Raw genomic sequence first — 69,540 nt, forward strand, 5'->3', positions numbered from 1 at the left:
TAAATTTCCCAATGTGTCGTAAATGGTGAAATCTGGAGATAACGGAATGGCCTGAGATGATGGGGCTGTTCTGAGGTATTATTACTTCCATTTTACAGAAGAGGAAACTGACGCCCACGGAGGCTATGTAATTTGGTCGGTGTCCTGTTATAGATCCTGGATCCAGAGTCAGCACCAGAACAGACTCCTAAGCAGGTGTTTGGTTCACGCTGCTGGAGGAATTACCAACACACTGGGAAAGAGAGCGTGAAAAACCTTAACATTAATTTAGGAACAGAATGAGTCCCTAAGACATCGTCATCAGAGAAGACTTTAGAATGCGAGTTTTAAATACATTCCAGTATTGCCCGCAGGAGGCTGAGGCAGAAGGATTGCAGTGAGTTCGAGACTGTCTCAAGTCAATACTGTGCGTCCCAATATTCATTGAACAGTTAGGGAGAAAACCCAAATTTTCCTGGGGGGTGGAGCTTTGAAAGAAAAGCACAGGCCGACAGGGGTTTTATCTCCTATTGATCGTAATTTACAAGGAAGCAGGCTCTGGATAGCTGGCTGCCCCCGCGCCACGCCGGGGAGGGGATGGAGGGCGGCTGGCCGCTGGCCAGGAAGCTGGAGGCAGGCTCATCACAGGGCGGTGGCCGCGGTGTAGCCCTGGGGGTCGAGGAATCCGGTAGCTGGTAGGTTCCCGATCTTCCACAGGACAAGAGCAGTGGGAGAAGAGACCCACGGGCTGCACAGTACCGATAGTACTTCCGCCGGCCACCAGCGAGAGTGCAGTCTGCGCTCTCAGGGGCTCCTGAGGCCAGCCTACAACAGAACTGCCCGCTGATTGGTCTAGGTGCTTCTCTGTGCCTCTCTGATTAGTCGGTGGGGCTCACGCCCACTCTCCCTGGGTAATACCATAAAGAGGAAGAGAAAACATATGTATATATGTATTTCAGAACTTTTCTTAAAGACTTCTTTGTCTACGTTACATAACAGCCTCTTTATAACTAACACAGAGAGGTTATTATTTAAAGGGCGTAGATCCAAAAAGAGGGGTCCGGAGCTGGGAGGCAGGCCAGGGCGAGGCGGCACCCCCTCCCGCCTAGGTGGTACGTTCCCATCGAGGTCGCGCAGTCTAGCCTTGCCGGGCGGTCGCTTCGGGCTAAGGAGACAACTTAGCTGGCTCGAAGATGCTGCTACAGCCGCGATTGCTCCGCCGCCTCCTGCTGGTCCGCCCCTGGAGCGGGGCCAGGTAAGTGAGCGCCTTATCCAGGCCGACACAGACGCGATGCCTGCTGCCCGGGGTCCTGAGAGTCGCTGGGCGGCTCCTTGCGGCTGATCGGTCCCCGTCGGGGTTTTCAGGAGCTTCCCTCCGTCCGAAGTCGCTTGGCTCCCGCCTCCACCCAGGCTTCCCTCTCATGGGGATTCCTCAGTCCACTCCTCTTCGCCTTCAGCTGGCCAGCTTTCTTAGGGGGGAACCTCTTTCTGCAGCCGGGTGGGTTGCTCGGGACTATATCTCTCGCCGGAAAGTGGCCTCCTTCTTCACTAGTCTCTCCCTCGTGCTGGATGCAGTATTCGAAATTTGCTGGCTTTCCGATGGGAGCATGTCTATTTTTAGCACACCACGCCTCTAGCTTCTTTACCCAGTTTCATTTTCTGGACCCCTTCTTGAGATTCCCTGAGTCCTCTCCTCCTCTTAGCGGGCTTTCCACCGTTCTCTCCCTCTGCTTCCCCCCTCCCCTTTTTCATTTAAAGGTGAGGTAGACAACAGGGCCTCCTTTCTTCTGGTAGGTGAAATGGTAATATTTATACAATGCTTATAATATGCAAACGTTGCACTAGGCACTTGGCATGTGTCTTATTGTGAAGACTGAATGAGTTAATATCCGTAAAGTGCCTTAAACAGTGCCTGCCCCATAATCAGTGCCTGGTTATTATTACTGGCAAGACCCTCAGAATCGCTTTTATTTGCACTTCTCATTCCTGTGAATCGGGATATTATTCTTCCAAACAATGAAAAAACAGGAGGTGCAGTTCCAGGCTAGAGCTGCTCTTCATATCCTGATTTGCCAACTTCAGCACAGTGGAGTTGGGTTCCTGGACCCCAGTGCCCTCCATGCAAATGTTCCGCCCTGGGCTAAGTGCTGGGAGGATAGGACAGAGACTGACCAGAGGCGCTCCCAGATTGGTAGGGCTGTGCATATTGATCTACCTCCCTTTTAGAGCTGGACAACACCCTCTTGTCCCCCAGTTTGAGTTTTGTTTGCCTGGATATTACGGCTTTGTTGGCTGTGTAGTATCAGCTCCTTTGCTGAGCTGTGCCCTTTCTGAGTTAATCAGTATCCCTCTCCCTGCCTCCATGGGCTGGCATGGGTGTTTTCAACTGCATGAGCCATGATCAAAATATATGGTGAAAGTTAAAAAAAAATGGTGGAAGTTTAAATTTAAAAATTTATTACAGTAAAAGATAACATTGGTATTAATCCCCCTTCAGAACTGCTTCCGAAAGTGGTAAGAACAAAAAGCTGGGTGTGGTGGTGCACACCTGTAATCCCAGTACTCAGGAGGGGATTTGGATGAGGTGGCACACATCTGTAATGCCAGCACTTGAGAGGCTGAGGTAGGAGGATCACCATGAGTTGGAGGCCAGCCTGGGCTACATAGTGAGTGTAAAGCCAGTCTGAACTACATAGCAAGACCCTGTCCGTCCCCGACCCCCCATGACAAAAACAGTGGGATAAAACCCCTCTAATATCTGGTAGAAAGCAATTTATGTTCTAAAGGAAAACTCCATAATAATCAAATACCACAGGGCCAACACTGCTGACCTGTACTTTATTGTCCCCATTTTATAGATGAGGCGCTATCTTCAAGTTTAGGCAGACGTAGGACTAAAATTATCATGGGTCTCATTCCAGATTCATGGTCCTAATTATGAGGCTTCCTGTGTTGAGAGGGGAGACAGTACTTTGCACCTGGTTCCAGGCTTAGGTTACTTCTGGCCGGATGCCCAGTTAGGGTTTCTCAACCTCAACACCATTAACATTTGGGGCCAGCTAAACCTTTGTTGTGGGGGCTGCTCTGTGCATTGTAGGATTTCAGCAGGACCCCAGCCTCTGCCCACTGGGTTCCAGTAGCACCCCAGTCATGACAATGAGAAACACTCACCAGACATTGCTCGTTGTCACATGGGGGCTGAATTGTCCCTGTTGAGAGCCACAGTTCTAGGGTATCTTTGGTGTTTGATCACTTATTCATTTGAGGGATATTTAGGACATGCCTGGGGTATGCTGTATCTGATTTATGCTTCTTTTTTTTTTTGTACCGGGGGTCGAAGTCGGGTCCTTGCACTTGCCCAGCAGGCGGCAAAATCACTGAGCTAAATCCCCGGCCCTGTATCTGATTTATGGAAAAACAGTTTTAGGACATTTTTAATGAAAGCTGCCAGTGTCCTAGATACAAACTCATGCCAAGAAAAACTGTCTGTTTTGAAGAATCAGTAGTGTTTTCCCTTTTTGCCTTGAGTACCAGGAATCTCAACCAGTTAAAAAAAAAAAAACAACCCTTGGTTACTGTGTTTTCTTTTTATTTAATTAGTATGAGTCTGTTGTAAAAAGTACAGAAAGAGGGCTGAGGATTTAGCTCAGTGGTTTTGCCGCCTGCTGCACAAGCTCAAGGACCTGAGTTCGATCCCCGGTACCAAATGGTAAGCTCACCTCACAAAAGCAACCACAGTTACTGTTTGCTGAATATCCTTTTAACATCTTTTCAACATGAATGTACTAAAACTACAAAACACAATAGAAAACCCATGTTCATGTACAGGTTGACCATCCCAAGTCTGAAAGCTTTCTGGGTGCCAGTGTGACACTACAAGAGGGAAACTGTACATTTGACCTCATATAATGGATCTTGATCAAAATGCAAGTGCACTATGAATATTGTATAAAATTACCCTCAGGTTATGTGCATATGCTATTTATGAAACATAAATGGATTTCATGTTTAGAGTTGTTGTGCTTCCCCAAGATATCTCACTATGCTTTTTTTTGTTTGTTTTTTCTTTGGGTTTTTTTGGTACCAGGGATCGAACTCAGGTCCTTGAGCTTGTGAGGCAGGCAGCAGACCCACTGAGCTAAATCCCCACCCCTGTTGTTTTTTTTGAGACAGGGTCTTTTTGCTGACCTTGAACTCACTATATAGCCCATAGTGAATTCAAGTCCTTGAACTCTCAGTGATCCTCCTCCCTCAGCTCCCAGGGTGCTAGAATCACAGGTGTGCACCATCACGCAGGTAGTCCAATTTTTGTTTTTTTGGTACCTGGGATCAAACTCAGGACCTTGCGCTTGCAAGGCAGACGCAGTGGCACTGAGCTAAATCCCCAGCCCCCTGAGTCCAAAATCCCAAAAGATCTGAATCTGAAACAGTTCTTGTCCCAAGCATTTCAGATAAGGGATCCTCAGTCTGTACATTTTGTAGCGCTTGTTTTTTCTTGCCATAGGCTTTTCATCCCTTACTGTGGGACCCCAGGGCCCAGAGCTGTCTGGCTCCTGGTGAACCCCTAACACTGGGTGAATAGATGAACTTATCAGGACCCCCTACTTGTCAGTAGATGTTTGTCACTGTCAGTCTTGAAATGACTACCACCAACAGATGACCATTGAGAATAGGCCCAAGGATGGTAGCTGCAGACAATGGCTCCCACTTGGCTTGGATATGAGTTATTTGACTGAATGCCTCAGTAACCTCCAAGGTATTCCCATTTCACATATTAAACACTGAAGCTAGGTCGGGTGTGGTGGCACACGCCTATGATCCTAGCACTCAGGAGTCTAAAACAGGAGGATCACTGTAAGTTCAAGGCCAGCCTGGACTACATAGTGAGTTCAAGATCAGCTTGAACTACACGTGAAACCCTGTCTCATAAAACAACAGGTCCAGGGATTTAGCTCAGTGGTTCCGCCGCCTGCCTCGCAAGCACAAGGTCCCTAGTTTGATCCCCAGTACCAAAAAACCAAAAAAATCAGAACAAAATAAAAAGAAACAAACAGAAAAACAAACAAAAAACCACTGGGGCTAATGGAAGTTAGAGAAAACTTGTCAGAACCCTCAAGTTAGTTGAAACCAGCCCTCCCAGCCGAGTGCCGTCTTCCACCCCAACTTCTGTTCTTTTCTCTTTCAACTTTCTCATTGGTGACTGGGTGGTCATCTCTGCCTATTCTCTGGAAATAGGCAGGGTACAAAATCATATATAAATTTAAGAGCTAGCCAGGCACACAGTCAGCTTACAGAAAATGCTATTTTCCATCCTTTGCTTCACCTGTGCCAGACCTAGTGATGACTTCTGCTGAGCCACTGCAGGGCTTATGGGCTGGCTGGGTTGGTCACTGTTCCCTGTGGCCTACAGTGTCCCCCTCTTTAATTTCCGTGATTTAAAACTACCCCACCTTTTCCCAGCCTGCAGGTGTAGGCTGCCCTGGGCAGGAGGCTGGCATTTCTCTCCATTCCCTGGGCACACTCTGCTCTCAGGTGCATCCAGGCAGTGGCAGGAATAGCACCTCTGGGCTGGCATGTCCTCCCTGACACCCCCCACCCCCATGTCCTCATATTCCTCATCTGTGAAATGGGGACAGTTTTTGTTTTTGTTACCAGGGATCAAACTCAGGACCTCGAGCTTGCCAGGCAGGTGCTGTGCTGCTGAGCTAAATCCTCGGCCCATGGGGACAATTGTTTTAACATCATTCGAGCAGATGATTGTGAGGGTTAGAGTTTGCTGGGTGCCTGGTGCCTTCTGTGTGCTCTGTAGGTATTTGTTTGGAAGAATAAATAGAATCTACATATCATAATGCTTCTGAAATTGTTTAAGTCCTGTCTCACGCAGTGGCTGGCACTGGCACCTTTGGGAGTGCTGTACACCTGGCACACAGTAGGTATTGGACACTTGCTGTTGGAATGAAGCTCCACCTCTTAGCAGCTCTGTGGCTCTGGGTAGGTTGCTTAGCCTCTGTGTGCTGCCTTATGGGAAATAAGAACCACCTCCCAGGTTGTTTTGGGAACCGAGGATTCACACATGTAAACCCAGAAACCTCGGTAAGTGCAGCTGTGATTCTGATGACCATCCTTCCTCTCTTCCACCAGAGGCTGCCTTGAGCAGACAGCCCAGACCCAGGATGGTGCAGGGCAAGCTCTGTGGGCTTAAGGTCCTCAGCCCCGCCCCTCTCATCTAATTAACTACCACACCTGTGGCTGGGGAGACACGTGCCCTGCCTGGGAATCTTGCTTCCTGGTAGAGAGGATGGCATGGAATGGAAAGACTGGGCTGAGCTTCGGTGCCAGCAGACAGCTGAGTGACTTTGGGCAAGTAAGTCACTGCCCATCTCAAGACAGCTTGTTTGCCTAGGTGGGAAGTGAGGGTCTAGCTGTATGGCGAGGGGCATTGACCTTCCTGTGTCACGAGCCGTGGCCACCAGCCATGAACAAGTCACGTAATCTCTGAACCCCAGCTCACTCTTCCGTAGCATAGGTCTCAGTAGAACCTCCTTGGACATTTGTACGGTGCATTCACTGATGATCCCAGTGTCTCGCTGAGCACATGGTGGCATGCGAAGCTGTTCCTTGCAGAGCGGTAAAGTGCCTTGTCCTAGGCTTGGAACCCTGCCTCCCAGCCCTGCCCCGGGCCCTGCACTTTCTCTTCCCGAGCCTGCATTCTACCTTAATTGAAGTGATAAGGAGGATTTGCCTTATCAGACCACAGATAACAGCTCCTGGGAGGGTGAATGAAGCAAAGTTAGTTTTCTTTCTATAGCATTTCTCTGCTCAGCCACTGGGGAATCTAAAGGATTTGCATCCAGCCCCAACTGTTAGCAGAAGACCACCGGCCTGATACCATGTGGACATTTGTTGCTCTTGAAGATGTTGCTTGAGTGCTCACCATGGGCAGGGCAGTGTGCTAGATTTAGAGTGTCTCATGAGGGAGGACAAAGGGACAAAGGAGTCGTCACAAAGAGCTTGCAGCCTGGTAGACACAGATGGTCAGGCTGAGCTCTGTAATGAGGGCTGTCCCTGGTGCTTTAAGAAAGTTCAGGACTCAGAGATGACCCAAGAGGAGCCCTGTTGGGCTGTGTGTGGGCCGGCAGGGAGGCCCACAGAAGAGACCCCAGTCTGGATTGCATCGAGTGGGGCGGGTCGACACGGTAGGGTCTCAGAGGGCTTGAAAAAAGGGATAGGAAGCCACAGAGTACTTTTGGACTCTGTGTGTGTGTGTGTGTGTGTGTGTGTGTGTGTGTGTGTGTGTGTGTTTGTGTGCTTGCTGTTTCTCCATCCCTCCTTTCTTGGATCAACTCTTCATATTAAAATATAGTCACCAAGCCAAATGAGGTGTCACATGCCTATAATCCCAGCACTCTGCGAGGCTGAGGCAGGAAGATTACAAGTTGAAGCCCAAATTAGCAATTTAGCAAGACACTGTCTCAAAATGAAAAAGGGCTGGGCATGTAGCTCAGTGCTAAGGCCCTGGGTTCAATCTCCAGCACTGAAAGAAAATATAGATAGATAGGTAGGTAGATAGATAGATAGATATGTCACCACAGTGACATTTAGCCAACAGTGGACCACATGTACAATGGGAGTCTCATAAGATTATAATGGAGCTGAAAAATCCCTGTTGTCCAGGGATGTCATAACCTGACGTCCCAGTGCAATGAATTTCACATGTATTTGTGGTGTTGCTTGTGCTGCCAGTCATATAAAAGCACAGCACATGCAGCTATGTGTAATACCTTGTACTTAGTAATGATGATGAACAACTGTCATTGGGCTATGCATTTATCATATAATATACTTTTGTTATTTTAGAGCACTCTACTTATAAAAACAAAGTGTGCTGTGAAGCAGTACCCTGTTTCCCTGGGAGCTGCCCCACACATTCCTCATTTTCAGCACTGCTTGGTCATAAGAGGCCGTGGCAGGTGGCTGGTCTGTACCACTCAGGTTTGTGTAATGCACTATGATGTTTGCACAACAAGAAAATTGCCTAATGCTGCAGCTCTCAGAAGCACCCTGTCTTAGGTGAGGCCAACTGATAGATTTGGTTGTGGTTTAGAGTGGCTTGGAGACAATGGGGCAGGAGTGGACATTGCTTTAGGCCAGACGGAAGTTGGTAGCACCTTTGATGAGTTGCCTTGGACAGGGTGGAGGCCAAGGAGTGCCTGGGAGGGAGCCCAGGGCCTGCACCTGCCCTTTGCCCTCTATGGCTTTCTGAGGTTGTCTGGGCTGGCCCCTTGCTCTTGGACAGGAGGAAATCTGTGTGGCCTTTAGAGCTCAGAATTTGGTACCTTCAAGGGTAGGTGGCAGGTCTAGGTCTCAGGCCCTGGTTGTGGGGTTCTCTGGAGGAACAGAAGGGGGCACCCCGATTGTTAGGGAAATTGAGTCAGATTTAGACCCTATCTTGTGCCTCCTCATGGAGAACTGAGAGACATTTGCATTCTGGAGCCTAGCACCACCTGGCTGTGCAGGAAATGGGTACTAAGAACTGGGTGGGCTGATACTGAGCTGATCCCACCATCTCTGCCTTGTGGCCATGTGGGTAAATGTGTGCACAAATGAATGATTGAATAAATGAGGGAGATAGTCCTGCCTGCAAGGATTCCCTAGATGGAGGCACCAAGTCTTTTTTTTTTTTTTTGGTACCGGGAATGGAACTCAGGACCTTGTGCTTGCCAGGCAGGTGTAGCACCACTGAGCTATATCCCTGGCCTGGAGATCCCAAGTCTTGTGAATGATTCATCCCCTTTCACGGAAGGGTGCTCCTGTTAAATCAAAATGCCCCCTGAATAAAAAAAAGTTTGCCTTGGTCCTTGGGTTATTTCTGGCTGCAGTGACTCAGGCTGAACTTTGAACTAGTTGTGTTCCTCAGGCCACATTCGAACTGAGGGACAGCTGGCCGGGCCAGGGCCTGGAGGGCACATGATCCTGAGGTCACAGGGGCCCCTGCCTGGGAGGGGCAGGAAGACCTGCAGGATTCTGTTTCTGGCACTGCCTGGGAGGAGGCTGATGCCCCTGCATTGTGACTTGAGGGTGGACTCTGATAGCTTTAATCTGACAGCAAAGGAGCCCCTGGCTGCCCCTGGGGATGTGATCCTGGGAGCATCGGGGAAGGAATTTGCCCTCTCAGTCTTGGCAGGGCCGGAGGAGGAGGGAAGTCATGGTCACTGTGACTTTCGAGGCTCATGGCACTGTCTCCATTCCTCAAGTGAGGGACAGGCTCCAGAGTCCCTAAAGGTGTGCTGAGGTCACTGAGCAGGTGTGGTGTCAGTTCCTGATTTTTTCCCTGTGCTGGGTCCTGGGGCCCAGAGATGGGTTGGGACAACTCAGTTACTCAGGGTTCCTACCTCTGACCTGGAGCCAACATGGTGACGTCTGACCTGCTGTCTGACCTATTCCAGCCCAGATCCCAGCCTAACCCTTCCAGATGCCCTAGGAGGCAGATTCCCAAGGGGCTGTTGAGGCTTGTAGGGGGCCTCTGGGTTCATTCCCGAACAGTAGGGGTGTGCATTCCCATGTTAGCTTTTTTTTTTTTAAGACAAGTTCTCATTATGTTGCTAAATTGCCCACCCTCTGCTTGAATTAGAATCCTCCTGCCTCAGCCTCCTGGAGTGCTGAGCTTACAGGCTTATGCCACTGCTCCTGGCTAGTAGCTTTGCATTTTAGCTCTAAGTAACCCTGAGAATGGGCCTCACAACTTCACAGAGGATTAGGAGTGGCCTTACCGTCACAGCTAGTGGGAAGCAGGCCTGGATTGAGCCTAGATATGTCCCAGTCCTACTTTGCTTCCTTTGGCTAGGGGCAGGGTGGGGCTGAGGAATATGTCTGTGGTTCCCTTGGGTGTGGTGGGGTGGGTTGCAGCATGTCTGTCCTTGGACAGGAGGGATGGGGTGGGTCCCACATGCTTACCTTCCCTTTGGGACCTTGCCTGTCCCCCTACATCCCCCTTATCTCAACTCTGAAGGCCCTGTCCACCCTCTGCTCACCTACACTTACTTCTTGGGCTCCCTAAACCTTCTTGGGGGTCAGAGGTCACCCCCCCCCCCCCGCCGAGGCCTTCCTAAAGCAGCCCTGTCTCCCCCTTAGTTACTCATAATCACCTTGTATAATCTGCATGTTTATTTCCTGACCATGTGCCCCCCCGTGCCCCCCCCGTGCCCCCCCCCGTGCCCCCCAGGTCAGCTGCTGCCGTGACCACTGCCGTGCCTCTGGGGCCTGGACTGCACCAGAGACACAGCAGGTGTTGGATTGACCTTGCAGAGTGAACTCGGGGCTTCTGCATGTGGTCCCTGGCCTGTGTCTTCCCAGGCCACCCAGGCTGGGCCTTTGAGCCCCAGATTCCTTCTGGAGGAGAAAAAAGTGGCCCCCAACTCTCCCAGTCTGGCCCCTTTGTCTTCCTGTTGGGCATAAACTCACAGATGCCAACATCACTCAGACTGTTCCCGAGTTTTGGGGCACTGTAGTCTTCTAGATGTTCTTTCTGTCTTGTGCAAAGAATAAGTGCAAAAGGTAGTGAGGTTTTACATTTATTACAGGTAGGGAAGGGAAGGGGCTCTGTGGAGTGAGGCTGGGCCAAGGAAAAGTAGGAAAATACAGTGTGCAGGATGAGAGTGGGCAGCTGTGAGGGGTTGCAGCGGCAGAAGGCTCAGTGTCCTTTTGTATTTCCCCTCCTCAGGCTGAGGTTGGGTCTGGGCCATCCTATCTAAATTCTGGAGAGAAGTCCATGGGCAGGGCTTTGGGACCTGTTCTGTGCATGTAATACACAGGTCCTTCCACTCTCCCAGCCAGTCTACAGTGCCCTAATCTCCTGCCTCAAGACCATGATAAAATGAGATGCATGGGTCCACTTCATAATTTTCTCCAACAAGGCCGTGGGGCCACCCAGAAAGTACTGGATGCCCCTGTCTTGCTAAGTGAGGGACTTTGTGCCAAATCAGAATTGTCCCCACTTTCTGACAGCATCTGACTCAGAACAAAGTGACTTCCTGAACCTCCCCTCAGTACCCAGCAGAAGCCTAAATCTTCTAATAGGTTTTTCTCTAAGCACCTTTCTGATTTTCTCATGGGTCCTCATGGCCTTCGTGTTCTCCCTTGCTGCAGCCACCAAGAAACGCCAAGTGTCCCACACCTGCTGCTGGCCCCTAGTCCCTGGTGAGGCCTGTTGATGTCCTGGTGGGGCGGGAGCTTTGTCCAGGCTAATATGCCCCATGGCTCTGGGCAGGCTTCATGCTTGGGGCCCCTGGGGAGGAAACAGGCCTTGAGGGAAGTCCGTTGCTGGGAAGTGGCAGAGCTGGGCCTGGGGGCAGAGGTCACTAGTGCCCAAGGCAGTTGGATTCCAGCATGGAATTCGAATTCTTAAAATCCCATTGCCAGGACCTGTTGCCAAGCTGGTCTTTGAGAAACTTATCCTACCCTTTTGTTGTACAAGTTTGCAGGTTTGTTGACTCCTGTCTTGGAAGAAGAGTTTTCAGGACACACCAGTAAGAGGCCCAGGAAGGTTTTTTTTTGGTACAGGGGATCGAACTTGGGTCCTTGTGCTTTCGAGGCAGGCAGCAGAACCATTGAGCTAAATCCCCGGCCCTCAGGAAGGTTTTATTAGACAGAGATTTCAGGAGAGTAGAGTACAGTTGATCATTGCAGTTTCGAACTGGGAATATTTGTGTGTTTTTGGCAGTCGAGATCTGTGGAATTTGATAACCTATAGTCTTGGTCTTGGTGTGCTGGGTAGGTAGGTGAGGATGGCCCACTGACGATAAGATAATCTTCAGTATTTTGGGTGGTGGTCTAATTTACAGGTGAAGAGGTGGTCTATGGTGGAAATCTGTGTGGTCTTTTTGTTTTTGGTTTTTTGAGATAATGTCTGATATGTAGTTCAGTCTGGCTTTAAACTTACTATGTAACCTAGGCTGGCCTTGAACTCATGGTGACCCTCCTGCCTCAGCCTTCCCAAGTGCTACATAGTGAGTTCAACGGTAGCCCAAACTACATAGCCAGACGCTGTCTCAAAAACAAAAATAAAACAAATAAACAAAAGAAATGGGCTTATATCATGAACCTGTAGTTTTCATTTTTAAATGAAGCTGCAGTTTTATTTTCCTTGTCTCTTGTCTTGCTGATTTTTAATTCTTCTATCCTACCAGAACCAGACACTGAGTCCCCAGACCAGCCCTCCCTGTCACCAGGAACAGGGCTCAGGTCAGTCCTCCAAGTTCACGATGCACATGTCGGATGCCCTTGTGCCTCTGAGGTACCCAGCTCTTAGGCCAGGGGATCTCAGCTGGTTCACATTCTGAGACTCAGCTCTGCTGCCTTTTCAGCTTGGAGAAAGAAGTGATTTGAGATGACGGTAGCATTGTGGGAAATAAAGCAAGAGGATCCCTCAATGTGTGCAGGACTCTTACATGTCACTGCAGTATGCATTTAGACAGCACACAACTCTGTGGGTTTGGTGAGACGAACCTCATGGAACAGCTTAGAAACAGGCTCAGAAGAGGCGAGGCAGATGCCTGGCAGCCCACAGTAGTGGGACCAGGACTTTCCGGTCTTGGGCCCCAGGCCAGTTCCCTCCCCCAGGCCCTACTCTTGCTTTGGGTTTCAGGCTTCTGAGCCATTCCAGGACCCCTAGCAATGGCTGCTGCTGACCTGCCTGCCTCTGCTCTGTCCTTGTCCCCAGGCTGTGGTGGAAGCGAGCCTTGTCCCTGCAGGTGCCCAATGAGCCCATCTTAGCATTCACGAAGGGCACCCCGGAGCGAGAAGCACTTCTGAAGGTAACAGGGTGGGGCCCCAGGGTGCAGGGCTTGCAGGGAGACAGCCCCCGAGATGCGGCTCCGTGCCAGTGGCCCTTGCCTTCCTGCCCCTGCCTAAGCCCTGGGAGGCAGCATGGGGCTGGGGAGCCTGGAACCTGCAGCAGCAGGGGGCAGTAGGTTGACATCTCAGGCCAGGTCAGAGGTCATGTGCACAGATGCTTTATACTAAAATGACTTTCCAATTAATTGCCAGAAATTAAACAAATCATGAGATTTCATATGAGTTTCAAATGTGTTTTATCTTGCTGTGCTGGCGAGACCAGGCAGCACCTCACCAGGGAGGAAGGTCTGACCTTCCTTTGGGGAGACTGAGGCTGGAGAAAAGTCCTTGGCGAGGAGGGGGTGCACACGTTCCCCAAACTCCAGGTCCAGCCTGACCTCCTCTCTGCCATCCTGCCGGGGCTGCTCCAAGTGCAGGCTCCTTGTCAGGGATTCAGCCGGAGAAAGAGCCGCAGAAGTGCTCATCCACACTCTCATCCTTCCCCCGCAGGCCTTGAAGGACCTGAAGGGCAGGACGGAAGCCATCCCCTGTGTGGTGGGTGACGAGGAGGTGTGGACATCGGACGTGCAGTACCAGGTGTCGGTAAGTCCCCCAGGGTGGCGCAACCTCTCCTGGTGCCTGAGTCTGGCACTCTGACGGCTGAGACGCACAGAACCTGTGCTTCCCCCCCAGACCGCAAGGGCTGTGGACGTGCAAAACTCAAGCAAAAGGCAGTGTGCTCAGCTCCTCTGAGTCCTGTCCACAGGTGGGGTGGTGGGTGTGGAGGTGCACACAGTATCTGCCATTATCCCTGCTGGGTCCCAAGGGCCGTCGGAAGTGGTGAGTGAGCAGAGGGCTGGTCCCCGAGCCCACTTTTCGGACTTGGTCCACCCAGAAACTGGCGAATGCTGCAGGCAGCCAGGAAACTCAAGGGAAAGGGAAAGGTTGGCCCTTCTGCAAATGGGGTTATCAGCCGGCTTCATGTATGCTGGACATGGTTCAGAGAATTTGTTCCCACGATCCCACTTGGTCCTGCTCTCCATACTGTGAAGTGGGGACAAAGTGCCCGTTTCCCAGACGAGGACACTGGGGAGAGGACATGAGCCTACGAAAGGCTCAGGGCCAGGAGGCTTCAGAGCTGGGATTTGAACCCGTGTCTGACCATAGCCCACACTTTCCCTGAAAGACTGTGTGGTCTGTGGCCCCTGCCTTCCTCCTGGCCTGTGACCCAGAGACTGTGCGGGTGGGGACCATGTCTCATTGCGCAGCAGGTGCTTAATAACCTTGTGGAGGGAGGACCAGGGCGGCCGGAGCCACTAAAGAAGGCTTTGGGGAAGCGAAGGAGCGAATGTGTCCAGGGCCTCCCTGCACAGGGCTCCCTGCTCTGCGCTTGGCCCATCCCCACCTGTCCCAGCTCCTCCCTTCTGGCAGTGACCCCACTCTGCTCTCTTCCCAGCCTTTTAACCATGGACACAAGGTAGCCAAGTTTTGTTATGCGGACAAGGTGAGTCCCGAAGCTGCTGGTGGGGATGGAGCTTAATCGCCACTTCTCTCTCTGGCCCTGAGGGGTGGATTCTCCGGGCAGTCTGACAGGGCCAGGCATGCAAAGGTGAAGTCCAGCCAGATGAGAGCCTTCCTGGCCAGGGCTGGGCCGTCCGCCGTGCCCACTGCGGTGGGGCAGACCTTGGTCTCTGGAGGGAGGGTGGGCAGTTGAAGGAACCAGATAAAAGCCAGGCAGGGATTGAAGTGCCCTGTGACAGGGATTTAGGGCTGTGTTGTGTGGCAGTGAGGGCAGTAGGTGCCTGGAATGCCATCAGCAGGTGTGCCACTCAGGCTGTGGCTCTGACCTCATGGCTGGAACCTCAATGCAGTGGGTTCAGGGCTTACGGGGCCCCAGGAATAAGGTGGGTCCTTGATTAGACCATGAGAGACTGGAGCAGCACCTGGTGGCCAACCTGGCAGTTGCTCAGGCCTCAGGCTGACCCCAGGATGTGCTCTGAGCTGGAGCTGCCCAGCCAGCCATGGCACAGGGGCTGAGGACCGGGGACTAGCATCTTCCCGAGCAGAGTGGCTTCCCCGATTTCCCTTCCCTGGCCCCTCCCCTGGGCCATTCTGTTGCAGAAGGAAGCCCTGACCACTTCCTCTCCCATCAGGACCTGCTCAACAAGGCCATCAAGGCCGCCTTGGATGCCAGGAAAGAATGGGACCTGAAACCTGTCGCAGACCGGGCCCAGATCTTCCTGAAGGCAGCAGACATGCTGAGTGGGCCACGCAGGGCCGAGATCCTTGCCAAGACTATGGTGGGGCAGGTGAGTCACATTCTGTCCCTCTGTGAGCAGACACTGGCTGGGTAGCCTCTGCCACTGGGCCCTATTGGAGACCCAGGGGTGTGCGCAGGGACAGGGGCTGGAGCCAGGATGGAGGGTCAGGGATGGCCAGACAGTCTGTGCTACGCCAAGGTCCTGTCCCCTCCTCTTCATCTCTGTCCCTGCTCTGGGCCACCTGTCCTGGATGGCAGTGCCCCCCAAAGTCTCACTGATTCCCACTCCGTCAGACCTCTGTGCCCTCAGGGCAGGTTGTTCCTCGCTTGCCGGCCCCCAGGGTCCCTTGGTCACTGAAAGAGGAATCCCACATCCTCAGCCTGACCTGGGCCTCCTGCCCAACCTCTGTCCACTTGCAGCTGCTCTGTGCCCCTGCCAGGCTGTCCCACCCGCGGTGTCACTAATGAGGCTGCCTGGACACCACGGCACCCTCTCTGCCGCTGCCCAGGGTCCCCTCCCAGGAGTGAGCTCTTACCATTTGCTCCAGTTTCTGTCCCCTCCTCCTGAGGCTTCCAGAACCTTCCCAGGCCACAAGGGTTTGTTCTGCTCTGTTCCCCAGAGCTTGCTCTTCCGAGTCACAGTTCTGATCGCACCAGGGTGTGCTGAGTTATGTTTTGATTTGTTTTTTTTATTTTTTATTTTTTGAGACCCGGTCCCACAATATTCTAGATGTAAATGTTCCCCTACTAGTGTGACTGATGCTTCCAGTGTCTTTCAGCCTCCGAAACCCATGAGAAATGATTAAGTGAATGAATGTGTATCCAGTGAGTGTTGCTGGCCACCTAGTGCACTGGGAAAGGAGTCAAGGGGGAAAGGGTCATCCTCACCATCTCCAGGAACTGAACCTTAGGGTGCAGCCCACCTGGTCCTGAAGGGCCAATTACAGGAGCCAGACCCAGGCTGCCTGTTTGCTCCCACCTGCTTCCCTGTTCCTGTGGTCGGAGCGCCCTCTGCTGCACAGAGATGGGATGACATGCCCTCCCAGAAGTGTCCACTTTTAGAGTTGCATCTGGGCAATTTAGAAAGACCCTGTCTCAAAATGAAAAATAAATAAAAAGGGCTGGAGATGTAGCTCAGTGGTAGTGTTCTTGGATTCAATCCCCAGTTCCAGAAAAATTAAAAAGATTCAGGAGCTCGAAGGAAGCTCATTGAACTTCCCAGCTCAGCTTCCTTGGCATGATGTCCCTCCCAGGGTGTGCACCAGTCATGGACCCCGTGTGCCCAGGATGGGCCCACTGCCATCTGGAAAAGCCCCTTCTTGCTGTGCAGAGCCATTTCCCCATGGCTGTCATTGGCCACCAGGAGGAAGGGAAGAAGGGACAGTTAAGGGATCCCAGTCACCAGTCTCCAGGTTCTTAGCCTGCGGTAGCTAGTGAGGCTGCATCCTCACCCCAGGGAAGCAGCCATCTGCATCCTTCACACGATGTCCTAACCCTACTCAGGCTGGGTCAGACCCCTGAAGGCTTCCTGTCCTCTCTGGGGCTGGGCTTTGTGCTTGCTGTGGGAAAAAGAACATCATGCAGGAGGCTCTTCCATTGCCACTGAGCCTGCCTTGTTGCAGGGTAAGACTGTGATCCAAGCCGAGATTGATGCTGCTGCCGAGCTCATTGACTTCTTCCGATTCAATGCCCAGTTTGCAATGGAGCTGGAAGGAGAGCAGCCCATCAGCGTGCCACCCAGCACCAACCGCATGGTGTACCGGGGGCTGGAGGTACTGCAGGCAGATGGAAGGGCTGGCAGGGGCTGCTGGAAGCCCTGGGCCTGGCCTCACTGCCTCCTCCTTCCCCAGGGCTTCGTGGCGGCCATCTCGCCTTTCAACTTCACTGCGATTGGTGGCAACCTGGCAGGGGCACCGGCCCTGATGGTGAGGACAGTGGGAGGGGTTGTCACACACCTGCCCACAGCTTGTCTCACCTGGTCCCAGCAGACAGAGGCTGGCAGAGCCAATTGTGGAGGCTTGGGACGTGGATAGGTTTTGGAGTCTGGTGCCTGGTTTGAATCTCAGCTTTGTTCCTGGCTGGGTGACCTCAGGCAGACTTCTTAGGGACACAATGTCCTCATCTGCAAAGTGGGAACGGGGGGAGCCCGTCTTACAGGGCTGGGGGGTCTGGTGAGGTCTCACCAGAGCACCTAGGGGTCTGGTAACTGTTGTTCACCCGGAGGGCCTGCTGCCTCCAGTGGCACTTGTGTGTGGGTGACCTCCTTTAATTCTCTCAATGCCTTCAAGGGGAACAACTGTGATTATGTCTTTGGCCTATGACAAAGCTGAGACTTAGGGCTGGTGAATGATGGAACAAATTTGGGCTTAGTCTGTCTCGGGGCCGGTGGCTTTGCAATTACTGGGCCCTACTGCTGTTATCTGAGTGGAGTGGAGGTGACTGTCCCCATTTGACATCTCCGAAGACAGCCTGGGCAGGGCAGGGCTGACGCTGAGGCCTGGCAGGCAGCCAGATGCTGAAGCCCATGCTCGTGTGTGCTGTGTACATGTGCAGGACGGCCTTGGGGTTTGTACCTGCAGGGCACACACACAAGTTCGTGCATGCCTATGGTGCACGTGCCCGACCCAGGACACAAAGAGCCTGTGTGCAGCCGCGCCCAGGCAGCGCCTAGAACTGCTGAGAACTGACCTGGCTGGGGGAAGGGGGAGGATGAAGGGACGAAGGCTCTGGAGCAAGGGAGCCCTGGCCAAGTGCGTGTCGGTGGGCCTTGCTGGTGGGGGCTTCTGGAGCACAGCATAGACCCTTGGAGAACACGGCTAGGTTAGGGGTCGGGGCCAGCATGGCTCCCAACCATGTGAGTCATGGTACATTTCCAGGGCAACGTGGTCCTGTGGAAGCCCAGTGACACGGCCATGCTGGCCAGCTATGCTGTGTACCGGGTCCTCCGGGAGGCCGGCCTGCCCCCCAACATCATCCAGTTTGTACCAGCTGACGGGCCTGGTTTTGGAGACACTGTCACCAGCTCAGAGCACCTCTGCGGCATCAACTTCACAGGCAGCGTGCTGTGAGTCCCTGGGGGCGGGGTAGTTTCTTTGGGGCTTAACAGTGATGGCCCACTTTTGTGTCACTGGATGATTTCATGGAAAAATCCTAATGTTGGCTTCTCTGAGAACTGGGATGCTCTGGTCCCCCAGGCCTGCACTTCCACTTGTCACTGTGGTGTGATGGCAGGTAGTGCTCTCTGGTTCTTCACTCCCTACCTGGCCCTGGGCCTCTGCAGCTCCTGTCTGCTAATGGCTTTCTCTGCCTGGTGCCTGCAGGCCTCCACCTTTGCACCTTTGTCCTAGTTGCCACTCACTAGGGCTGCTCTGTGGAGCAGGAGCCTCTGTGGCAGGAAGTAGGAGGCTGTGGGCATCCAGGGAGGGACAGTAGCCCTGATCCAGGGTAGAGACAGCAGGAATGCACTGGGCAGGGCGGGCAAGAGCATGGCAGCACCTGTCCACAGGGCCAGAGTGGGCAGGACAGGTGACACCCAAGTACCCAGGCTGGGGGCGGAAGGGCATCATTCATCCAGCCGGATACCCGGGCAAGCCTGTTGGAAGGAAGATGAATCGTGTGCCTGGAGGTGTCCGGGTGTGCAGGTAGGGCTCCTTTTGGTTCCGCTGGGCACCTGCAGTGGCTTCTCCCTGCTCCCTCTCCCGGCCTCAGGCCCTGCCACCCCGTCTCCGCCCCTCGGGGTTGTGGGTGGCGATGGCAACCTGACAGTTGCTGAGGAGGCTGTTTTCTAGCCTCTGGCTGGGTGGAGCAGGCCTGGTGCCCACTTGCCATGCTCTGCTGAGCAGTAGCTGAAAAGTAGGAAAGTCATAAATTAGTATTAGCTGCTGTGTCTCAGCTCCTGGGTGTTTAGCATTTTTATTGTTTTGTGGTGCTGAGGTTGGTCACAGTAGAGCCCAGAGAGGAGGCAGGACCTCCAGGCAGCAGCTTGGGGCTGGGGTGTGAGCGCTGTCTCCTGGGATGCTCCTCAGCTTGGCCTCTTAGGCCTGGGTGCTGGGGTGGTGGGTTGAGGTTGCCCCTCTACCCCGGCAGTGTGTTTCCCCAAGTGTGGCCAGCTCAGGCCTAAGCTCTGGACTCAACATTGGAGGCAATCGTGGAGCAGCCCTGCCTCATGGGGCTTGTTCTTCAGTTCCTAGATGAGGAGTAGAACGTGAGGATCAGAGAGGTTAAGTAGTGAGCCCAAGATCACACAGCCCTGTGTGTCTGAGTCAGGACAGAGCCCAGCACCTTCAGTTTTCAAGGCTCGACCTTGCTGCCATCTTGCCACCCGGTCTCCCCTTTGAAGCTGCCCCCAGCTACCCAGTGACCACCTCTGTGACCCCTGCTCACCCCTGCTGGGCTGCACACCCCTCCCTGACTTTTCAGCCCCTTCCTCTGTGGGGCCTGCTCCCTATGCCCCGGCCTCACCCTTCCACATGCCTGAGCCCAGCCCCTGACACGCTGTTTGTCCCCTGGTTCCAGCACCTTCAAACACCTGTGGAAGCAGGTGGCCCAGAACCTGGACCGGTTCCGCACCTTCCCACGCCTGGCCGGAGGTAAGAGTCCCCTTGCCTCTCCAGCCGGGGCTGGGGACCCTGCACTGCCTGGTAGCACTTTGGCAGTGACAGAGCGGCCTGTACCGGCCTCTCTAGCACCCCAGCTGCTTGTGACCGAGGGACCGAAGGTTGGTTTCTTTGATTTTGTCAAATGTCCGCCAGCCATGTGTGGAGCACACTTTGGGAAAGTGCTGAGACCTAGAGGCAGGGGCTGCCCCGGTCACACAGCACACGGGAGGCAGAGCTGGGGCTGGTGGCTCATGGGGAGAGGGCACAAGGTCGGCTGCCGCTTCCCCAGCTCCCAGCCCCGCCTGGCACCGTCTGAGCTTGGTGAGATGAACAGGCAGCCCCTTGAGGGGGGGACGTGGGGTTTCTGTTCTTGGAGGTTTCTTCTCAAGGCCTCCGGGGGGAAATCACACAGCCCAGCCTGAAGTATGGGACTGCATCTCTCTGCCCCGGTTTTCTTGTCTTTGTGTCGGAGTAAACACAGAGATAGTTGTGAGGCTTGGCGGGAACATGGCCCAAGTTCTTCTCAGGGAGCCAGGCAGGTGGCAAGCGCTGTTAGCTGGTGTTTCACTGGGCGAAAAAACCACTGCAGGAGGGTGGTGACCTGCCCGGTGCTGATGACCTCAACACCCTTTACCCCTCCGGGCCTCGGTTTCCTCATCTGTGATCTGTGAGGCTGGCACCGGGACCAGGGCACCATGGGTGGTGCGGACAGTGGTTTGGGCTGTGAAACAGCCAGGGAAGCCCCCATTCATTCCCTGACCTGTTTGTTCCCCAAAGAGTGTGGCGGGAAGAACTTTCACTTCGTGCACCGCTCAGCCGACGTGGACAGCGTGGTGAGCGGGACACTGCGCTCGGCCTTTGAGTACGGTGGCCAGAAGTGCTCGGCCTGCTCGCGCCTCTACGTGCCCAGCTCGCTGTGGCCGCAGATCAAAGGGCGGCTGCTGGAGGAGCACAGCAGGATCAAAGTGGGCGATGTGAGTGGCTCAGCGGGGGGCTGATGGGATTGGGGCTCGGCTGTCTGAGTGCAGGTGGGAGGGACACGGGAGGACACATGGGGCAGGCGCGTGGCGGGGCTCACCTCCCCTGGCCTCTCCCTTCCTTGCTTGCAGCCCGTGGAGGATTTTGGGACCTTCTTCTCCGCAGTGATTGATGCCAAGGTACGGACAGGAAGAGGGCATTCCTGGGGGCTCAGCCCTGGATTGGGAGGAGGAGGACATGTGAGGGCTCTGACGTGGGAGCCACTCACCCTGCTGCTCTGAGCAAGGCAGCTCCCCTGCACACAGGCAGGCCCATCGTGTGCTGCACATATCCAGGCACCCATGCATGCGCATAGACCTACACTTTAATCTGTGTGTGTGTTTACAAGTACCACTGTGGTTCTACCCTGTGTTCACGTATGTGCACACGCACATGCATATAGGTGCGGGTCCACCCTTGTCTCTGCCGTGGTTCACCCAGAGCCTGGCCCTCCCCTGACTCTGCCCCTATTCCAGAAAACATGAGCCCTTTGGGCACAGGTCTTTTGGGGGTTTGGAGGTGTGTTGGGAGCCGCTGCTGGGAACCCCAGCTCAACTGGCACTCTCCTCTTCATCTGCTGCAGTCCTTTGCACGCATCAAGAAGTGGCTGGAGCATGCTCGCTCCTCACCCAACCTCTCCGTCCTGGCTGGGGGCAAATGTGATGACTCAGTGGGCTACTTTGTGGAGCCCTGCATCGTGGAGAGCACGGACCCTCAGGAGCCCATCATGAAGGAGGTAACCAGGGTGGGCTGCCTGGGCCCAGGCCAGGATACTCACAAGAGCATATGCAGGGCATGGTGAGGGGTCTTCCTCCCCACTGTCCCACTTCACAGAGGAGAGAGCAAAGCCAGGACTTCAGCTTGGGGCTCCTGTTCCAAATCCAGTGCCCTGTCCTTGTTGCTGCTGGCCCTCCCTGGGTCCTAGCATTGCCGCTGTTCATGGCCACGCATGGCCACCCCAGCAACTGTAGCAGCAATGATGGCAGCCTTCCCACAGTGGGCTAGTCACAGGTGGCGTCGGCTGAGACCATGAGGCATCACCACTCCCACTTGATGGAGCAGAGACCAAGGCCCTGAGAGGTCGAGGCTCTTGAGCTCTTGCCTGGGGTGGCAGTGCAGGGCTAGGCTCTTCCCCCAGCCCTTGGTGGCAGAGGGGACCACGAGGAGGCAGTTCCACCACGAGCGGTTGCTAAGAGCCTCCCGTCTCCAAGGGCCTGGCCCATTTTCTCTTCAGGGCTGGGTTCAGCAAGGAGGCCAGAGCATGCTGCATCAGGTGGGAGTAGATGGGGCAGGAAGCTGGGCACCCTCCCCCGTCCCCAGGGAAACCTGGGGGAAGCAGTCTCTGGCTGAGGTGTGGACAGAGGCCTGGGGATGGGGAGAGGGAAGCAGAGTGGGGACTTGGGGACACTGACCATTGCTTCTCTCAGGAGATCTTTGGGCCCGTGCTCACTGTGTACGTCTACCCGGACGACAGGTACAGAGAGACCCTGCAGCTTGTTGACAGCACCACCAGCTACGGCCTCACGGGGGCAGTGTTTGCCCAGGATAAGTGAGTGGTTGGCGTAGGGGAGCCTTCATCCCTATGGCCTGTGCCTGTCTGTTCCCAGCCCTTCCTCACCTCCAGGGCGTAGTTCCTGGGACTAATGCTAACCCTACTTTCTCTCGGTTCCCCCTCAGCAGGCAGGCAGGTGAGCCAGCAAAGTGCACACAGCCCTGGGCTCTTTGTTAGAAGTACAGAGCCTGGGACCCCCTGGTGACCCCTGAGTGAATCTCTGGGGGCCTGGCCTGGGGAGCTTCTGATTAGCTTCCCCAGAGCTGATGGAGGCCTGGGGAGCCCGGTGACCACCCCCACACTGCAGAGTGAAGCAGACGCCTGGCTCCTGTCCTCCTGTCTGACCTCAGAGTGGCCGTGTGATGGAGACATGCCAGGCCTCTTCCCAGAGAGGAAGCAGAGGCTAGTCACTAAGTAGCCTATCCAGGGCCCATCACTAGCAGCTGGCCAGTGTCACTAGCCCCATGCATGGTCTCCTGCTTAACCCAGAAAGCCAGTGTGGCTGGGCAAGGTGTTGGAGGTTGGACCCGGGACAGAAGGGGCATGCGGGCCAGGTGCCCTCTTATTGCTGTCTCCTCTCACAGGGACTTCGTCCAGGAAGCCACCAAGATGCTGAGAAACGCTGCCGGCAACTTCTACATCAATGACAAGTCCACTGGCTCCGTGGTGGGCCAGCAGCCCTTTGGGGGAGCCCGAGCCTCTGGTGAGTGGATCTCTCTTCCTCGAGGGGACCTCATTCATGGCAAGAGATCTGAGAGTCTTTATCTCAAGGGTTAAGAGAAACAGGAACCGCTGCATGAGTAAAGGTGCCCTCCTTCCTTTCATAGTGGAGGAAACTGAGGTACAGGGGTTGTAATTTTGGCTCTGGCACCCACACTGTACTGTCACACTCAAGATCACTTAAGTATGGTATCCTCCGTTTCACAATGGAAGCAGAGCCAGGGCTGAATCCAGTGTGCGAGGTGCCCTGGTTCTCACCCAGGTCTCACCTGGTCTGCCCAGGTGTTCTACGAACAACCTCCCTCTGACGCCACCCGCCCAGGCTGGCAGAAATGCCCAGATTCAGAGTTCAGTCGTACAAGATGCCCCCCACTTCAGGTGCCATTCGCAAGCAGTGGGTTCAGATTCCCCACACTTCTGCCCGACATGGCTACAGAACAGAGATTCCCACTTCAGGCTCTGTAATTTGCTGGAATGGCTTACGGGCCCAGGGAAAGTGGACTTGCTATTACTGATACAAAAGATAAATAGTTTTATATTTTTTTTCTGGTACTGAGAATCAAACTCAGGACCTTGTGCTTGCTAAGCAGGTGCAGCACCACTGAGCTACATTCCTGGCTCTTAAATTAATTTTTTACACTCATTCATAGATACAAAAATTATACATATTAATGGGGTACCTTGTGATTTGATACATGTACACATTCTGTAATGTTCAACTCAAGTATATCTATCTTTTTAAACATTTATCATTTCTATATGGTGAAAAATTCAAAATCCTTTCTTCTAGTTTTTTTTTTTTTTTTTTAATTTTTTGGTACCAGGGATTGAACTCAGGTCCTTGTGCTTGCGCAGCAGATGGCGAAACCACTGAGCTAAATCCCCGGCCCAAAGTTTTGTGTTTTTTTTGGTACCGGGTATCGAACTCTGGTCCTTGCGCTTGCGCTGCAGGCGGGGAAACCACTGAGCTAAATCCCCGGCCCTCTTCTAGTTTTTTGAAATAAATGCTTAGTAGTTAGCTATAGTCACCCAACGTGCAGTAGCATGCCAGAATATCTTGCTCCTGTCTGATGGTAACTTAGTATCCATTGATAGCCTTTCCAACCTCCCCCTACCCCTCCCACTTTTCCTGCCTTTCCACTGTGTTTGTAAAGATGAACTGCTTTAGATTGCACACGTCAATGAGATCATGTGGTACTTGTCTGTCTATGCCTGGATTATTTCATTTAGTATAATGATCTTTAGTTCCATCTATGTTGTTGTAAATGGCAGAGTTTCATTGTTATTTTTACTGCTGAATAGTATTCCGTGGCTTTTATGTGCTGCATTTTCTGTGTCCATTCATCAGTTGGTGGCTTAGGTTACTTTCTTTCCTTGGCTACTGTGCTGCAGTGCGCATGAGAGTGCAGGTGTCTTTGACATACTGATTTCATTTCCTTTGGATATGGAATACGGGATTGCTGGGTCAGATCATAGTTCTGTCTTTAATATTGTTTTGAACAAAGTCTATACTAAGTTACACTAACCCCCAACAGTGTGCAAACATTTCCTTTTCTCCACATCCTTATCAGCTCTTGTCTTTTTGATTTTAGCCATTCTTACTGGAGTGAGCCGGTATCTAATACTGGTTTGGATTTGCACTTCCTTAATTATTAGTAATGTTGAGCATTTCTTTCACATACATGTTGGCCTTTAGTATATCTTCTTTTGAAAAATGTCTGTTTAGGTAAATTGCTCATTTTTTCTTTTTTGGTACCGGGGATTGAACTCAGGTCCTTGCGCTTGTGAGGCAGGCGGCAGAACCACTGAGCTAAATCCCTGGCCCTAGATTGCTCATTTTTAAATTGACTTTTTTTAGTACCTTATATACTCTAGGTATTAACTCCTTGTCAAACATATAGTTTGCAAATTTTTTTCTCATTCTGTTGGTTGTTTTTTCACTCTGATGTTTATTTTCTTTGTTGTACAGAAGCTTTTTAGTTCATTTAATCCTATTTGTCTATTTTTGTTTTTCTTTCGTGTGCTTTTGGGATCTTGTCCAAAAAGCCCTGCCTATTCAGTGTCCTCAAGCATTCCCTAATGTTTTCTTAGAAGGTTCATAGTTTTGGGTTTTATATTTAAGTCTTTTATTCAACTAGAGTGTCATCCTACTGCATGAGAATGTCCAGTTTTCCCAGCACCATTTGTTGAAAGACTGCCTTCTCCGAAGCATGCTCTTAGCACCTTTGTCAAAAATCAGGTGGCTGTAGATGTGGGGGTCCACTGTTAGGTTCTCTGTTCTATTCCATTGGTCTGGGTGTCTTCATGCAGTTTTATAGTGTTTTTGAAGTTTGGTAGTGTAATGTCTTCTGCTTTTGTTGCTGCTGAAAATTACATTGGTTGTTCAGGACTTTTTATTTGCACACAAATAATGTTTTGGTAAGAATTACATTGAATCTGTAGATGACTTTAGGCACTATAGACATTTGAATAATGATTCTTCCAGCCCATGGACACAGGGTGCTTGTCCTTTATTGTGCGTGTGTATTTGTGTGTGCACATGTGTGTGTGTTCTCTTTAATTTCTTTCATCAAGGTTTTATCATTTTCATTGTAGAAACCTTTTATGTCTTTGGTTAAATTTTTTCCTAGATATTTAAAATTTTTTTTAGCTATTATGAATGGGATTGATTTTTAAATTTCTATTTTAGGTAATTTTCTATTGATCTATAGTAATGCTACTGATTTTCACATATTGGCCTTATGTTCTGCAACTTTGCTAGCTTATTAGTTTTAACACTTTTTTGGTAGAGTCCTTGGGGTTTTCTTTACATAAGATCATATCATCTGCAAACAGTGACGGTTCAATTTCCTCTTTTCCAATTTGGATGCCCTTTGTTGCTTTCTCTTTCTGGGTGCTCTAGCTAGGACTTCCAGTACTATGTTGAATAAAACTGGTATAAGTAAGAATCCTTTTCTTATTCCAGATCTCAGAGAAAAAGCTTTCAACTTTTCCCCATTGAGTATGATGTTAGCTGTTGGCTTATTATATAAGATCTTTGTTATATTGAGTACATTTCTTCTATACCTAATTGGTTCAACGTTTTTATTATAATGGATGTTAGATTTTATCAAATGCCTTTTCTGTGTCTACTGAGACAATTGTGGTTTTTGTCCATTCTGTTGATGTGTTGTATTACATTTATTGATTTGTATTCATTGAATGAATCATTCTTTTATTTCCAAGATGAATCCCACTTGATCATGGTGAATAATCTTTTTAATAAGCTGTTAGAGTCAATTTTTAAGTATTTTGTTGAGGATTTTTAATGTTCCTCAAGGATATTGGCCTATAGTTTTTCTTGTTGTCCTGTCTCGTTTTGGTGTCAGAGCATTGTTGACCTTGGAAAATGTGTGGAAGAATTCTGTTCTCGTCAATTTTTTTTGAATAATTAGAGAAGAATTGGTATTAGTTCTTATTCAGATTCTTAGTATAACTCAGCAACCCATTTGGACCTGGGATTTTCTTTAATGGGAGATTTTTTTATTACTGATTCAGACTTGTTATTGATCTGTTCAGATTTTCTATTTCCTCATGATTCAATCTTAATAAAGGGATGAGAGTGTAGCCCAGTAGTAGAATGCTTGCCTAGCATGTGTGAAGCCTTGGGTTCAGGGTTCAGTCAGCACTTTAAGGCATATGTGTCCAAGAATTTGTTTCTTTCTAGGTTATGAAATTTGTTGGCATATAGTTGATTGTAATACTCTCTAATGATCCTTTGTATTTCTGTGGTATCAGTTGTAATGTCTCCCTTCATGGCTCTGATGTTGAGTCTGTTCTCCCTTTTCCTTAGTCTAGGGGTTTGTCAATTTTGTTTATCTGTTTGAAGAACCAACATTTGGTTCTGTTGATCTTTTATTTAATTAATTAATTTATTTGTTTATTTTGGAACTGGAGATCGAACTCAGGACCTTGCACTTGCGAGGCAGGCGGTGGCACCACTAAGCTAAATCCCCAGGCCTCTTTTATATATATATATATTTTTTTGTACCAGGGATCGAACTCAGGTCCTTGCACTTGTGCAGCAGGCGGTGAAACCACTGAGCCAAATCCCCGGGCCCTCTTTTATATATTTTTTAAAGTCTCTATTTCATTTATTTTTGCTCTGATCATTATTATTTTTTTCCTCCTGCTACCTTGGGGTTTGTTTTATTCTTGTTCTTTTAGTTCCTTGAACTTCACTAATAGGTTGTTTGAGATCTCGCTACTTGTTTGATGTAGGCATTGATTGCTGTCAACTTTCCCTTAGTCCTGCTTTTCCTGTGTCCCATAGGTTTTAGTATGCTGTGTCTCCATTTTCATTTGTTTCAAGAAAATTTTAATTTCCTTTTTGATTTCTTCCTTGCTTCATTGGTTGTTCAAGAGGAAATTGTTTGGCTTCCACGTATTTGTATAGTTACAAAAATTTTTCTGGTTATCAATTTCTAGTTTTATTGAATTGTGGTTAGACAGAGATACTTGATATGATTTCAATTTTAAAAGTACTTGTGGGCTTGGGATGTAGATGAGTAGTAGAGTGGATGTTTAGCATGAACAAGGCCCTGGATTTAAGCCCCAGCACCACATACAGAGATTTTTTCCTTGAAACTGGTTTGATGATCTATCATTTGGTGCATCCTGGAGAATGTTCCCTGTGCTAATGAGAAGAACATTCAATCTGTAGTTATTAGATGGAATGTTCTGTAAATATTTGTTAGGTCCCTTTAGTTTAAGGGTGCAGTTTAACTCTGTTGTTTCTTTTTCTTTTTTGTACTGGGGATCGAACTCAGGACCTTGTGCTTGTGAGGCAGGCAGTGGCACCACTGAACTAAATCCCCAGCCCTGTCGTTTCTTTATTGATTTTCTATCTGGATGATCTGTCCATTGATTAAGTTGGGGTGTTAAAAGTTCTCTACTATTACTGTATTGAAATCTGTCTCTCTGGTTAGATCTGTTTTCACTTTATATTAATTAGGTTGTTCTGATATTGGTTGCATATATATTTAGAATTGTTATTTCTTTTTGCTGACTTGACCCCTTTGTCATATTATACTATCTTTCTTGTCTCTCTTTACTGCCTTTAAAGTCTATTTTACCTGATATAAGTATGGCTATTTCCGCTTCTTTTGGACTCCATTTTCATGGAATCTCTAATCTGTACCTTCACTTTCATTTTGCATGTATTCTTAGCAGTGATGTGAGTTTCTTGTAAGCAACATATGGTTGGGTCTTTTTAAATTCATTCAGTCACTCTATCTTCTAATTTGGAGAATTTAATCCATTCACATTTAATGTGATTATCTGTACGTAAGATCTTATATCCTTTTTGAAATTTGGTTTCTACTTTTATTATGACTCTCCTGGCCTGTCAGGTTTCTGCTGAGAAGTCTGCTGTTGGGCAAATTGGGACATTCCTGTGTATCTGTTCATTTTCTCTTGCAGTCTTGAGATTCTTCTCTTTATCTTTCACCTTGGAAAATTTGATTATGGTGTATCTTGGGGTAGACTTGCTTGAGTTAAATCTAACTGGTGACTTTGGACCTTCCTGTACCTGAATATTTGTATCTTTCTCTAGGTTTTGGGAAGTTTTTATTATTATATCTTTCTACTCCTGTGGTATTCTTGAGGCCTTCTTGAACCCCAATAATGGGGTAGCAGGATATTTTAAAGAATACAGATAGACATCCAGATGAAGAGGTGCATAGGATAAAGTCTGGAAGGCTCCTGAGCACAGGAACTTCTGTCCCCATGGAGTTTGGGGTACACCACCCTCCTTGCATGTGGATGTGTTCTTATTCACCAACCCAGATACCCTCAAAACCCCATTCTTTGGTGGGATCTCTGAGGCTTCATTATGTAAGCACCATGTTCAAATCATTGGCCACTGGTGATTAAGTCAGGTTCTAGCCCCTCTACCTGGTGGACCAGGGCTGAAAGTATCAATCCTTAATCACCCAGATGGTTCCCCTCAGCTCCCAGCCCCTAAGAGTTACTCATTAGCATAAATACAGATGTGACTGAAAGGGGCTTATGAGTAACAAAAGATGATCCTCTAACTTGTATCGCTCAGGAAATTCCAAGGGTTTAGGAGCACTGGCTGAGTAGGGAACTAGTTTTGAAGATGAAGCACAGATTTCTTACTGTGTCTCAGGATCACAGCAGTTCTCTGACTCCCCATCCAGTGCTCTTTCTGCAGTGCTCCCTGCCTCCTCCCCTTGCTGGTGGAGCACATGGACCCCCAAGTATTGGCATCATGCCTGCCCATCAGGTAGTATGCCTCATCCAAATTCCACCTGTGCTCACGTGGCCCAGGTGTGCCCAGCAAAGCCCAGTGCTGTGAATATGTCCAGTTTTAGCTGCTGTGGCCCCTCCCAGCTAATAGACAGGGGACAGTGTCCCTCTTTGTCCCTCTGGGACCTTCCTGCCACTTGCTGCAAATGCTGGTACCCTGTTTATTCTACAAGCTCCTCCCTCTTGGCTCTTCTGCCCAGAACCCTTGTGTCTTTTCTGAGAAAAACAGAACTGTCTTTTCCACAGGAACCAATGACAAGCCAGGGGGTCCCCACTACATCCTGCGCTGGACATCGCCCCAGGTCATCAAAGAGACCCACAAGCCCCTGGGAGACTGGTGCTACTCATATATGCAGTGAGCCCTGTTCATTGCCTCCACTGTCCACCTGTCTGTCCATCCAGATGACTGACCTTACTGCACTGACCCCGCTCTGCTCCTCCACAGGCTCCTTATTGACAGCGGCCCTTCTAGAGCCAAGCTTGGTCTCTCCTGCCATTTGTCCATATCCCAGCCCCTCCTGTCACCAGTGTCAGGTGCCCAGGCTCTAGTTTGAGGACATGTTGGGGAAGAAAGGCCCACTGACCCCTTTTCCCATCAGCCACGTTAGAAACCTAACAGATACAACCCTGGTACCTGGCTGGTTCTCCATCAGTCTGCTTCCCTCTCCCCATGCTGAGCCTGGTGGCTCAGGGACCTGAGGAATGGAGAGGGAGCACCTCTGGATGCCCTGTGGGGAAAGGAGGCAGCTCCAGGCCCCGTGACAACCTCATCACTTACAGAGGCTCCTGGCTGTGGCCAGGGGTGGCCTGCAGGGTACAGGGGACACAGCTGCCTCGCCCTCTGTAGTTTGGGCTGCCCCCTTTCACACTCTATCTGTCCAGCCCTCCTGTGGCCAGCTATATGCCTTAGATACTACGTGCCTTCCCCCCTGTACCTGTGTTCCCTAAAGGCCCATGGCCCTTCTGGCCACCTGCCAAGGTGTGAGAGGTGACGGTCCTCCCAGGCCGGTTGTGATTTTGGAAATTTGGGTCACCTCTTCTCTGTTGGGCTATCCCTCAGCTCTCCTGGTCCTGCCTCTAGAGATGTCTGTCCCCAGAGCCCACATAGGGCCTGGATTCCCTTGCAGGGATTCAGCTCAGCCCAGGCTGACATTGCTGGCCCCTTCTCCCTGTTCTGAGACTCAGCTGGGCCAACTGTCAGCTTTGGACTCCTCAGTGGGTTAGTGGCTCTGAGTGACGGGCCGGCCCCTCAGAGGCCTGTTCTTTGCCGGATGCAGCCAGCGAGTAGCTGGGGAAACCCCTCACTGGGTGGGTTCTGAGTGGTCAGAACCTGTGAGGTGTGACTTTCCAGGATGCTACTGAGGGGCTGAGTGCTGGTCCCACAGAGCTGGTGTGGCCACACCCAAGTGCCCATTTCACACCATGGCACACAGTCTGGGGTGGGTCCAGTGCCACCTTGGCCGGAAGTGGGCTCTGTTTCCTTCCGAGCTCTGTGTCATTTCCCATGGTAGGCTGGGTGGGGGGCACAGGCTGGAGGTTTTTCTACTGATTCTGTCTACACTGTGAGGTAGCAGCTGGGCACTCCCCGTGCCACCAATAAAATTCCTGTTACCTATCAAAGCGGTAGTCTTTCTGTTGGGGGTCATGGGGGCAGCTGACTTTTCCTTCTGAGTCTGATGGCACCGCAGTGTGTTGTCAGGTGGCAGACACGGTGCCCTTAGTGTGACAGGAGGAAGGGAGAACCTGGCATCTGAAGAACCTGCTGGAGGTGGCAGGAGCCAGACTTCCTGGGTTCAAATGATGGCTCACTGCTTCCCAGCCAGGTGATTTCCAAAAAGTTCTGTCATCTCCCTGAACTGTCTTTTCATCCATAAAATGGGGTAATTCCGTCTGCTGCACATGCACACAGGAGGATCGATTTATTCATATAGGTCAGGACAGTGCCAGATGGATAATGATCAAAACTGTCACCCATTTAGTCATCATAACAACTGCCATCAGGTGCCATGGGGGTTTTATGTGTCACTTTGGCTGGGTCCCAGGACTCAGACATTTGGCCAAACATTCCAGATGTTTCTGTGAAGGTGTTTTTTAGACGAGTGACATTAAAATCAGTGGCCTTTAAAAAGGAAAATAAATCTGATCACCCTTCATGATGTAGGTGGGCCTCATCCAGTAGTGGATGGTCTTAGTAGAATGGTGAAGGGTAGGTTTCTGCCAGCCCACCGAGCAGATCTTGGGGACAGGCAAGGAGGAGAGACTTCGCCCTGGCAGAGCCCCCATCCTGCCTATCTCCTAGCTGCCACTGCTTGGTTCCAGAAACAGCTTGACTCCAGACAAGGATTTTGCAGGTGGCTGTGCCCAGGGACAAAGGGCAGTGCCTTGAGTGCTCCAGCTGGAGCTCACAGAAGGAAAGGGTGGCATTTTATACCCAAGGGGCATGTGGGCTCGGGGCATGTGGGCTCTGGTCATGTTTTTGAGCAAATAGTAAAATTTGCTCACGGTCACACTGAAACAGAGGCAGAGCTGCCTGATTCCTGGTGATGAGCTTGCCTAGCTAGTTTTATGTGCTACTTTCACAACTTGCTACTTTTAAGAAGGTGGGTTTGAACCCAGGACTAGGTGCCCGCAGCCCATATACCTTGGCCACCTACTCCATCAGGTCCCTGTCTTCTAAGCTCCTCTGCCACTGTCATTTTAAGCTAACCTAGCCCCTCTGCCTCCTTTTGAACTAGGGCAAGACCCCTCTGCCTATGCCCACCCCCCAGACTCAAGGCTGATGGTTCTCAGGCACAGTGCCTGTCTCTGCTCAGGTGCCTGAGGCCTCTTTGCATGGCCAGCACACTAAGTCCCCATGTCCGCGGTCACCCAAGGAGCCCCTTCATTTACCTGCGGTGGCCAGGGGCCTAGCCACAGCCCTGGGCTCAGCATGAGCCATTTGACTGAGGCCGGATGTCCCTGCCACCGCCATCCTACAGGTTGCCAGTCAAGCATGCACTAAGGAAATGAGAGTCCACCTGTGCTGGCTGCTGGTCACCAGGCCTACCCAGAGCCCCAGGGGTTGGCAGGCAGGGTGAGGCCAGCCCTCCTCCTGGACTCGCATCTCCATTCTCATTAAACCTCCTTCCTCACCCCCATCATTGTAACCCTGTGCATTCTGCTTAGGGGCCAGGCTCACTGGGACTGGGCTCTGCCTGGAGTTGAGCTGAGCTCTTTAGCTCCCTCGTCCTCATGGCAGCCCTGTAAAGTGACTTGCTACTCCCATTTAACAGATGGGGAAACTGAGGCAGGGCAGGTTAACGAGTACACTAGTAGGAAAATGAGCAGCCCCATCTCCAGCTGCCAGGCCATTGGCACCACCACTGAATAGCTGCAGAGCCAGACAGCCTGGGACTAGAATCCCAGCCCTGACCCCTCTTAGCTGTTTCTTGACCTCCCAGCTTCAGGGCTGATGTTTCTCGGGGAGCTGAGTCCAAACAAAATGTTTTAAAACAAAGGGTCAGGCTCTGTGCCCTGCTCAAATAATTCTGTACACAAGAACTTCATCCTGGATGCATGGGTGCCCAGGAAGGGGAGGAGCCCTGATCTGACTTGAGAGTCTACCTGGGGGAGGGGAGAGTATCCAGGGTCTTCACACTGAGCTACCTCCCCAACTCTTCTTCACTTTTATTTTGAGACAAGTTCTCATTAAGTCACTAAGTTGCCCAGGCTGGGCTCATACTTGTCATCCTCCTGTCTCAGCCTCCCAAAGTGCTGGGATTACAGGCATGTGCCACCATGCTGGGTTCTGAGCATCTATTGATAAGCTCCGTGTTCCCACTAATGATCATGGGCCATACCAGCCTGCAAGGGAGGAAGTATTATTTTGGCTCCATTTAGAGATAAGAAACTAAGGCTCTGGGAGGTGAAGCTGCTGTGGCCCCCTGTGACCCTGGGGCCTCCCCAGTGCCCATCCTCTGAGCTCCCTCTGGCCAGCTTGAGGGCCACCTGGTTCCCAACCCTCCCCAGGAGACCCTGCTTGCCCATCCTCTACACCCTAAGTCAGGTGAGTCTGGGTCTGCAACCGCCCGGGTCTGTCTGGGGGCAGAGACAGCAGAGGGGGTTGTGGCTGCCAGTTACTGCCCGGGCTGAAACCTCACCCACCCACAGGGCACACGGAGGACGGAAGCCCAGGGCAGCCCTGTTCCTTTCCCCAAGCAGACGCCAAGGCAAGTCCCGGGCCCAAAGCAGCCCCTTGGCCTCCCTGAGTGCTTTGCATAAGTCTGTCCTTCACTTTGGAACCAGCGGCCACACAGGTGTGAGATCGGGCCATGGGTGACAGCTGTGTTAGTCCACCCCGGGGGCATGTGCCATGTGTGCAACACTAAGGACAGTCACGGTGACACGGTGTCTGGCTGTTTGTCTTCTGGGTGGCCAGCACAAGGACCCTGGACGATGTCTCAGCACAGACTGTGGACAAGCTCCAAGCGTTGTGGCAGGCTGGGTCTGGGGACAGCTCATGTGTTGTGGCTGTGGTGTGCAGGGCTTGCTCAGGATCACAGCAGGGGCCTCACCTGAAATGCTAAGCACTGAGTTCATTTTACAGAGAGGCACACTGAGGCTGTGTGAACGGAAGTAACTCCCCCATGGGCTGCCTACCCTTGGGCAGAGCTGAACCAGAAACTCGGGTCAGACTGCCTGTCTGCCTCCTCACTCTGTCTCAGGGTGTCAGGAGGCTGTCCCAACATACTCCTGATTGACTTTACAAGAGTGGAGGGGAAACCAACCTGCTTTTCCGGACTTGGAGTGACTGCCCACTGCATGAATGGCTTTTCCAGCGCCCACCCACACCCTGAGGCTGGGTGACATCCGGCCTGGTTAATCTAGAGGCTCTGTCTCTCGCCCCACCCTCACCATATGCCTCTCTGGGTCACCTGGCTTTCCCAGGAGGCTCAGCACGGCCCATGGCCGCCCAGCTCCAGCAGCCTCTGCCCCCTTTTCAGAGCCCACGAAGGCAGGTCCTGTGGCTACCTTGGAAACTGACCTTCCCTAGCACCTTGGCTTAGGTGGGGCCTGCATGGGGAGGGCTTCAGTGCTCCCACCCGATGGTGGGACCTGTGGTGCCAGCTCCTGCAGGTGAATACCCTATGGTCACACAACATACAGTCTGGGACTTGGGCAGCCTGTGCTGACGTTCTGCGTTTACCACCGTTAGTTGTGTGTCACTCACAAGCCCTTTAACCTCTCTGAGCCTCAGTTTCCTCCTCTTTAAACTGGAAGTAACCATGGCAACTTTGTGGGGGCGTGGTAAAGCAGTAGTAATGCACATGAAATGTCTGGCCCTGGGCATGGCCTCTAACACCCATTGGGGATATTGCTGTCTGTTGTTACAGCTCCTCAGCCCCTGGGGTGTTTGTCAGGGCAGGGACTGTGGTCCTGGATGTCCCTAGAATGCCACTTCAGGAAGATCCTGCAGGGACCACTGCCAAAGGAGGCCTGTGGGGCTGTGGTCTGGGGCACACAAAGCAGGGCACAGCTGGATAGGGCATCTGGGAAGGACAGAATGACTGAGCAGGCCAGGCTGCTGAGGCCTTGGAGGCTGGGCCCAGGGCTCAGACTTGGTCCTGGCCTGGCAGGAGGGAGTCCAAGGTGGGCAGAGTAGAGGAGCAAGGGGGCCGGCTTAAAACAATCTATGAAGGGTGGATGGAGTAGTCCAGGAAGGAGATGACAAGCATCTGGGCTTGGGGTGGGGCCTGGAAAGGGTGCAGGGGCTGAAGAGGAGCCGGAGGCAGAGGCAAGTTTGAGGCGGGGATGCACAGAGTGGTTTCCCCGTAGTATAGATGAGGAAATTGAGGCCCAGAGAGAACACCAGGCCAGAACCCATGCCTTCAAACGTCTCATGTAGAGCTCTTCCTTCTGTTTTATGGGGTCCCCTCCACTGGCTTACATAGGCCGACAGAGAAGCAGGGACAGGCCCAAGGTCACCCAGCAAGTTCTGAATCTTTCCACTGCCCAAGAAAGCTCTTGTGGTTGTAAATGTCCATAGGGTGACTGCACCCCAAAAGCGATTGGGGCAAGAAGGGTGTCCCCATCTCTGGAGCTGATGAAGACATCTGATGCCCCTCGGGGTAACTTTGAGACACACTGGGGCACAGAGGGTCAGTTTAGTTGGTGTGGAGCAGGTGGTATTCCCAGTGGCGGTTCATCTTGGTATAAGAAGGGACAATCATGCCCTTTGGTGGTCTCTCCTTTCTCCAGGGCCCACTCTTACCCTGCAGTTTGCACCAATCCTGGGAGGCTGGAGTCATCTTTACTTCAGTGGAGGAGAGGGCTGGACTAGGGTCAGGCGGAGGAGAGTGTTGGGGTTTCAGTGAGCTCTTTGTCACCCTGAGGCCTCCTCCCATCAGCACCTGCACCCTGGAGCAGGGGACAGGCCAGTGACAGCCACCTGAGCTGGGCTGCGTACAGCAGGTCCCCTGAGGCCCCTGCTTGACCACACATCTGGGTTGGAAAGGATCAGAGCAGAGTTAGGGAAATGCAGGTCCCTGATTCCAGTGGGCCCCTGGTCCCTTCAGTCCTTGGGCAGACACCTTTAAGAGTCTTCACTTTTCCATTTTGCAGATGCCTCTGCCCCCGGCACAGAGTCAAGGTGGGCACATGGCGGGGCTCACATCACAAAGCTGACAACTGGCTAGCTGCAGGTGGCAGCCACCAGGAGTGAGGCCTCTGTCCCCACGGCCACCCTACACTCTCACTGCTGCTGTTGCTTTATATGAAAAGCGATGGCTCTGTGGTGTCAGGTGACCTAGCGATCAAACTGCATCCCAGCTCTGCTAGCAGCGTACATGACTGAGTTTCTTAACTTCTCAGGGCCTCAGTCTACCCGTCTGTGAAATGAGGCTTGCAAGAGTCTCAGATATTGGGAGCATTAAAGGAGACGGTGGATGACACACCCTTAGGTGATGCCTGGTTCTTGCTGACGGTGTCCACTGCTCTTTGGACACCTGATGTGCCAGGTGCCCTGTGAAGATTACATTGTGTCCCCCTTGATTAGCCCCAGAGCTTGGGTCTTTTGCTACCCACTCTGTCTCCTGGGAACCCCTGTGTCCTCACTTCTTAAGTGTTAACTGTCGGGACAGGGAGCCCACTCCCGGCCAAGGGGCAGAAGATGCTGTGGCCGGCCAGCAGATTGCCCTCTCCCTCCAAACAGGGTTCTGCTCCCAGGCCACCAGGCTCCACACTCTCCCAGGAAGGAGCATCCTGGTTCCTTCCGGCTCCTTCCCCTAAGCCCCCAGAGGGCTCCACCTGCCCCAGGTGCCTCATGTCAGTGGCAGGATGGTCCCTATGTAAATGCTTATGCAAATGCCCTGGTGTCAAGTCACCCACTCTGCAGTGAGGCAGGCACTGTCACTTCACAGCCATGGGGCTCTGGACAAGGACGCCCTGGGCCCTGTTCCTCCTGCTGCAGATCCTGGCTGGGACAGCTGAGCCGGCTGAGAACTTGGACTTCTTCTTGCCTGGCGACTACCTCCTGGGTGGCCTCTTTACCCTCCATGCCAACGCACAGGGCACTTCCCACCTCACCGTCCTGCAGGTGCCCAAGTGCCAGGAGTGAGTCTCACGTGAGCCTGGCCATGGCTGTGGGGGGTGGTATGGGGATCCAGGTCTGGTCCTGTGGTCCTCAGGGGGCCAGACCAGGATTGAGGGCTCAGGACGCTCCTCATCCATTGCTACCTGTCTTCTGGTCCCCAGGGAGGCCCTATGCAATCCATGTCACTGCAATCTTTGTGACCCAGTCCTGCATCAGTAGGACTGGGTTGTGCTGATGTCGTTTCTCCCTGTAGAGTTCCATGTCACCCCCTGAGCTCAGAGAGGTCTTAGAGACCATCAGAGTCCCCCACCCACACTAGCAATAAGGGCTCTCAGTGAATCATGTCATGGCCCAGGCTGGACACCAGGGGCTGTGCCTTTGGGAGGCAGGATGTGGTTTTTCTGTAGCAGGTTTCAGGTGGAGGGGGAGGTTCGAATTTTCCAAGGGCTGTGATTGGGTGGGTGGGTGATGCTTCCAGGACTGCAGGTGATCCCTTCCCTGTGAGTCCCTTGGAATGACAGCACCACGCAGAGATTGGGTGGACAATTTTCCTGCAAGCATGAAGCCTGGGACACTCCAGCCAGCCTGAGGTTGTAAAGTGACCTCACTTAGAGAAGGTGGAGCATTTGAGCAATAGGAAGGAAGGAAAGAGCAAAAGATGACCAAGGGCTGACTACAGAAATGTACCATTTCTATGATGCAGGGGGACAGACAGCACATGCTGGCTGGACAGTGGAGAGGGCAGTGGTGCCAGTGATGGTATCAAGCATGGTGGTGGATTTTCTGATGCTTCAGACAGTGATGGGCAATCTGACAATGGCAATGGATGTGGTGCTGGTGATGCTAATAGTGCTGATAGTAGAAATACCAGTGATAACAAAGCTGAAGCATGTAGTGATGGTAGATGAAGGTGGTGGCAGTGGTGGTCACAAAGATGTGACAGTAACGGCAGTGGTAGCAATGCTGGTGACTGGGAGAAGGGGTGCTGATGGTGACCATGGGAATGGGAGTCACAGTGGACATCAGTGGAGTGGTGATGGAGTGCATACAGATGGTAGCCATGGTGGCCACAGTGATCACTGTCTGTGGTGGCCACAGGGACAATGGTGATCCGAGAGACACGGAACAGTGACAAGGATGTGGTAAAAATGCCAGGTGCTTCTGGAGTGGCTCCTTGGTCAGTGTCTTGGCCCTCCCTGTCTCTCTCCACCCATCCCCTCCTCACTCTGCACCACTCAGCTTCCGCCTCACTCCATTGCACCCCTCCAGGTACGACATGAAGGTGCTGGGTTACAACCTCATGCAGGCCATGCGCTTCGCGGTGGAGGAGATCAACAACCACAGCAGCCTGCTGCCTGGCGTGCAGCTGGGCTATGAGATAGTGGACATCTGCTACCAAACCAATAATGTCCAGCCTGTACTCTACTTCCTGGCAAAGACAGACTACTTCCTGCCCATCAACAGGGACTATAGCTCCTATGAACCTCGTGTGGTGGCTGTCATTGGCCCTGACAACTCTAAATCCACCATAACTGTGGCCAACTTCCTCTCCCTCTTTCTCCTTCCACAGGTGAGGCTCTGGGTCCCGGCAGAGGGGCTGGGGTGGGGTCGAAAGAGTGGCTGTTCAAGGGTCTTGGAAGCCCTTCCCCCATCACCACAAGAGTGGAGGTTCGAATGTGACCAAGGTCAGACCCCATCCGGGGGAGGCGCCTCAGGCTCTGGAAGCTGACAGACCTGGGGGTGCATTTTGCACTGAGTCTCCAAATCTTTGGCAAATCTCTTAACCTTCTGAGCCTCAGTTTCCCCACCTGTAAAGTGAGATGACAAGATTTCCATCCCAGGACTGCCTTTGGGGTAAAGTGTTCAACCTGTAAGTTTCCAGCACATAGCAGCGGCCAGCAACACTACTGTTGGTATGTAAAGTGTCTTGCACAGGGACAAAAACTCAGAAGGTGCTCAATATCCTGTGCAGTTGCCCAGTGCAGTATCTGCCTCATAGTAGGTGCTCAAAAAATGCTATTAGTATGACTAACTGTGACTGATCATCATCATGATAGAAAGCAACCAGTCCAGTTCTGGTAGAGGTTAAGTATGCATTAAAGAGCAGCAGCGCAGTCGGAACCGCCGAGCCCACGGTCTGACACATAGTAGGTGCTCACTGAGTGTTAATATTTTTATTCAAAGCAGCTAACCCAGGGCTGAATCTGTTCCTTTATTTATGTCACAACTATTTCTTGAGTACCTACTGTGTGCCAGGGAGTGCTGTAGGCACAGAGGATACAGCTGGGAGCCAGACGAACACAGATCCCTGCCCTCCTGGAGCTAACCTTCTAGTCAGAGACAGACAATAAACATCAGTAAGTGGCAGAGTGAAGGGTGCTGCAGGGATGTTGGCTGGAGTAATGGAAGGATGGGCCCAGTATCCCTGAGATGGGCGGCTGTGGCTGGACAGCATGGCTATGTGAGGTGGGAGATTGGAAATATGACCCTGAAGCTCAGGAGAGAGGGCTGGGCTGGGGCAGAAGACCGGAAGTTGTTGCTCTGAAAAGAGGAGGCTGGGTGGGATCACCAGGGATGAGTGTAGCAGAAAAAGAACCATGCTAGAAGACGTGCAGGGGCGCATGCCTATAATCTCAGCACTCTGGGAAGCTGAGGCAGGATGATCACAAATTTGAGCCCAGCCTGGGCAACTTAAGAACCTATAAAGAATCTCTCTCAAGAAAAAAAAAAAAACCCACGATGGAACCCTGAGCCTGGGGGCCCCCCAAGGCCAAGAGATGGAAGCAGGAAAGGAGACAGAACAAACAGTGCATTTCGAGGAAAACCGGAAGTTTCCTGGGGCCTGAGGGAAGGAATAGATGACAGTGCTGAGGAGGAAAGCATTATGTCCAGGGACGCACAGTAGGCACTCAGCAAATGTTACCAGCTGATGGGAATAATGGTGCACAGCTCTCAGCCAGGGCTCGGGGCACAGTAGGTTCAGGTGTCACCGTGGAGGAGCATGTTGATGACGGTGGAAAAGCCTGGTCCTGGGGGTGGCTCACAAATGTCCTCAGGGTGATGATGATGGCTGAACCCCCCCCCCCCACCGCCACCGTGGGCCAGGCACCCAGTGGGTCCCTCCCTAATGCCGGGACCCCTCGCCCCCTGCAGATCTCCTACAGCGCCATCAGTGACCAGCTACGCAACAAGCAGCGCTACCCCGCCATGCTGCACACCATGCCCAGCGCCACTCACCACATCGAGGCCATGGTGCAGCTGATGCTTCAGTTCCGCTGGAACTGGATTGTGGTGCTGATGAGCAATGACGACTATGGCCGTGACAACAGCCAGGTGCTCCGAGACCGCCTGGCCCGCAGCAACGACATCTGCATCGCTTTCCAGGAGGTGCTGCCCATGCCACAGCCCGATCAGGTCGCGACGGCTGCAGAGCTGAGGCAGCTGGAGGGCATCCTGCTCAAGCTGAAGCAGGCCACCGCGCGCATCGTGGTCGTGTTCTCTCCTGAGCTGGCGCTGCACAACTTCTTCCATCAGGCGCTGCACTGGAACGTCACCGACATGGTGTGGATTGCCTCCGAATCCTGGGCCATAGACCCGGTCCTGCACAATCTTAGCGGGCTGCAGAACACTGGGACCTTCCTTGGCATCACCATCCAGGAGGTGCCCATGCCTGGCTTTAGTGAGTTCCGCGTGCGCCGCCCCAAGGCCCTGCCCGCGCAGCCACCCAACAAGAGCAGACCGCGGGGCACTTGCAACCAGGAATGCGACGCCTGCTTGAACGTCACCAGGTCCTTCAACACCATCCTCACGCTCTCTGGAGAGCGTGTGGCCTACTGCGTGTACTCGGCCGTCTATGCCGTGGCGCATGCCTTGCACAGCCTCCTGCGCTGCAGCTCTTATTACTGCAGGAAGGAACCCGTCTATCCTTGGCAGGTGAGTGCCTCCTGTGCAGGCACAGACCCTTTGGTTGCCATGGAGACCGCAGGGCCTTCACTGGCTCAGCTCTAAACTGGGGGGTGGAGTGGGCAAAGGGGTGTGAGAGGCCATGGAGAGTCCCCTCCCTCAGAGTGCAAACAGCCAGAAGTCCTTCCTGGTGCCAAAACAATAGTCCTTTTTAAATGAGCTGCCACCCAAGCCAGGCTGTTCTTGGAGGTCCAAGTGGAATTCTCTGGAAGGAAGGCCCTGGGCAGGTGGAGCACCTGGGGAGGGCTGCTGCTTTCCCCCAGGATCCCTGAGGCTGTGAAGCTTTAGCTCTGACCTGCAATTTAAGTCTGTGTTTTTCTGATTTCACACACATCCTACCGTGAAGCCTTCGAGGCTGTGGAAGTTTGTAAGGAGGATCAGGGAGGCAGAGGGGATTCATGTAGGAAGGGCCCACTTTACACCGGGCCTCTAGACATCTCAGCTTCTTAACAGCTCTTTGGCTTTTTCAGTCTGGGCCCAGCCTCCTGCTTTGTTGCTCAGCCACTTCTCAAACCCTGCCCAGCTCCTCTCTTTATTCTCCCCCCTCTTCCCCTTTCTAAATCCCTATCCATCCCCAGATAACTACTCACTTCCATAGCAGAGTAATGTCTGAGTAGGGTATAGCTCAGTGATAGAGCACTTGCCAGGCTTGCCCAAGGCCCTGGGTTCCATCCCCAAACTGCAAACAAAACAGCAAAATATCCTCCCCTTTCTATTTTAATTGTACCTATCTATGCCGTAAGCTGAGTCTAATCTTGCACTTATCTTAAAAGAAAAGTAGGCAGCTATTCTTTAAAAGAAATTCTGTGTCGTTTTCCTCTATGTCCTACCACATTAGCAACACACATAATTGTCAAGTAGGCGTTTGCTGTTTTCTAAACCCCAACCAGGTGCTGACTGCCCATGCAGATGAAGTCCAACTTAGAGCCACCCTAAGGGCTGATCATATACAGATAGGGATTGGAGGGACAGGGTGTCCAGCAATGTACGTGCCTGTGCCAGCTCGTGCTTTGAACCTGCGTCTGGTTCCCACTGTGGTCTCCACCTTCCTCAGGAGCTGTGATGTAGAACCAGTTGTCTTCCTTCTTCTAACAGTGAAGACAAAGGGCACCAATCACAGCCACCAGGATATCCAGTCCTATTTATTGAGCACCTACTGTGTGCCAGGTCTTGGGGACTTGCACCTAGGAAGAGATGAAGGCCGTTCAATCTGTCCCTTCTAAAATGCAGCACGGAGTGGAAATTGCTGCTGTGCTTTGGGTAGGGGCCACACAATGAGAAGGTTTAGGGAAGGCCAGATGGAGGGAAACAGGAGGGCAAGCATTGGACGGTGCAGGAGGAGAGTAGGAGAGAGGTGACCTGGCTGCATGATGGAGAGCAGGCTACAAGGGGAGCCCCAGGTGACACTGGAGGACATTAAGGGCCAGATGGAGGAATTGGGGCTTTGTGTTGCAGGAAGAGCCCAGGGAGATCTCCAAGCAGACCTCTAAGATGATGTTTCCAAGACCATCCGGTGATAGGGATTCGAGTCAGGGAGCCTGGTCCCCTATGTAGGTGTCCCCTGGATCTCCCCTGGCATAGACAGTATCACTGGGAGTTAGAAAACAATGGGCTTTTGTGCAGATGAATTAGACCCTCAGGTTTCTTATCTGTGAAGTAGAAGGAGTGATTCAGATCCCAATGAGTTACTGAGAGGCATAACAACAATGCATACAGATTTTCTGGTGCAGAGGGGAGGGTGAATGTGCTCCGCATTTTCTGACACCAAGTGCCTGAGCCCAAGAGAGAGGATGAGGCAGAGGACAGGTCTGGGTCTGCCTCAGATGCTTCAGGACAATGCCAGAAGCCAGGGCGGTATGAGGTGAGAAGGGAAAACAGGGCTCACACCCAAAGAGGGAGCCCAGATACCCAAGCCCCGCCCAGGCACCTCAAATCTCAGCTGGCTCAGCCAGGCTTGGACAGGTCACTGCAGGAGGGGACACAGGACACTCATGACTGGCCTCCCCAGGAACCTCTATGCCCTTGTCCCTGCAGCCTGTGCAGACTCAGAGAGGTTTCTGGATCCAGGTCCTCGGCCCAGAAGCAGGCGAGGGAGGAGTGAGGGTACCCTCCCCAGGCCCTGCTCTTGGCCAGTCCCTGAGTGAGGTGAGCTCCCAGGTCCCCACAGCATAGCCTAGCAGACCCCCCATTTATGGGGGTACAGCTAAGAGGAAGATTGAACCCCTTTTTAGGGTTACCCCAGAGGCTCAGTGCCCAAAGTCACCAGCCAGTTGAGGACAGAGGATGCCCAGTTCCGAGCAGTTCTAGTTGGTACCTGCTTCTGGGATGGGGGAGAGACTGGAAAGAGCTGACCCTTAGGTGTAGGAAGCAGGAAGGACCCAGGGAGCAGGAGCAGCCCCAGCTGGCCTTTGCAGGCGATGGGGCCATGGGTTCTGGGCCCTGAGCATTGACCAAGATGACTTCCAAGGAAGAGGATGAGGCCAGGTTTCTCAGACATCATTAGTTCTGAGCCCCTAACGTAGATGGCTTCAGGGTGCAGCAGGTACAGTCACACTGTTCCCACTTTGCAGTAGAGGAGACTGAGGTTCAGAGAGGTTAAGCAACAGATGCAGCACTGTTCAGCAAGGGACAGAGCTGAGGCCGAGACCCAGGTGCATCTGGCCCAGTGCCTCCTGAGCTGCCCACTTGACAGCTGTGGAGGTGGAGGTGGTGGGCAGGCTAGGCTCACCCTGACCCACTTCTGTTCTTTTTGACCCCTCCAGCTGCTGAAAGAGATTCAGAAGGTCAACTTCCCCCTCCTGGGAAACCAGATTTTTTTTGACAAGCAAGGGGATGTACCCCTGCGCTTGGACATCGTCCAGTGGCAGTGGCACCTGAGCCAGAATCCTTTCCAGAGTGTCGCCTCCTATGACCCCATGCAGCAGCAGCTGAAGATCATTGGCAACATCTCTTGGCACACCTATGACAACACGGTCAGCTGGGGATAGTGGGCAGGGTGGGGTGGGGAGCTGGAAGCTCACACTGGGGGACAAGGGCCTTTCTTATCTAGGAAGGCACTGGAGATTTCCTTAGCGGTCCCTGGAAGGGTCTCCCATTTTGGCACATAGTTGGATCCTGTTCTTCCCCATTAATTGAGAAGCGTGCGAGTCAGAGGTGTCCAGCTCCTGAGGCAGAGTAGATCTTTACTGAGCTTGTGTGTGTTAGGGTTCGTGCTGAGGACTTCAGTTCAGCCCTAGGGGACCGAGGTTATTGTTCTCTGCATAGTACGGATTAGATGCTGAAGGCCCAGAGAGGCTGTGTGACCTGCATAAGTACACACAGCCGCCTGCAGTGCAGGTTCTATACATTCAGCATTTGGGCTGCATCCTGCCATTTGATGCTCCTGTTTTGTGATGGTAGCTGTGTCTTCAACTGCGACTGACATCTGTCAATCTGAAGATCCTCAGTTTTACCTTTTGTAGAGAATAGACCTTTGGGACTCTGCTAGAGTAGAGTGGGATCAAGACCAGCCTTGTGGAGTGGGAAGGGGATCTGGGGATCCTTTAAAAGCATCTCAAAGACACATGGCACTATAGCTGAGGTGAGGTGACAGGTGACAGTGGCAGGAAACTGGTGGCTGCAGCAATGGCAGGGTGAGCAGTGGGCTGAGAAGATAGGACTGAGACCACTGGTCTGTCTGTGCCTCCTGCCAAGCCGTACACTGGGCCCTTCCCTGGGCCTTGTGAGCCAGCCCAGTCTTTACAGGAGGGAGCTTGGTGGCACCAGGTTGTAATGATAGTTGTCTTCTGTCCCTTTGGGTCGTTCATCCTGGATTCCTTCTTCAAGCCAGCATTTGGCTGCTGTGGGCCTCTTGCCTGGTGGGTGGTGGAGACCTTCAGCCCTCGGGTGTCTGGGCCCTTGGCTGACTTGTCCCTGCTGGCTGCGGCGCTGAGGTAGCAGTGGCCACCAGGACAAATGGATCAAGGACTCCTGGGCGCCCCTGGGCTCCCAGCTCTCCTTTCCACCCAGCCCCCTACTTGGGTCCAGGTCAATCACATCCTCCTTTCTGGCCTTCCCATTCACTGGTGCAGGGACCCCAGGATGAGCAGGGTGACCTTGGTGTCTGCTGGTGGAACTGGGCCCACTGTGGGGAGCAGCATTTTGCTTCCCACAGTCAAGACTTCCGTGAGACAAAGTACCAACTCTACAATGGGCCCTGAAGGAAAACGGGTTGTGTGGCCAATCTTTTTCCCTCAGTTGTTCCAGCTGTCAGTGCCACTGCATACATAGCAGCTGCTAGTTCAGGGTATGTACATTGGGTCCATGGGCAGTGCCCCCTCCACAGGGTATCTTCCCCATGGTGGCACCCAAGCTGGGCCTTTAATATGCTGTCATTTCATTAGGTGGATATCGTAGGTGGTTTTAGGATCAGGAGTCCTGTGGCTGTGTGCTTCTGTCACACCTCTGTCACCAGGAAGTCAGACCCTTGTCTGAGGTGAGATGGGGTCCTGTGTCAGAGAGTCCTTGGTAGGCACTTGGGCAGTGACACTCCACTGATACCAGGAAAGTAAACCCTCCTGAGGATGAAGAGGAAAGGCTCTGACCCCTGGGTCTACCTGCTGGGTCTACCTGTGGTGGGCTGCCTGCACCTCTCGAGCAATGGTGCCCAAGCAGGGGCTCCATGCTGGTCTCTGTAGCTGGAAGTTCTGGTGTTTGGCAGTAGCAGTAGCCAGGCAGACTATGAAAGAAAGCTCAGGCTCTTGGGACCATGCCCTAAATGAGTCACTTTCCTTGTTGCTGCAACAAAATACCTGACACCTGCAACTTAAAGAAGGAGATACTAGTTTTGGCTCACAGTTTCAGAAATTGTAGTCTGTGTTTGGCATGGTGGAAGGGCATGGGTGGAAGAAAGTTGCTCATGTCATGGTGGTCAGGAAGCAGAGAGAGAAGGGGGGAGCCAAGGAGGGAGGGTACTGTTCTGCATCACACCTCCAATGACCCGCCTCTTCTGAGCAGGCCCTCCCAATAGCACAGTCAGCCACTGAGCTCATCAGCACATGAATCCACTGATGAACACAGTGCCCCCACTCTCCAATCACCTTCTAAAAGCTCTGCCTGTGAGCGCTTAGATGGCAGCTCCTATTTGCCAATTCATATTGATATTCCTAGCTGCCCTGCTTGTGAATCATTGCCGAATGTTCTCCTTCTTTGTTAGTTGGTCATGGGAGTCCTTCCATGTGGGTTTAGAGTGATGCTCAAGTCTTCTATTTCACTCATCTTGTTTAGTTCCATGGATTACTGAAAGTGGAATATTGATGTTTCCATTTATCACTATTAAATATTATATATTAAATTATCTATTTCTTCCTTCAATTCTGATTTTTTTTTGCTTTATGACTTTTCGGGTTTTCTTATTAGTGGCATATGTGTTTATTATATATAATTATTATATCTCCTTGATGGGATGAGCATTTATCATTAAAAATATCCTTCTTTTCCTCTGATAACAATTTTTGTTGGTATTTCTCCACCTATGATTTCTTTTGGAATTTTATCTTTGTCTTTGTTATTTGTAGCTTGAATATGATATTCTTAAATGTAGTTTACTTGGGTATTTATCCTGTTTGATGTTTTTTGAACTTTCTGGATCCTGTGCTCCAGAGCAGTGCCCTTCACAGGCCCTTGGTTCCCTGTATCAACTCTAGTTTGGGAGGCTGCACTTTTGCCCTGTGACCCCAATTCTCTGATGGACCGGGGTTGTTGATACGCAGTGTGTTCAGCTCCTTTGTTGCTGTGAGGATGGGAGTGATGGAGTGGCCTCCCAGCTCCTCACAGGTCAGGATGGAAACCAGAGCCCCTCCACGCAGCTCTCCTGAAGCCACTCCAATGAAGCGCTCCTTCACACCACTCTTTGAAACTGGTTTGGTCAAGAGCACTCATGTGTGTGAGTTGATAATCCAAAGGTCACCACCAAGATCAGCCTATGGCCAGCACTTGACACAGCTGGGCACTTCTCTTTGGACACTGTATCTTTCCTTGCATTTGGACTATTATTGCTCGGTTTCTCTACAACCATGACTGATCCTTCTGGTCCCCTTTCCTGATTACTCCTTATCTCCTTAGTCTCTAACCCTGAAGGACACTAGGGTTCACTGGACTTACTCTCTTTTGTTTGCATGGCTTGATGTATCAGCTCTGTTTTCAACTCAAAATTTTATTTCTCATTTGTTGGCGTTAGTTCCTGATCCTCAAGTCAAGTCTCCATTTGCCTGCCAAAACTCGATCCCCCAGGTTTCCTCATTTCAGCACAAATCAGCATCACCCTTCTTTTTGTATAGGTCAAAATGCGGGACTGACCCTAATTTCTTTTTTTCTCATCCAATCCAGCAGGGAACCTTGTCCAGTCTCCCTCCAAAACACACCCAGAATCTGAGCACTTCTCATGCCCACCTCTGCTGTCTCATTAGTCAGAGCCAGATCGCATCTTATCTGGACCATTGCAGTAGTGTCTTGTCTGATTTCTTGCTTCTGCCTTGCCCCCCATGCTCAACACATAAAACAAGGCAATCCTGTTAAAATGAAGTCGCTACTCTTATCAGAATTCTCCAGTAACTTCTCATCTCATGCAGATTAAAAAATCAAAGTATTTTTGCTGTACTCCTTGAATTGACCTGCCAATCTCCCCCTTGGTCCTTTCAAAACCACACTGACCTTTCTGAGCAGGTCTCTGTCACCACAGGGCCTTAGCATGTGCTGTCCCCTCGGCCTGGAGCAGATATCTTCATGATGTACTCCCTCACCCTTTAGGTCTGTGCTTCCAGATTGCCCGCTCAGTGTCCAGGACACTCTGTCTTTCTCATCTTGCCACCTTTCTCTACCTTTACCCAATTGCTCACACTGTTTCCTCTGTGTGTAATTCACTCATCAATACATGGTGATAAGATGCCTCCCCTCTGCTGGGTTCTCCTAGGTTCTGGAAATCATAGCAGTAAAAACAACAGGGATGATCATTGCTTACATATTCTTGTTCACCCGAGCAACCCCTGCTCAGCAGTTCAGGAAGGATGTGTTAATTAGGAGTCTTGGATGCAAGTGACAGAAAATCATGGTTGTGAAGAGTTAATTTTTTGCTTATATAATTGAAAACTCTACATTGTGAGACTTTGGGCAGGGATGCATAGAGGGTGTCACTCTCTCTGTTTCTCAGATTTTTCCTTGGGCCACGTTGGCCCCTTTGTGATAAGACATCTGCTACAGCTCCGGGGTTGCATCTTGTCCCCTCAGGACAATCTCAGTCTCAATGCTTTTGCCAGGGGAAGACTGATTAGGTCTTGGGCAGGTAAAACTAAGAAGTCCAGTTCTAAGGGCAATTCCAGCAGCTCTCGCCTCCCAGTCAGGGGCCAAGCTTCCCTGAGCATCTTGCTAGTAGGAGAGGGTTGGGGAACCCTCAGAGTGTGGGAAAGGGGGCTCAGCGTCTCTTTCCCTCCTCCTTCCAGATACCTACGTCCATGTGCTCCAAAAACTGCCAGCTGGGACAGATCAAGAAGAGCGTGGGCATCCACCCCTGCTGCTTTGAGTGCAACGACTGCCTGCCGGGCACCTTCCTCAACCAGACCGCAGGTGCAGCTTGCAGCCCACGCCCCTGCCCGCCCCACCCTGTCCTGCCCTGCTCCACCCCTGGGTCTCCTAGAGGATGTGAGTGTCCAAAGGCCAGGGGCCACGCTTGATTCCTTTTCTAGCTCCCCAGTATCTGGTGTAGAGCAAAATCATCCATAGAGGCTGGTTCAGGGAAGGAGGGAGAGAAAAGGGAGAACACTGTCCTAAGGCAGGAATGGATCTGACCCCCAGTACACATGCGTGGTGAGCACACACACACAACCGAGAGCCTAGGGCTCAGGGTCATCCGGCCAGAGAACATCCACTGGATGATGAATGAATGAATGAACCAATGAATGGCCCTCTAATAGCAGGAAAATCCTGGTAGACAGCAGTGGTAACTGATCCATGTCTCTGGCCTTTCAGTGCCTCAGATAGTTCAGAGCATAGCATTGCTGCTCAGAGGGTGTGTGCGGAATGACTATTTTGCCTTCTGTTTGTGAGACAGCGCCTTGCTCTGTACCCCAGGCTGGCCTTGAACTCACAATTCTCCCGTCTCAGCCTACTGAGTGTTGTAACTTTCCTGGTTTCCCCAATACACCATAAACTCCGGGAAAATGGGGGAAACATCATCTCTGTGTTCACATTAGGATTTAGCGCACCTCAGAGTTGAGTCTCAAAAACAGTTTTTCCTCTTCAACTCACTGATGAGTAAATTCAGTGAGTGATTTCATCCCCTGATCAAAGTACTTGCATGTTAAGTAAGTGCTGAGTGAAGTAGATGCCAAGCTCAAGTTTGGGGAGGGGTTTCCTGGCCTTCCTCCTGTAGGTGGCCGTAGCCTGGAGGCTGGGGCTGAATCTCTCATCTCTGTGGACCCTGCCTCAGGTCCCTGTCATAGTGGACAGTGCTCAAAACAATATTTATTAAATGATTCCTGGAAGAAGTGGTCAAATGTCTCTCCCACTAGAGACGAGGATTCAGGAGTATTTACATGCAGTAGGCTGAATCCAGGAGACCGGGTTCAGATTCTGCCTCTGTAACCTCCTGGCTTGGTAACTTTAGGCAAATTAGTGAATTGGCCAAGCCTTGGTTTCCCCAAATGTGAAAGGGGTTGCTGGGGGAGTTGATGAGCCAATGGTGTGAGACACTTGGTGAGAGCCGACTGTGAGTTGAGCATTTAGCTTTTCCTTGGCCTGGGGTGGGGCTTAGACAATGTAGCTGCTGGAACACTCGGTCCAGCTGACCCGAGTCACTGTGGGCTTTTGCAGATGAATATGAGTGCCAGCCCTGCCCGAGCACCATGTGGTCCAACAGGAAGGACACCTCCTGCTTCAAGCGGAAGCTGGCCTTTCTCGAGTGGCATGAGGCACCCACCATCATTGTGGCTGTGCTGGCCGTCCTGGGCTTCCTCAGCACGCTGGCTGTCCTGGTCATATTCTGGAGGCACTTCCAGACGCCCATGGTCCGCTCAGCTGGGGGTCCCATGTGCTTTCTGATGCTGATGCCTCTGCTTCTGGCATTCGGGATGGTGCCCATGTATGTGGGGCAGCCCACGGTCCTCACCTGTATCTGCCGCCAGGCCTTCTTCACAATCTGCTACTCTGTGTGCATCTCCTGCATCACCGTGCGCTCTTTCCAAATTGTGTGCATCTTCAAGATGGCCAGCTACCTCCCACGTGCCTATGGCTTCTGGGTCCGCTACCACGGGCCCTATGTCTTTGTGGCGATCATCATAGTACTCAAGGGGATTCTTCTAGCAAGCAACATGCTGACCACCACCATCAACCCCATTGCCCACACTGACACTGAAGACCCCAACATCATGATCCTCTCCTGCCACCCCAACTATCGCACTGGGCTGCTGTTCAACTCCAGCATGGACTTGGTCCTCTCCATAATGGGCTTCATCTTTGCCTACTTGGGCAAGGAGCTGCCAACCAACTACAATGAGGCCAAATTCATCACCCTCAGTATGACCTTCTCCTTCACCTCCTCCATCTCCCTCTGCACCTTCATGTCTGTCTACAATGGGGTATTGGTCACCATCATGGACCTCTTGGTCACTGTGCTCAACTTCCTGGCCATCAGTTTGGGGTACTTTGGCCCCAAGTGCTACATGATCCTCTTCTACCCAGAGCGCAACACAGCAGCCTACTTCAACAGCATGATCCAGGGCTACACCATGAGGAAGGACTAGTGCCACCCCCTGACCCTGGGATGGAGCCCTTGTGCCGAGAGGTGGGGCCAGGGCCTTGGTCGTTCAACTCTAAAAGAATGAACACAGGGCAGTCACCTTGCTGTTCTCCTGTCTGGCATTCCTCTGAGGTTCTCTGCAGCCTGGCCATTTTTACTCACTTAAGTAATGGGTGCCTAAAAATATCCACATTCCATTCATGTCCCTTGAGCTGTTTCTCTTGTCAGGTGCTGCCACCCTCTTTGGGAAGAAATGACCCAAGGTGACCTATTGGTCTCCAAGGACAAAGTCTGATTGAATAGCCTGTAGCTGCCATCTGGCGGCAGTCACAGGAGGTACCTGCAGTTCCAGCTCAGCCCCTTCATGCATGTTCATACTGGAGGTCTGGGCTGGGGTTGGTGTGATCTTGGAGCATGCTACCTGGCATCATTCCCCACTGGTCTCACACTTTGGTGTCTCACTTCCCCTTCCTGAAGAGCTTAGTCCCGGGCTTCTGTGTTCCTGTGAATAGATGGGTGAGCATGGGGATGCTTCTTAAGTGCTTGCGAATAAACCTCACTTGGGTAAAATGAATGATCTTCCTTCTTGCTGTCAGAGTCCCCTGAGAAAGGACATGTAGAATCAGAGAAACCTCAGTTTCCATCTCAGCATTGCCCCTTCCAAACTGTGTGATCTTTTGCCAACTATTTACAGCCCCCGCGCCTGTACTTCCTTGGCTCTGAAATAGTTGCTTCACAGGGACACCTGAGGATCAGAGATAATGTGGTAAAATGCACACAGTAGGTACTCAGGAAATGCCAGCCATTGCAAACCCTTGTGCCTGCAACAACAGGGACCATGCATGCTCTAGCCCGTGGCTCCAGCTGCTGTTGGGAATCAGCTTTCTCATGACCACCAGTGTGCCCCGCACCGACCCTGGCAGGAACAGTTTCTAGGCTGATTGGCAGCTGGAAGGGCAGAGTTGCTGCCTCCTGGTCCTCAGTTTACCTCTGTCACACTTCAAGGCAGTGGGTGGTGGGATCTGGCTTGACTCACCTGGCATTTGGGGGAGCAGCCTTCCTGCCTTTAGGCTACTTCTTCATAATGGCAGGGATGGTGACTGTTTCCCTTCCTCAAGCCTCTTTCTGTAGCAGGTGCCCTGAGTGCTGAGGGAAAGGCCAGCTCACTGCCAGCAACCTTCCCTTCCCTTCCCTTCCCCCTCTCATTCCTGCAGACCATTGCCTCATTAATTCCATGTATCAGTTACAGTCTTGGGTTCTGAGAGGTGCTCAGAAATACACAGCAAACACAGTCACCCCTCGGTCCCCAGGGCACGGGTTCCAGGACCTCCCAGTCCCAGGATGGATACCCAAGTCTGAGGACACTCACTTCCCTCTCATAAAATGGCGTCCTATTTGCAAGTGACCTGGGCAATCCTTCCACATTCTTTTTTGTTTATGTTTTTAATCAGGGCCTCACTATGCAATTCAGGCTGACCTCAAACTTGCAGCAATCCTCCTACCTCAGCCTCCTGAGTGCTGAGATTGCAGATGTGTGTCACGATATACTTTAAAGTTCAAAACATCTCTAGATTACTTATTGTACCTAATACAATATCAATGTTTTAAAAATAGTTGCTGTACTAGAGAGGAGGGAATAATAATAAAGAAAAATTCTGTCCATGGTCAGTACAGATGCAATTAAAAAAAAAACAACAAATTTCTTTTTTGCTCTGTGGCTGGTTGAGCCTGTGGCTGTGAACCCCACAGACACAGGGCTGCCTGCATCTGTACTGACAGTCGTGCCATCATCTGGGCCAGGTCCCCACCAACAGCTATGTCCAGTTGTTTCCTGTAAGGCACTGTCACCTGGGTGCCATTCTGATGCTTGTTTTACAGATGGTGGGGAAAATGGGCTCACAGAAGTTAGGGCCCTTGTCCAGGATTACGTCACCATAGAGCTTATCTGAGCCTTGCCCCAGCCACCGCAGATGGCCCTGCCCAGAAGGAAGACTGTTTCAGAGGGATGCAGTGCACAGTGGGAAAACTCAGTTTCCCCAGCAGGGAAAGTGCGATGGAAGGAAATTCAGATTTTAGGGAGGTAGCCCGTGAATGCAGTGACCAGGGAAGGGTTCAGAGGATGCTGGCATTAGAAAAAACCTCAAAGTACAGAGAAGGCTTGGAATCTGAGGTGGGGGAGCAAGAGGAAAGGTGGGGTGGAAGGAAGCCCTAGGCAGCTCTAGGAGGAGCAGGTGGCTGAGGGTGGCCAGGATGCAAGAATGCGGAGTGGCTGGGGCCAGAGGTGGGTCACAGCCCCGGGGATCCAGGCATTGTTCTCTTTGGGTGGCCACTGGCAGCATCCTGGGCACATGTAGCGGGCCCTTCTGCTGGCTCAGCTGAGATGCTGCCCTGGTGTCCCTGGCGCTGTGTCCAGCCTCCTCTTCCACAGAGCGCTCTGGTTTAGAGTCATGGTGTGGACCAGGACAAGGTCTGTGTCAGCCAGGGGTCTCCAGAGGAGCACACAATGGAATATGGGTAACTGCTCAAGGGGCTCGGTCAGAGCAGCTCACAGGATTGGAGGGAGAACAGCCCCGCAGTGGCTGTCTGCAGGCTGCAAGCCAGGGGGACCAGTAGCTGCTCCATCTAAGAAGGAGAGGGATGAAGAATGGAGCCCTGATCAGGCCCCTGGCAGGCCACGCTGTGGGTCCCAGCCCCAAGGCTGAAGAATCTGGAGTCTGATGTCCACAGTGGCTGCATAGAAAGGCACCTGCTCTGGAAAGGCTGAGCGTACACACAAGAGCTGGCCCTGGCCTCACTTCTCTGGGGTTTTCCCTCCCGGTGCTGGCCCACACACCCGTCACCTCAGAGAACGCCTCACCGGCACACTCAGAAGTGTGTGTCACGAACTTGCTAGGTGTCTCCCAATGCAGTCAAATGACAACCAGGTTTAACCATCCCAGGCACCACAAATGGACTGTTGGGGTCTTTCTGGACACCCCTTCTTTGTCCCCTCCACTTCCCAGGGGCCCAGAGTATCCGAAGATGCCTGGCCTCCCTCTGAGCTTTCGGTGGTCAACTTTGTAGGGTCTGGTTTGGGACATGGCTGTGTCCTGTCCCCCTTGCCCTTGGGACCAGACTATCAGAGGCTCAGGGAGTCTTAATTGCTTTTCTTTTTTGTTTTTTTGTTTTTTGGTACTGGGGATCGAACTCAGGACCTTGAGCTTGCGAGGCAGGTGGTGGAACCACTGAGCTAAATCCCAGGCCTGAGTCTTAATCTCTTAATTCTCTTTTCTTGCATGCTTCTAATGCCTTGGGTTATTTATTTATTTATTTGGGCGGGGAGATAATGACCTCATTTCTTGGTTCTGTCGGTGGACCACCATTAGAGGAGAATCCTGGAAGTGCACTGATCTCAGAGACACCTACGTCACACCTCCTTCTATAGCTGCCAGGAGGGTCAGGATGGTTCTCATTGCCCTGCAGGGATAGAGGGGTCGGGGGCAACTCCAGTTATTAGAAAATCCTTGATTTGAATCAGACCCTGACTCCCTGGGATTTGTATTTATGAACACTAGTTTTGTCCTCTGGGACCACATATTGAAGTTGGCTCCTCTTTCTCTTGGTGGGTTTTTATATGTAATAACAAAAGGAATAATTGCTTTTCAAGAAGCAACTGTTGGGTGCTTTCCATACATTAGCTCCAGTCCATAAAGTGAACGTGGCTGGGGCACCAGTGACCTAGGTCCCATGGGCTGATGCCTCCCAGCACCTCTTCCCTCCTGCCCCACCCAGCACCCTCTGTTCTTTGAGGGGGAACTGTGTGCTTCTACAATGTGATGGGGGAGCAGGTGACCTTTCTCTCCTCTGCAGTGATTGGCTCAGTGTCTTAGTTACTTTTCTTGTTTCTGGGACAAAATACCTGACACCCACAGGTTAGAGAAGGAGAGGCTTATTTTAGCTCACAGTTTGTAGAGGTTTCAGTCCATGGTCGGCTGGCTCCAAGGCAGGGTAGCATGGCAGAGAGGCATCACAGAGGAGAAACAGTCCATGTCAGGGTAGGCAGGAGGCAGCACATGTTCAAGGCAGGAATATATATATATCCCGAGGCCACACCCACACCTCCCAGCATCACACCCAGCTGTAAACCCATCAGTGGGCTAATCCAGTGCCACATATGTATGATCCAGTATCAGACCCATCATCCAGCCACCTCCCCAAAGCCTCACCTATGAGTACAGGAGACTTTGGGGGACCATTTAGATATAAGATATGACTCAGAGATGGGCACATGGCCTTTGTTGGTATAATCAGAGGGACTCTTGGGACTTGTGTTGGGGCAAAGTTTCTTCCCCTAGGAATTGGCATGGCTGTAGAGCTAGGAATAGGAGCAGTTTTCAGTGTGGGTCAGATCCCCAAGGCTCCCCACTTCCTTGTGACCTGCGTTCCTCTGCAGCCACACTATTCCCCAAACATGCCACATTCTGCCACATGGCCTTTGCACTGGCTGCTCCCCCTAGAATGCTCTTCCCAGATAGTCATGTGATTTATTTCCTCAATTATTTTCCCTCCTGCTTAACTGTTTTGCTGAACACTCATCACTGCCTAGCATTCCATATATTTATTGTTTTGTCTGTCTACCCTGGGGACCCAAGACCCCAAGAGTGCAGAGTTTTCTCCATTTAGGCCTCTGAGGTGCCTCAGGCACTGGCTCAGAGGAGCTGCTCGGTAACTGCTGTTTGAGTGAACTCTAGGAGCAGGATGGGCAAAGGCCATGAGCCACAGCCAGGGGCACTGGTAGACACTTGGGGAGCTGGGGAGTTGCAATTGGGTGAGTGGTCAGGGCTGAGTCCATGTGCAGGGCAGGGTGTGGGAAGCCAGCATTCATTCACTCTGCAAATGGCTTGCAAGCACTGCTAAGGGTCTCGCTTTGTGGGCGCCAGGGCACCATGTCACCTAGAGGGCATCCCTGCTCCAAGCAGCCTGTGTTCTCGTGGAGGACTCAGAGCACCCAGAGAGCTGTCCTGGGCTGGCCATGAGGAAGGGGTTGTAGGAGCCAGGAGGCAGCAGAGAGGACCCCTGGCCTGCGGAGGTTGAGGAAGTCTCCCGGAGAAGGTGGTGCCGATGAATTGCTCTTGGCTGAATGAGGGAGGCACTGGGGAGTGGGTACCGGGAAGAGGGGTGGCCCAAGCAAAGGCCCAGTGGCAGGGAGACCAGGCAGCTTCAGAGAGCAGAGAGGCTCAGGGAGCAGGAGCCTGAGAGTGCGAGTGGGAGGGGAGGGTGGGAAGAGAAGAAAAGAGGAAGGCTGGGGAGGGGAAGGAGAGAAGGGGCTGAAGGGAGGGGGCGGAGCGGGGAGGAGGAGGACCTGTGTCACACGAGGGGCGGAGGAAACTGGCCCTCGGCCCTCCAGCCCCCACTTCTGCACAGAAGGGATGGTGACAATGTGACCCTGCCCCCTGCCCTGCCCTGCCCTGGCTGTGGACGCTCAGGCGGACACCTGCCACTGGGAATCTGGCTTCCAGGGAGAGGGGCAGGTGTGTGGGCTGGGCTCCAGGGCCTGGTGAGGAGCTGGGACCCTGGAGAGCCCGGCGCTGGGTCCAGGTGAGCCAGGGCGGTGCTGGGTGTCAGCCAGTGGTGGCCGGGAGGCCGGGGGCAGGGCAGAATCAGCGTTCCTTGGTGACCAACTGACTGGCAGTGAGCTGGGGAGGCCCTGAGGAGGGGGTGCTGGTGGCTGGGCGTGGCTGTTGGGTAGGTGACCTGAGGGGACACGCTGGAGTCACCATGCTGTCCCCTTGCTGGGTGCTGGGTGCTGGCCTGATCTACAAAGGTCCCCCAGGCAGCACACAAAGACCAGATGGAGGATCATGGGTCTCTGGAGACACACGGAGAATCGGGGACCACATGGGGTGCTTGGCATCCTGTCACCAGAAGCAGCAGTGACCCCCTAGGAATAGGTGATGGGGTCGATCCTTTCTGGGCCTCAGGTCTCCCACTGAGGAGATGTCCGGGGTGTCCAGGGCAGGTGAGGGGCAGCTCTGCCTTCCCTCCCACAGGGAGGTGGGAAGTGCAGTTTCCCTGCAGTACCTCAGCCAGCTGCTTCCAGTTACCAGCTCGGGAGGTGCCTAATTGGCAGATCAAAGCCTCTGATGTTCCATGTTAGATAAGTAGTTAGACAGCCCCAGTGGAGTCTGACATGTTTTGGATCCAGCCCAAGCCCTGGCCGGCCACCACTGAGGGGCCCGGGTGCTAATGCGAACCAGACCGGTGCACAGAAGCAGGAGGAGCTGACAAGTGTCCAAAGGCAGATGCTGTGCGCAGCCTCCTTTCTCTGCACTGAGGCTCCTGAAATCTAAGCTCTATGTTCAGGAGGAGGGCAGAACTCTTGGAGGGTGGCTGAGACACCCAAGGTCCCTGGAGTTCTGCCATGGAGGAATCATACTGCGTCACTGTTGGGGTCCAAACGGAAGACCTCGGTTCTCGCTTTCTGTTTTCACTGGTCATGCAACACAAGGGACAGACGCTGTGGCTCTGGGCAAGTAGCTTTGCTGCTCAGACCCTCAGCTTCCCCATCTGTAAAGTGGGTGAAAACAAGCCTGCCTTGCTTAGGGTGGACCGGTTTGGTTCAGAACCCAGCTTTGCTAGGACAGGATGACTTTGAACTAGATTCCTAAGCTGCCAGTGCTTTCCTCCCTCACCTGGATGACAGAGTTAGCGGAGTTCCCATGTTCTCAGGGTCACTTTCCCAGGGCTCAGCTCCCTGAGGCCAACTGCGTTCTGAAGATATGAAGTTGAAAATTCCAGACAGAAACAATGCATCTATTTGAACTGCATGTCATTCTGAGTGTCGAGGTGAAATCTTGCCCCATCCTGCTTCATCCTGCCAGGGCCAGGAGTTGTGTCTTTGTCCAATGTGTCCACACTGCATATCCTACACAACTGTCCCTTGGTAGTTGTCTTGCAGTACAGGGACCTTTGCCTTACTTAATAGTGGTCTCAAAGCAAAAGAGTAGTGGTGCTGACTGTATTTTGGATGTGAAGGTAAACCATAAAGTGTTTTCTTCAAGTGAAAAGGTGAAAGGAAACAAATCATATGCCAAAGGGACTAAGATCTATAAAAAACAAAAAGACAAACATGTAGTCTATGTGGGATTCGGGACTGTGTAGCTTCAGGCACCAGGGGAAGCAGGGGCGATTGCATCTTACCCAGCTTGTGACAAAGGCTAAGTGAGCTAATACCACATAACATACTCAGAATTGGGCCTGGCCCGCAGTCAGTGCTGTAGAAATGCTAGCTGTTGTATTAGCCAGCGTTTGCTAGGTTATGCTATTGTGACAAACATCCCCAGAGTCTCACTCACTCTGGAAAACAAAGACTGAGTTCTCTCTGGAGTTGTGAGGTGGCTGTGGGCTGACTGCAGCTCTGCCCCCACTTCTCACTGGGCCCGGGCTGAAGAACAGGCCCTGTTAGACACAGGCTCCTCTCACAGCACAGGGGACAGAGCCACGACAAAATGCACCAGGACCCGCAAAGCTTCTTTGCGTGTCACCCGCCCCTGGGGTGACACTGGACTCACTGCACATGGTGGGGTTTTAGGTGCCAGGCCGGAGGGAAGGCCATTGCCACTGAGGCCTTCCAGTGCCTGTGGGGAGTCTCAGCCTGGCGGAGCTTCGGGACCTGGTCACCCTCTCAGTGGCCCCTCCACCTCCACTCCACCCTCGGGCTGGCCTCTGAAGGGCACACGGGGTCTGAAGGTCTTTTCCCAGCCCCCTGCACACCCAGGCTCCCAGAAGGGCTTCCCATCTGCTGTCTCTGCCCCTTCTTCCCAGGCCAGCGGTCCACCTAGCCAGGATGGCTATGGGTGTCCAGAACACAAGTCAAGAGCCCCAGAGCGGATGTGTGGTCTCATCCAGCCCAGCACCAGGCAGGCTCTGGTATGCAGCTTTCCTCACTGCACACTGCAGGGGTTTTCCAAGGACAAAGAGCTACCACGGCAATGACCACCATTTGCCAAGTGCTTCCTGTCACTCAGGTGCTGTGATCAGCAATTAACTCACATTGCCCCACTTAACACTCATGGGGGTCATGTTGGGGTTTTGTTATCCCCACTCTGCATATGGGAATGTTGAGGCCAAGGGAGTTATGCTCCTTGACCTGGACTGTTTGTGCAGCAAAGTAAAGAGTAGGGACTGGGGTCCAAGTCTGTCTGTCTCTGACATAGAGGAAGTGACATGCTAGTGGTCAAGGTGGGACAGCATTGGAGTGGCCTTTGCAGGGATGCTGTGAGGATGTGTCATGTGACAACAGTACCGATGATAGTGGCCACCACCGAGGAGATGGTCCTGGGTTCAAACAGCTGCCCAGGGAGGCCTAGGGGAGGGCAGCTCTTGGGTGTGCCTACAGTGTGGTTCTGTCACACAGTCTTCATTAGCTCAGTCCTAACAATAATTTAGCAAAGTCTATAAAATTACATATGGTAAGAGGACATGCTTTCTAGAGAGGAAACTGAGGCCAGAAAGGGTTGGTGACTTGCCCAAAGTTATAGAACATGTAGGGGGCACAGCCAGGACCTGAACCTGGGTGTCTCCCTGGTGACAGGGGACAGAGTGGTCATACTGTTGGTGAGATAGTGACGTACAATAAGGATCAAGGGAACAGATGGTGACAAAGAGACCCCTGATTGTAAAACATGCCAATGGCTGTCCTTTGGTGTGTGACACTCTGGGGGCACGCAGCTGGGAGGAGGCAAGTGTGTCCACTTTCTGCTTCTGGGACAAAACACTTGACACCTATGACTTAAAGGAACAGAGTTTTATTTAGGCTCACAGTTCCCAAGGTTTCAGTCCATGGCCTGCTGGCCCCAATGCAGAAACATGATGAATGAGCGAGGAGAGGAAAGCTGCTCACCTCATGGCAGCCAGGAAGCAGAGAGAGATGGAGAGAACAAGCCAGAGAGAGAGAGAGGAAAGAGTTGGGGACAAAATCACCAATCAACCCCCCCCCCCGTGACTTCTTTCCCCCAGCTAGTCCCCATCTTCTATATCCCATTCTGCTAAGAACTCGTTAATGGATGAATTCACTGATGAGGCCAGCACCCTCCTGATCTAGTCACCTCTCTAGGTCCCGCCTTTGAACACTGTTGTATTGGGAATCAAGGCCTCAATACATGAGTCTCTGGGGGACACTGCATATTTAAATCATAACACTGGGCAACTCCATCATCACCCACAGTAGCCTCCTTCTCTGGATCCAGGAAAGCTGCTCCAGCTCCCACCATGACATCTGCATCCCAGCCGGTGGAAAGGGAGCCTATGCCCACTCTTTTGTAGGTATGAAGTGGAAATGGCAGACATAATTTTCCACTCACATGGTACTGACCAGAACTTAGTCATTTGCTGCAGCAGAGGTGGGAATGCAGTTTGGAGGGCATGCAGTGGGGTCACTCTGAAGCAGCTCACACCCTGTTCTGACTGAAGCCTTCTTCCTCTATGCCTGGTGCTGCTGGGTGAGAGTCCTCACACCCTTCCTTGGGCAGCCTGTGACAGTGGCTGGAGGACCCAGGACTAGCAAGGCCCGTTAAGATTTTGGCAACTCTTAGAGATGGGATAAATGGCTTTTGCATAAAGGGATGTGCATGAGTCTTTGGGGGGCCAGAGGTGGAATGTTGTGGTTTGTGTTTAGATGTCTCCCCAAAGCCTTATGCCTTCATAGGTGGGGCTTTTTCAGAGGTGGCTGGATCTAGAGTGTGTGATGCTGGGATTGATTCATGGTGCAATGCTGGGATCAAGGTTCTAGGATTAAGGGTGTGAGTGCTACCTGCCCTAAGGAGTCTGGATAAGATATAAGGGATAGAAAGAGCCATGGTTGGCCCTTGTTACTTTGCTTCCTTCTGCCCACCATGAACTGTTTCTCCTCTGCCATGCCACCCTGCTTTGGAGCCAGCAGATTATGAACTGAAACCTCTATGAACCGTGAGCTAAATAAACCTTTCCTCCTTTAACTTTCAGTGTTGGGTATTTTGTCTCAGTAATGAGAAAAGTACTAAGACAGTGATGTTGGTAGTGGTGATGGTACTGGTGTTGGTCGCAGTGGTAGCACGGGTGCTGGTAGTGATGAGGTGTTAGTGGTGATGACCATTGGTGGTGGTAGTGGTGGTGGTGGTGGTGGTGATTGGTGAAAGTGATGATGCTGCGTGGTATTGGTGGTGGCGTTGTGGAGTTGATAGTAGTGATGATGATGAATGTGCTGAGGTGTTAGTGTCATGACAGTGGCAACATGGTGATGATGTTGGTGCCAACGATGGGAATGAGGATGTTAATCTAATCCTTTTTTGTCTGGCTGGATGTCTTCATTAAGCCTCTAATTTAGGGGCCAAAGTCCAAGGTCACTTCTTTGGCCTTTTTTGTACCACCATGATGGAGATTTTGTCCTTTGTTAGATTCTGTTCTTTGTCCAGATTGTGCTGGCGTGGAGCAGACCATGGGATGAGTAGATGGGGATGAAGTCTGGAGGCCAAGGCTGTGTTCTTCCTGTCACCCCCTCTCTAGGAAAGATTGGGCTTCCAGACCAAGCCCCTGTCTGTCCTTCTGTCACCCTAATTCTGGGACAGGCTTTGGGCTCATAGTTCAAGAGTGAGCACTGGATAGGAAATCAGGAGACTGTGCCCTAATTCTGACTTCCTGAGTGACTGTGACAAGCTTCTTTGACTCTCCATGCCTCAGTTTCCCCCACTCACCATTGAGGGATTGGAGAAGTGTGGAGGCAGTATGCCTGCTCTTGGGGCAAGAGTAAAGTAGACTGTATTGGTCACTTTCTGTTGCTAGGACAAAGCACCTGATACATACCACCTCAAGGAGAGGCTCATTTTGGCTCACGTTTTCAGAGGTTTTAGTCCATGGTCAGCCTGCTCAGAAGCAGAAAATCACAGTGGAAGGGTGCAGTGAAGGAAAGCTGCTCCTCCTCATGCCAACCAGAAAGCAGCAAGATGGGAAAGAGCCATAGAGAAGGGAAGGGGCTGGGGACAGGAAATAGCCTTAGGGTCCCACCCCCTGTGACCTCCTTCCTCCAACCGGAATCCACCTCCTAATGGTCCATTCAGCCTTGAACTCATTGATGATCAACCTACAGATGAGGTCAGCATCCTCGTGGCCCTGTCACTTCTCCCAGTCCCATTCTGAGCACTGCTGCCTTGGGGATCGAGCCCTCAATGAGCGTCTTCGGGGGACAGCATGGTGAGTCCACATCGGCTCTCCCCAAAGCCTTGCCTGGCACTGCTCTGACCTGTGTGTGCTGTCCGATCTCCTGGGAACCACGTTTCTGTTGGGTCGCTCTGGTGGGTGGTAACTAGGGGTGGGCCCCAGGCTTGGCGTGTGTGTGTGTTTGTGTGTGTGTGTGTGTGTGTGTGTGTACATTCAAAACCAGATCACACATCTGACCACCCGGCCCCTCTTCCCTCCAGCCTTCACCTCCTCACCATTGTCTCACCCCTAGGTGCTGGGCTGCTCCTCAGTGGTCCCCCTGCTTGTGCCACTCTGCTCTATTAATCACACAGTGTCCAAAGCGCCCTATAAAGCCCAAACCAGATTCTGCCACTTCCCTGCTCACAGAGTAACAGCTGGAGTCCTCATCTTGTTCCCAAACTCACTTCCTCCTTTTCTCCCCTCTGCTCTGGCCACACTGGCCTCCTTGCTGTTTCGCAAATACATTCACCATGATCTTGCCTCAGGGCCTTTGCATGGCCATTTCCTCTGCCTGGAAGCCACATCCACATAGCCAGTTCCCTCACCTCCTCCGGGTCTTGGCTCCATCATTCCCTTCTCAGTGATGCTTTCCTGAGCCTTCTATACACAATCACATCCCTCCCTGTCCCCCTCCTCCACTGTGTTTTATCCCACAGTTTGTATCACAACATAGCAGGGTATGTATTGTGCTAAGTCATCTCATTTACCTGTCTTCCCTGCAGAGGAGACATTTTTTTCTATTTTATTCTCTGCTGTACACTGGACACTTTAGACAGAGCTAGTATACAGTAGGTGCTCATTTAACATCTGTTGAGTGAACTTCTGTGTGTTCTCATGCCCATGTGGCCATTTAGCACCAACCTTGCTAAACAGGTTCAAGGACACAGACAGCGCTCTGTCCTGTGTTTGCCGGTGGGGGCAGCAGTGCCAGTGGCTTTGACTTGGAGCTAGTGTGCCTGGGTGAGTCCTGGTGTGGACACTTAGGGGCCTGTGGGGTTGGCCTGAGCCTGGCTGCCCTAGGCTGTCACTGGCAGAAGTCCTTGGACCACTTACTAAGCAGTTCACAAATGGTAGCTGCAGGATCGTGTGCCAAGACAGCTCTGGATGCTGTAAGACTGGGGGCCTTGACATAGCAGACGTTTGTTTCTCCCAGTTCTGGAGGGTGGAGGTCTGAGGTCAGGGTGCTGTGTGGCTGGGTCTGGCCAGGGCCCTCTTCCAGGTTCTAGGTTTTGGACTTCTCGCTGGAAGAAAGTGAGAAAGCTTGCTGGGGTGCTTTCCATAAAACCTCTGATCACACCCATGGGGCATCCACCCTTAGGATCTAATCATCCCCCAAATGCTCTGCCTCCTGATACCATCACACTGGGGGTTAGGATTTCAGCATAAGGACTTGAGGGACACAAACATTCGGTCTCTGGTGTCAGGACTGTACTATTGTGAATCCCGTAAGCCCCGAGAGTCTGTGATGCCTGTGAGTTAGAGCAGGGAGGCAGGGATGGGGCTGGTCTGAATTGGATTGGAAGCCTGGCAGCCAACACCTGTCCCCAGGGTAACTCTCAAGCCAGGCAGGAAGTAGGAGCCCTGGCTGGGAACCTGAGGACCCAGATCTATTCCTTGATGATCCATTGGATCCTTGGACCTGAGGCCCATCACTCATCCTGCTACTCCCATCTGTAAAAGGAGCATATTGGGCCAGGTCCTCTCCAATGTGTTTCCCTCCTAGTGAGGGGCCTGGCATGCAGGATCCCAGCATGCACCATGCCTGGGTGTGACAGTCCTCTCATTGCCTGTCCCCTGGCCTCCACCCCTGCAGCCCTTCCACACAGTGCCAAGCATGTGTACATGCAGTGTGGATGAGAACTCGGTTCCCGCGGTGGCCTCCTGTCCAGGGCAGGCCCCACATGGGCAGAGGCTGTTGCTTATCTCGGGCTGCAGCCTCTAGGGCCTCACCATGTCCCCCTCCTGGTGAGACCATGGAATTCTGTCCTAGAGTGAAACAAAATGAGGAGTTTGAGAAAAACACTCCATCTTTGAGAGTCTGTGAGCTTGCCTGGGACCACCACTGGATCTCTGTGCTCCCTGACGCCGGGACTCAGTTTCCCTATCCACAAAAAGTGAGCCATCCTTAGTTTGGGTACACATCTTCCCCACTGTGTTCCAATGACCAAACTCCTTCCAGACCATGCAGCTGAGGATGTTCCCAGGGCCCCATCTGGTTCCCTCCCAGGGCCTGTTCTGAGGCCAGAGCTCTCTCTGGAGGGCAGTTCCAGAAGTGGACAGCAGATGGTGCTGTTGGCCCCATTCCTGGCCTCCCTGCCTTACAGGCCTGGCAGTGCTTTGAGACTTGGCTACAGACAGACAGACACACACACATGGCACGGAGACACGCAGAGCGGGCTGTCCTGTCTTGCTAACATGGATCCAATGCCCAGCCTGGCTGTTCGCAGTTTTCCCACATGTGCCTACTACCTGTCACCTCTCCAGGTGGCATCTGCCATGTGGCATTGACTGAGAAGAGGGCTCCAAGCAGAGACAGGCATGTGTGAGTTCCAGTGGGAACGTGTGGGTGCACAGTCAGTGTCTGTGGGCTGCGCGTGTCTGGTGTGTACCCAGGAGAGCAGTGTGTGCACACAGGTGTGAGCTGGGTTGTGTGTGTGAGTACAGCAGTTCTGTGTCGCTCTGGCCAGGTACCTGGTCTGTGTGTGAGGAGACTTGTGTAGCTGTGTCAGTGCGTGTGCACAGGCCTGTTTGGAATGTGCATTTGTGTGATAACCAGACTCTGGAACCCTCGGCTGGTGGATGGATGAGACTCAGAGAAGAAGGAGCATGAGGCAAAGGGAGGGGAGAATGGAAGGATGCATGGGCCAGGCAGGCAGAGCCAGTGGCCAGAGACCTGGGCCTGGTCAGCAGGAAGCACAGTGGCCCTGGAGCCGGGAGCCCTGCTATGGATGCCATGGTTAAATGAGCACATTCTCGGTGCCAGCTCCCCCCCCCCCACCGTGCAGATGTGAAAACCGAGAATCCAGGAGACAGAGCCATGGCCTATGGCCAGGTGGCCAGAATGTGGGGCTGGGTGTGGTGTGGAAGCCCCGCCCTGAGCCTGGAAATTGCCTGGCTGAGGGCCGGTGCTGGGGAGTCAACTCCCAGGGGCACAGGCGAGGGTTGGCAGGTGAGAAGGGGCAGGAGCAGGACGAGGCAAAGGAGCCAACTCCTGGAGTTGAAAGGAGGCAGTGCAGAGCCTCGAGAATCCCAAAACTGGCAGCGAGAGCCCCTCAAAGTCTCAGTTTCCCTGTCTGTCAGACAGGGGTCAGCCTGGACTCACGCAAGAGACTTTATCGGGCCCCTCCCACCCCACTCATTCAACAGATGCTTACTGAGTGCTTAGATGCACTGCCTCTGTGACACTAGGGGTCCAGCAGGGCACAGGGTGACAGGGTCTCTGCCTTCAGGAAGCCTAAACTTCAGGGCAGGAGAAAAGCAAGAAAGAGGAAACTAGCGCAGTGAGACTGCGGAAGGGCTGTGGAGGACAGGGGCTGCTTTATGCAGGTGGTCAGGGCCGGGATCCCTGTCCCCAAGGAATGTAGTTGTTGCTGAGCCTGGGGGCTGAGGTGAGGTCTGGGATCGGAGCCCAGGGGTCTGGGGAGAGCATCTCCCCTTGAGGCAGAGGGCAGAGCCGGGGAGTGGGGCCTTGAAGGATTTCATTAACAGGAAGTCCCCGAGGGTTTAGGCAGAAGATCCCAGGATGCAATGTGGAGAGTGTTCTATGGGGTCCGTGATTCACATGCAGCAGGGACTCTCAGAGAGCCACCCTTACCTCTGGGGCTCAGGGTGCAGGGGGCCTGGCAGCTGTGGCTTGAGCTTTGGGTCCTGAGAAGGTGCTCTTGGACTCTTCCTCCCCCAGAACAACGTCAGTCGCTGCTCCCTGGGCCGCTTCTTACACCTGGAGACTTTCTTTGGCCCTGTGGCCCTTGAGAGGTAGGTGTCCAAGAGCTGACCCAGCCCAGGGCTCAAACCCCAGCTCCTCTCTCACAGGCAGGATGATTTGGGTCAAGGTGCTTCTCTGAGATCCTCAGTTTTCCTCTCTGTGAAATGGGGTACGGATCCTTCTTAGGGCACTAGGAGGTCTTGACGAGCATGAGACACAGCCTGCAAAGGTAGCTGGACCTCAGGGCGCTGTCGTTGGATCTCCATGAGCTCTGGCTGCTGCCCTTGTGTGGCTCACTGAGTTACTGTCACCCAGAGAGAGTTGCTCAGCTCTCCAAAGGGCAACGTTGGCTCCCCAAGACAGGGAAAGCTGTGACACATAGTAGGTCCTCAAGGAGAACGTGGGGAGGGGGTGTCACCCCAGCTGGCCCAGCCTTCTGTGGGAGGCAGGAGCCATGCGTGCTCTGCAGAGAGGGGGCTACAGGGACAGGGCCGCAGCAAGGTGTCGGGGTCAGCAAGCCTCTCCACTGCCATCCCTCTGCACCCTCCTGTCCCCTTCCTGTCCCTGCCCTGCCCAGCACCCTGCTCCTCTTGATCTGCAGCTTCACAAGGAGTCTGGGATGCATCTACTGTCCCTCCCTTCTGCATCTGGGGAGCTGAGCCCATCCACGGTGCCTCCACACTGCACCTTCTGGGTGCCCTGCCCCACCAGGACAGCCGCTCCCTCTGGGGCCGACACCAGAGGCTCTTTTCATCTCCCCCTTCTCTGCCTATGCGGGGCATGGGTGTGGCTCCCAGATCACAGGCCGGACGTTTTGGTGTCTGTGTCTCTGTGCCAAGCAGGCCCCGGCCTGAGCAATCGATTCTCCCTGCATAATCGCTGTGCACCATCCATAGCATTTCATCAGCCCCCATCGGCCTGCGGGCTGCTTCCTCTGGCCTCATGCTGGGCTGCCCGTGCATTCTGTCCTAGGCCCAGGCACTCTATTTCCAAATCCCAGAAATAATGGCCCCCTGTCTCCCACTGCCAGCCCTCTTCCACTCCTTGGAGAGCTGCCTTGGTTCTGGTTACCTTATATTCCCTTGTGTCATCTGTACTAGCCACGTTATGTTCCCTCCATTCCTCAAAGAGGTGGCACCTTTCCTACCTCAGGACCTTTACACATGCTCTGTCCTCTGCCAGAAATTCCTAGCGGCCCCAACATGCTCTCTCTTCTATTTGCCTGGCCCACTGCCACCTGCCATCCAGGTCTCAGCTGAACTGTCACTCCCTCCAGCAAGTCCTCCTGGAGTTCCCAGACCAGGGTAGGTTGTTCAGTTCCCCTTGTCCTTACAATCAGCCCATCTCTTCGGCACTCTGTCCCTCCTGTAAGGATTTATTTGTCCTTTGTCCTCCTTATTCCATTTGAGTCGGCTATGTCATTTGTTTACTTCTATATCTCATTGGTGCACACAGTGGCGCTCAAAAAATGCTCCCTGAATTGAGTGACTTGCTGAGCGAATGCTCTCTGAGTGCCTCCATTCAGACAAGGGGCCGACCCCAGCCCACCAATGTTCTTCCCCACAATGGTGCAGAAAGCAAACGGCCTGCGCCATGCAGCCATGGTGGGGAGAGTGTGGCAGAGCGTGGCCCGGCAGGAGTGTGGACGGGGTCCCGAACTGGCCTGGCTCCCTCACTCCCATGTGTGGCAGGATAGCGAAGGGCTGTAGCGAAGCGGTGATTTTGCCCCTTTGAGGACAATGGTAGAAAGCATGTTGCAGGCTGTAGACTCTGGGGCTGGGGGGACCTGGGTTCATCTGCCGCCCCATCGCTTTAGGATGGGGATGCCCGGCAGGCCCTCTTCTGTAAAGCAGGCACAGTGTGAGGACCTATTCCGCCGGGCATGGCCAGCACCAGTGTGGATGTAAGAAGTAAATAGGAGGACAGTGCTTGACCACGAAAGGTCTGAGGGGACACAGGTAGAGGAACATCATGTTGACAGCTTTGTGGTGATGGCCACAGGGCTGTTGCTGTCACAACGGTGACAAATGGCAGCATCTGACCTTGGTTATGCTGAGGGTGACAGAGGGCTCGGGAGTTCCCATAACACAACAGCCAAGCAGCCTGTTTTCTGCCAGCAAATGTTGAGGAAAATATAACTCTTTATGTTGAGGAATCATGAGTAAAACAGGAAATTCACACGCTTTCCAAGTAAGACGAGGTAGCCTGAAGCAGGTGCCAAGTGGGCGTTGTACAGAGGAGAAGCAGGATCCAGGGGTCCAGGGAAGGAAGAGTGACAGGTGTGGGGGGTCAGAGGAAGGAGGGAGAACCCGGGTTCTGGGGCCCCAGGTCCAGCTCCAGCTCTACCCTGTTCTCCGGGTGTCCCTGGCGGTGCTGGCAATTCAATTGAGTTCCCTAGACTCTGTCTGGTGTCAGGCGAGCAGAGAGAGGAAAGTGGTGTGCCCAAAGCCACACAGCCAGGGGAGGCAGAGCAGCGGCTCAGGTGCTCAGGGGAAGCCATCCTGCGACCCCTATCCAGAGCTCACTGCTCACCATGCCGAGCACAAGCAGGAGCAGGTGAAGGTAGGGGAAACAGGGGCGAGAGGAACCAACACTTACCTAGCAGACTCGTTTGTGTAATTAAGTCCTTGGACATCAGCATCAGAGAAGCCTGGGGTTGAATCCCAGCTCTGCCATGTACGCGCTGTGTGACCTCAGGCAACCCACTTAGCCTCTCTGTGCCTCAATTTCTTTGTCTGTAAAATGGAGTGGATAATAACAGACTAAGCAGGGAGATAGGAAGCTCATTGGCCAGGGTTTGTGCCCAGGCCTGCTGCCTCCATGCGGGCTGAACTGCCTTGGCAGGGGGAAGGCGGGGGGTCTGGAGAACGGCTGGGGGCCGTGGGGCCGTGGAGGGCTCGGGAAGCAGCCAGCCTGACATAAGGCCCTCAAGAATGCGATCTGCTTCCTACTGGGCCCCTGGGAGCCTGGTAATCCTGGATGTGGGGAGACAGCTGTGCGGGCACGGGGAGCTCTAGGAGGCTGTGCCCCACCCCCACCCCGGCAGGGTTGGAGCGGGTGTGGGGAGGTGGCGGCTGGCGGGGTCTGAAACAGGCCAGCGGGTGAGCCAGCCCCAGAGTGTCCCCAGTGTGCCCGGTGGGCGTCCCTGGGCAGAACCAGGAGACTGTGCTTCCAAGCATGGCAAAGGAGCAGGAGGAGGGGGCCGCAGGACAGGGTCCCACCTGGAAGGTGATTGCCCTTTGCTTCTCAGAAGAGGTATCTGAGGCCCCGAGAGTGGCAGCTGCTGCATCACACAAGGGTTAGGAATAGAGGACCGGGGGTTTAGCTCAGCGGTTCCAGCGCCTGCCTTGTAAGCGCAAGGTCCTGAGTTTGATCCCCGGTACCAAAAACAACAAAGAGAGAGTTAGGAATAGACCCCATGCCTTGTGGCTCCTGCTGCCCCAGCCACCTGAGGACAGTCTCCCGGGTATGGACACAGACACCAGAGGATCCTGCACCCTCCCAGTGCCATGTGCCTGCCCACCCCCTCTGAAACAGTAGCAGTGCTGCAGTGGTATTTTATAGATGATTGCTTGTATAGTCACTCAATTTTACAGTTGCTATTTTAGAGTATTTTATAGCCCCCCAGGCCCTGTACATCTGGGTGAGTGGGTGATCTCCCTTTCATCTCTCAGACATATGAGGTACAATGAAAATATGTGGGGAATGTTTAAATAAAAATCCTTACTACAATATACATATATGGCCACGAGTCCCCTCAAAATACTCCTCTCTCTTGGAACATGCTAATCCCATTGTTCCTGCCGCTTCCTGAAGTGGTTCTGGAAGTCCCT

The 69,540-nt window shown here is 52.6% G+C and overlaps 2 protein-coding genes across 3 annotated transcripts; both read left to right on the forward strand.

Moving 5' to 3' along the window:
- Window positions 1-904: 904 nt before the first annotated feature.
- Window positions 905-30,886, forward strand: Aldh4a1 (aldehyde dehydrogenase 4 family member A1). Of its 2 annotated transcripts, XM_004850409.4 has the most exons (15): window positions 922-1,234; window positions 12,698-12,791; window positions 13,321-13,413; window positions 14,267-14,314; window positions 14,964-15,119; window positions 16,693-16,842; window positions 16,921-16,995; window positions 17,947-18,134; window positions 19,586-19,659; window positions 20,446-20,642; window positions 20,778-20,825; window positions 21,269-21,421; window positions 22,113-22,234; window positions 22,822-22,940; window positions 29,513-30,886. In XM_004850409.4, the coding sequence occupies exons 1-15, from the start codon at window positions 1,173-1,175 to the stop codon at window positions 29,623-29,625; spliced, it is 1,692 nt and encodes a 563-aa protein (XP_004850466.2). In that variant the 5' UTR covers window positions 922-1,172; the 3' UTR covers window positions 29,626-30,886. The 2 variants fall into 2 exon arrangements, with proteins under 2 accessions (XP_021118587.2, XP_004850466.2); XM_021262928.2 differs by lacking the exon at window positions 12,698-12,791 and having other exon boundaries at window positions 905-1,234.
- Window positions 30,887-36,576: 5,690 nt separating this feature from the next.
- Window positions 36,577-51,134, forward strand: Tas1r2 (taste 1 receptor member 2). Its single transcript, XM_013074224.3, has 6 exons — window positions 36,577-36,856; window positions 38,106-38,406; window positions 39,990-40,769; window positions 43,562-43,771; window positions 48,275-48,398; window positions 49,644-51,134. Exons 1-6 carry the CDS (start codon window positions 36,666-36,668, stop codon window positions 50,570-50,572), a joined length of 2,535 nt encoding a protein of 844 aa, XP_012929678.2. The 5' UTR covers window positions 36,577-36,665; the 3' UTR covers window positions 50,573-51,134.
- The last annotated feature ends 18,406 nt before the right edge of the window (window positions 51,135-69,540 follow it).

This window comes from Heterocephalus glaber, unplaced genomic scaffold (assembly GCF_053883595.1).
Source record: "Heterocephalus glaber isolate CG9 unplaced genomic scaffold, H.glaber_assembly_v1.0 deba00001452, whole genome shotgun sequence".
Taxonomy (NCBI): domain Eukaryota; kingdom Metazoa; phylum Chordata; class Mammalia; order Rodentia; family Bathyergidae; genus Heterocephalus; species Heterocephalus glaber.

Coding starts and splice junctions, on each gene's coding strand:
- Aldh4a1 (XM_021262928.2), top strand. CDS start 920: ATGTATATATGTATTTCAGAACTTTTCTTAAAGACTTCTTTGTCTACG. Junction 14,315..14,963: donor AGTTTTGTTATGCGGACAAG/GTGAGTCCCGAA, acceptor CTCTCCCATCAG/GACCTGCTCAACAAGGCCAT. Junction 16,996..17,946: donor CAGGGGCACCGGCCCTGATG/GTGAGGACAGTG, acceptor GTACATTTCCAG/GGCAACGTGGTCCTGTGGAA.
- Tas1r2 (XM_013074224.3), top strand. CDS start 36,666: ATGGGGCTCTGGACAAGGACGCCCTGGGCCCTGTTCCTCCTGCTGCAG. Junction 43,772..48,274: donor GGCACACCTATGACAACACG/GTCAGCTGGGGA, acceptor TCCTCCTTCCAG/ATACCTACGTCCATGTGCTC. Junction 48,399..49,643: donor CTTCCTCAACCAGACCGCAG/GTGCAGCTTGCA, acceptor GGGCTTTTGCAG/ATGAATATGAGTGCCAGCCC.